Consider the following 72089-nt stretch of genomic DNA (forward strand, 5'->3'; position numbering starts at 1 on the left):
ACTAAAAGCACCAAAAATATGTCATCTAACATTTGTTTTGTAGTCTAAGCAGTCATCAGGTCAAGGCAATTCAAGGGTTTCCTTTGTACAAGAGCAGATGGTATTTTTATTGGTATAAGGACCACATGACATTATCTTGAGCTCATATGAGCTAGAGGTTCATTTTGGAGAAAATTCCCCAAGAGGTTGAGGCTCAAATTCATCAGGCATTGTCAAGGTCATCTGAGGATCATACAGTCAACTATACAGTCAATTGAAGGCTTTGAGGTGTGGGAAATGATTTGAGACATCCCATTCATGTTCAAACAAGGCTTATTCATCATGTCAAACATCTCTCTTGAAGATTTTGAAGTCAAATCAAAAGTTTCCCAAAATGGAAAGTGACCTGTAATTTCAAGTTTCCAAAAATGGAAAGTTTTTGGCCCACATTCAACTTGACTTTCCAACATCAAAGAAGCTTCAAATTAATTTTAGGTCAACAAGAAAGTTGAAGATATTTCCCTCCCCTTTCCAAAAAGTCCAAGATCATGATCATCTGATGAATGGTTGAGGAGTTATGAACAAATGATTGCAAAGTGTGCTTGGAATTTCAAAATGCCATAACTTGTGCTACAAAACTCCAAATTGAGTCCCTCTTTTTGCAACATGCTTCTTGTGACCAATAGTTTCCAAATACATCATTGCATTGCATGAAAATATTTCACATGATCATATACTCATTCAAGTGCATTTTGGAGGGAAAATGCATAATTCAAATTTGGTGCATCATACATGCAAAATTCCAATCTAATCTTGCTCATGAGTTGATTTTAAGTTATTTTGAACCACGCATGGCACTATTCACATGTTCCTTTACCATGCATAGGTGTATTTGCTAATTTGGTCATGCACCTCATATCTTCTTAATCTCCAATTAACCAAAGCCTAATTACCATTTCAGCATGATTAGTGAAGGGTATAAAGGCTTAAGCATAACAAAAATTTCAGAAAAGATCACATTCTAGATCTAGAAATTCCATTTCCCTCCATTTTTGCTCTCATCTCAAACTTTAATTTTCTTCATATAACTCATTGATTTTATTGCATAATCGTGTTAATTGAGTGTCATTGAGTAAGAATCAAGGTTTGATTTGAAAGATTTGGCTAAGAATCAAGCAAATTGTGCACAAACTCATGAAGATGGAATTTGAATTTTGAGCTAGATCTAAGAGGTTTCCACTGCCAATTCGTGCATAGAGCTTCATATCAAGGTTGAGCAAGGAGATCTGGAAGATTTGAGCACTTGAATCCACTGTTTCAACTCACTGCTCTTCAAACCAGGTGAAATTCGATCATCATAATTTGTTGTTTTATTGCTATGATCTTGTAGAACGTTTGATGCTGAGAATTCTGGTATAGATAGATCTTGAAATGGTTAAGAATTGCATGAGATATGTTGAGTTGAAGTTTTGTTGATCAATATGTTTTTCTTCGATTTGCCAAATCCATGGAGAATTAGGAGTTTTAAATGTTAGATTCGTGTTCTACATTGAACAAGCTTTCGATCCATATATGCATTGCTTAATTCTAGAAAAATTGTTCATGCTGCTCGGCCTCCTTCAACGGAGAAGACGGTGGAAACCAACGCGTTCCACCGTCCATGAACAGTGCCAGGGTCTCTGGTTCAGCGCTAGGGTTCCACTGTTTGAGCGCTTGCAACGTTCCAATCTCCAGTTCGATTCCTTACGCTAGCACTTTTATTTTCCACATTTGATTTTCCTTCGTTTGCCAAACGCTGCGTTTAGCTTATTGTTGCGCCTGTAACCACACAAACCACGGTTCGATCCTTCACCTTGCCTATTTGTTTTAATTTCTAACTGAGCGCTCTTGTAACCTTAGAGACCTTGGTTCGATTCCAGCGTTTGCATCTTTTAATTTCCAATTGTTTTTTGAGCGCGCCTGTGACCTGTAGCGCCTGGGTTCGAAGCCATCCTCACATGGTGGACTTGTGGTTGTTCAGGTCGAGTTTTCTCCCTTTGATAATGAAAGACCTTGAGGCTTTTGTTTAAAATTAATCCACTCATTGTTTTGAAATCTTTTACCCGAACTACGGGGTTTTGATCCTTATCTTTCATGAAAAGGTACGTAGGCAATGGGTTCATCCATCCAAACACAAAAATAACTAACTTGTACATTCTTTTCTCATCTCTTCAATCATGTTTGCACAAAAATACTTTCATAAACAATAACAATACAACAAGTTGTGAAAAGGGCTCCCTAGGAGTACCTAGGATGTTGTGGGTGCCTAACACCTTCCCATGACATAACCAACCCCCTTACCCAGATCTCTGACCCCCTTTTACTAGTTTTGTTTGTAAAAACTTTATAGGCTTTTGTTCGCTTTCTAGCCATTCCTTTGGATAAATAGAAGTGCGGTGGCGACTCGACTTTGTATGATTTACCTTGAATCTAGTTAATATTCCTAATGGTGACGAATACACCGCTACAGTTACCACGAAATATTCCTAAGGCAGGTTGAAAGCACAAGTAATGAAATAGCCCTATGAACGTAGGGATCATACCCTACCAAAAGGTAGAAAGATGTTGAAAGCAAACAAGAAAAATAAAGGACGAGGCCGACAGGGAACGAAGGCTCCGTCTGCAGGCCATTATGTCGACCGACGCGAGGTTTTGGGACTTAAAGAATTCTAATCAAATGTGCAGAAGACAGCTTCGCCCTGACGTCTGGGCGGGAGAATTTTAAAATTTAAAACAAAATAGCAGTTCCAAAAGAAATAAGAGCGTCATAATGTGGAGCAGTTAGCAAGACATGGGTGCGGCGGTTATACAGATCGTGGGTCGTAACATCTGATAGTTTCTAAGAAGTTAGCTTGTTCTAGTTTAGTATAAATAGGAGTATCCCACAAGGGGTTAGAGGTGTTCACTTTGTACTACGAAATCACTTGTAAGAAAACTTCCCATTCCCAGCGCGAGGAAGCAAGAGTTTCTCTGAGAGTGTTATGTACGTGAATCACCACATTTATTTCAATGCAACTTCCCTATGTTTCAATTGTTCCCGTTGAACATTTTATCTTAATTTCTTTTGCTTTTGAGTTATCATTTTACGTTGTCGTTTACGCTGTCAACACTGACTCTATCACGATCATAGAGTTTACCAAAAGCGTGTTCGTAGTATACATCTTTTGAATGTTATAGCGTTATCGGTCATGAGTCACCTATAGGCGATAATATTGTCTAAAACCGTTCGTGTGGAAAAACTCTACACTTGTTCGACACTTTATTGGGAGCCGTTCCTCACAAAATCATTTCGTCGAAGTTCGAACAAGTCTCACTTACACTAGCACATGTCCTAGGATCAACTGGTCAATCCTGCAAGTAACCCTTCGTTTTAAGACCAGGGAGGACCAGCGGTTGTTTACCAATTTCCACAGTAAACAAAATGGCACGCCCAGTGGGACGGTGCTAGAGAAGTTGTGAAATTGCATAAAACTTAGAAGTGGCAAGTTATATAATAAGCCACGAAGTAGTGTGAAGATGTCAGAAAGTAACACTGATGAAGTTCCACGAGGGACTTTATCCAATACGGAAACAATAGTTTCATAGGTTGTCACTTTGTCGCCGATGACAAATGCAACCTTAACCATGTCGACTACGGGTGCTGTTGGAACATCAATTCCCCAGCCTCCACCGGGGGGTTCAGGATCAACGATAACGACGTTCAGACCTTATGTGCCTCGCTTTGGCACCACAGATCGTCTCTATGGAATTCCGTATTCCTTAATGCCTGGATATCAGTCGACATCCAGTGCATCACTGTTTTCAGAAACAAACCCTCCCATGCAAGGATCAACATAACGGGGCAACTTAAGGAGCACTACTTAGAACAGAACCATGCCGCTGTCGAACACTTCAGTAGAGGTGTTGAGACAGCAAATGGACGATAGTAACCATGAATTGGTTAACATGTTGACCAACCAGATGGGCACAGTCTTCAATCCACTAATCCAAGAATCTGCTGAAACAAACAGACAGGTGGCGAACCAATTGACGCGTCTATGCAATTTTCTAGGGGCACCGGCCCGACAGATAACGCCAACGATTAGATCGACTGTTCCTGTGCAGATAGAGATAGGGGCAGCAGAGGAGGAGACAGTCCACGAAGGACAAATCATTAGACCCCTCCAACATCAAGGCGTCGAATCAAGAGTCGTGGGACGTAACCAGGTGGTAATGGTCAACCGACAGCAGGATGCTGATCAAATCGTCGATCAACACCGACAAGAAGACTTGGCGGTGGAAAATAATTTGACAACTATTGTCGAAAGGATTATGGCTAGAAATGGCATGGGTGCCACGTTACAAAGGCCATTATACATATCCCCGTTAGCTGAGTTTATTCTCTAAGCCGAGGCGCCCAGGGGGATGAAAGTGCCTATGTACACTAAATTTGGGGGAGAGTCTGGTGAATCGACAGTAGAGCATGTCGCCAAATACTTAATAGAGTCAGGGGATCTAGCTCATAATGAATGATTAAGAGTAAAAAACTTCCATTCCTCTCTGACCAAGGCGGCCTTCACATGGTTTACGTCGTTGGTCCCAAGTTCCATCGACTCATGGGCCAAACTAGAAAAGAAGTTCCATGAACAGTTTTACGAAGGACACCCCAAAATTAGTTTGGCGGAATTGTCTAGTATTAAGAGAAGGTTCGCTGAGAGCATATATGATTATCTGAATCGTTTTAGGTCTTTAAAGGCTAGGTGTTTCACACAAGTGCCAGAACATGAACTAGTTCAAATAGCCGCAGGAGGATTAGATTATTCCATTAGGAAGAAAATAGATCCAACTTTTGTGAAAAGTATGTCACAACTGGCTGACAGAGTCCGACATCTAGAACAATTGAGGTTAGAAAAAATTAGGCACAATAAGTCTAAGAAAGAAAAGGTAGCGTTTGTCGAATATGACCCGACAGACCCAATACATGAGGCAGATTATGCTTCATCGACTGAATTAGAAATCGATGTGGATGAACTAAAGCCAGGGGCCGCCTATGAGTGTCGCTCATTGTTGCTTGCGCAAGGCAAGAATCCTGTCGAAAACAACCCAAAATTCCCTTCAAAAACTTTCACTTTCGACGTGTCGAAGTGTGAGGAAATTTTTGACTTATTAGTCAAATATGGGCAGATGGTGGTGCCGCCTGGTACTAAAATACCACCGTTGAAACAAAGACAAAAAAGAGGGTTTTATAAATATCACAACTATCTTGGTCATAACACCTCTAATTGTTACCTTTTCAGGGATTTGGTTTAAAAAGCGATTCAAGAAGGCAGGCTGAAATTTGTTGGCCGCAGGATGAAGATCGACACTGATCCTCTTCACCAGGAGGAAGCCCTGTTCGTGGAACCAGTCGAGATCAACATGGTCGAGATCAGCGAATATGATGAGGCCAACATACTGGAACAAGTTGGGGAAAGCCCAAATGTCGATATAGCTTAAGTTTACCCCAAGGGCTGATGAGGACTTGGTGGATTTTCTGTACCGCTGCAAGAACAAGGGTTCACAGGTGTGCCTGTGCCCAAGGTGTGGAGTTGTCACTAACAAAATAGCAGCAGAGAATTTCCAGAGGCTGCAGCTGGGTAAGAGCAAAAGGAATGCGCCAACCAGGGTTACCAAAATGAAAGAGGCTCAAAGGGGGCTGTGGGAAATCACCCAACAAGGCCTAAGAGCTATGTGTCGTCGGCCAGCGCTCCTAGAGGTACTTGGATTAAGCCTCAGGAAAGACAACACACCCCACAAGGGGTTGCTGCTTATACTAGAGGAGGTCTAGCAGTAAACTATAGGCGTGAATTCAAGTCTGAAAAGAGGACTCATATCTCTGAAAACTATTTGGGGAAGAACCCCATGACAAGGACTCAATGGAGACGATTTCAGAGGCGTAAATAGGCTGAAAGAGATGCTGCAAGAGACATGACCAGCAAGGCGAGTACTGAGAAGAAAATTGTGAAGGTCGACACAACGGCGAAAGAATGGATCAGAAAGTACGTCCGTCGACCAGCTAAAAAATGTTCTCATGAAGTGACTGATGACTTCAATTCAGAATCTGAAGCAAGCCTCGACATCCTGGTCAACGTGGTATCAATCTTACCACAAGAATACAAGTGTGTGACTGAAGTCGAAGGGTCAGTGGACAACGATGAAGCTGAAGAAATGGCTTTGCATCAACCAAGATGCTATTTTGTGCTGAACGATGGTGTTGCTGAAAGCCAAGAGGAAGTGTTCGAAAGACCAACGATGAACATGAAAAACCATTTAAAACCACTGCTGATCAGGACAAAGGTGGAAGGCGTAACCGTCAACAAAATTTTGGTCGACTGTGGTGCCACAATCAACATTATGCCACACCATATTCTGAGGAAGATTGGCAAGTACGACACTGACATAAGGTCTAATAACGTGGTTTTGTTGGACTATGGAGGAAAGACGAAAAGCACCATGGGAGTAATTATGATAAATGTTACAGTAGGTTCCGTGACCAGATCGAAACTATTCATGGTGATAGAAGCAAGCCCAAGTTACAACTTGCTACTTGGCAGATAATGGCTACATGGCGTCGGAGTTGTGCCCTCTTCAGCACACCAAAGACTGGTGATCTGGAGAGAGGATGGGGTGGCCGAAAATATCGAGCCCGACCAAGGATATTTTATGGCCGATGTGAATAATGTCGGCAAGAAGGAGTTTGAAAGAAAGCTGGCAAACATCTCTCCTTGCTTCCCATCTGAGGATGTTTATGGTAATCTATGTGAAGATTTCGTCTCTCTAACTCTACATGAGACTCACGGCTTCATTTGGGATGTGGAACGCCTAGATGATCCACCATACACAGGTATCCGGCCGACAGGCTGGGGGGATGCCAGTGATGATGTCTGAGTTAGAAGCTTTAAGAAAGATTTCGGCATACGTTGCCAAAAAAAAAATAAAGTCGGCCATAGATGCTGAAGAAAACATGGCTGTTGAGGCCTATGCGTTGAATAAAGGAGGACATATGGCTATGGGGCCATAACCCCTAGACAAACCAACTTTGGCCAAAGGGGACCTCGACATGCAACGTCTGGATTGCATTTACGGCAGTGAACCTTTAGGATTCGAAAAAGACCCAAAGGCACCAGAGCGAATCCGACCAAAAGACCCCTTGGAAGAAGTCGACCTTGGCGAAAGAAGGCCAACATATATAAGCGCCAGCATCGACCACAAACTAAAGTCTGAGGTAATATCCATACTCAAAGAATTTAGAGATTGTTTTGCTTGGGATTATAATGAAATGCCTGGTTTGAGTAGAGATTTGGTCGAGTTAAATCTGCCCATAAAAGCTGGAAGAAAGCCAGTGAAACAAACGCCCAGGCGTTTCGCCCCAGAGATTATGGCAAAGATAAAAACAAAAGTAGAAAGACTCTTGAAAAGCAAGTTCATCCAAACTACAAGGCATGTCGAATGGTTGGCCAATATTGTGCCAGTCATAAAGAAAAATGGGTTTTTAAGAGTGTGCATTGATTTTAGAGATTTGAATGCTGCCACACCAAAAGATGAATATGCCATGCCCGTGGCTGAGATGCTGGTCGATTCGGCCGCTGGGTTTGAATATTTAAGCATGTTAGATGGTTATGCTGGATATAATCAATTTTTTATTGCAGAAGAAGACGTATCGAAGACGGCATTTCGATGTCCGGGAGCCTTAGGGACATATGAGTGGGTGGTCATGCCATTCGGCCTGAAAAATGCCGGAGCAACATACCAGAGGGTAATGAACTCAATGTTCCATGACTTCATTGAAGATTTCATGCAAGTCTACATTGATGACATCGTGATAAAATCGAATGGAAAACATACTCATGTCGACCATCTCCGAAAAGCTTTCCTGAGGATGAGGAAATGTGGATTAAAAATGAATCCATTAAAATGCGCTTTTTTTGTGCAGGAAGGCGACTTCCTTGGTTTTGTGGTGCACAAAAAAGGCATTGAAGTAAACCAAAGCAAAACAAAAGTCATTATGGACGTCAAGCCTCCGTCGACCAAAACGGAGTTGCAATCTTTTTTGGGAAAAATAAATTTCCTTAGAAGATTCATATCAAATCTAAGTGGCAAAACAAAAGTGTTCTCCCCACTACTTCAACTGAAGAACGAAGAGTTCAAATGGCAGGATGCATACCAAGAGGCTTTCGACAAAATCAAAGAATATTTGACTAAGCTTCCAGTATTGGCCCCTCATGTTAGGCATAGGCCAATGAGATTGTATATTGCAGCCTCACAATCGACTATAGGAAGTATGTTAGTCCAAGAGGATGAAAATTGTGTCGAAAGACCTTTGTATTACCTTAGTCGAATGCTGAATGATCCTGAAACTAGGTATAGTGACATTGAAAAACTATGACTATGCCTGTATTTCTCTTGTAAGAAATTAAAGCAATATAGCAAGCCTGTTGATGTTTATGTATCTTCTCATTTTGATATTATTAAACATATGCTATCTAAACCAATTTTGCATAGTCAAATTGGGAAATGGGCTTTAACGTTAACAGAATACTCCCTGACATACGTACCCTTGAAAGTGATGAAAGGGCAGGTAGTAGCAGAATTTCTGGTCGACCACTCAATGGTCGAAATGGCGCAGAATTATGTAGATTTAGCATCATGGAGGCTATACTTCGATGGATCAAGGCATAAGCATGGAGCTGGGATAGGTGGAGTCATAGTTTCTCCAAATGGAATTCCAGCAAAGTTCAAATACAAGATCGAAGGGATATGCACCAATAATGAACCAGAATACGAGTCATTGATCACCGGACTTGAATTACTGCTGGAATTGGGGTCAAGGAATGTCGAAATTATGGGAGATTCGGAGTTAGTGATTAAACAAGTATCAAAAAAGTATATGTGTGTTAAAGAAAATCTTATCATGTACTTCATGGTTACCATCAGACTGCTCAAGAGGTTTCAGCAAGTCAATCTCCAACACATACCACGACAAGAAAACCAAAGAGCAAATAATTTGGCACAGGAGGCCTCAGGGTATAAAACGTAGAAAGACCAGGACGAAGAGTCCAAGTAAGAGAGAAAGTACGAGCGACAGTGTTGTCACCGTCAGATCTGGCGATCATGAAGCTAGGGGCAGTAGATAAAAATCATTTTGAAATTTTGGCTGTCAACGACGAGACAAGGAGTGATTGGCGTAAACCACTAGTACATTACATACGTAATCCCGTGGGCTCGACAGATCGAAAGATAAAGTATAGGGCCCTTAGCTACGTCTTGGTGAATGACGAATTATTCAAGAAGACAGTCAAAGGAGTGTTATTAAAATGCCTGGGGGAAAGTGAAGCATACGTGGTTGTATCGACCATACATAGCGGGGCGTGCGGGGCACATCAAGTAGGTTTGAATATGAAGTGGCTATTGATGCGTTCAGGAGTTTACTGGCCTTCAATGTTGAAAGATTGCATTGAATTTGCCAAAGGATGTCAGGAGTGTCAATTGCATGGGGGCATACAGCATGTGCCTACAAGCGAGCTACACACAATTGTGAAACCCTGGCCATTTCAAGGATGGGCGTTGAACGTCATAGGAGAAATAAAGCCAGCCTCGTCGAAACAACAAAAATATGTGTTAGTCGGTATTGACTATTTCACAAAATGGGTCGGAGCCATAGCATTACCAAATGTTGTAATACCCCAAAATTTACCCTTCATTTTTCCTTGAGGCATGGGATTATGTTTTACACCTCATTCATGCATTCATTTTTTGGTCATTTAACATTTCATATTGCATTTCATCATGTCAATCAGAATTAGCTCCAAGAAGCTTGAATATCATCTAAGACACTTTGTAGGTTCTATCTGGGTGATCAGTCAACACAAGGGAATGACTTGAGTTACTTCCAACATGTTCAAATGGGGTCTATTCACCATGCAAAACATTAATCTTGAAGAAGCAGAGGCATGTTCCTGAGCTGTCACGCTCGCTAGGCGAGCAACGTGGTTCGCTTAGCGAAGCTGAACTGTCATGCTCGCTAGGCGAGCAAATCCTTCGCTAGGCGAAGCTCACGCGTTTTAAAAAATAACAGAAAAATCTTGGACTTGGACCTCTCTCATTTGACCCAACAAAGTCACGAAAATCAAGTTAGAAATTCTAAAATTTCAGAAGGAAAAAGGAGAATTGGAAAAACCCTAGAGAGAGAGAAGAGCTAACAGAATTCAGAGCAACCTCCGGACTTTGAAGGGAACTTATCTGCAAAGAACCTATTCTACCTCATTTAAACCCTAAGATTGATCTGCAAAGCCAACCAGGCAATTCAATTTCATTCGATCTCTCCAATCAGGTTTGCCTTATTTCCAATACTTTACCCTATCAATTTGAAATTTCTAAATGTATGAGGTATTATGGTGAATTGGGAAGAGTGGGTATCGTTAGGCTTTGCCCACGAGTTTAGATATGCATGAATGTGTAAAACAATGCCTTGAATGCTTAATCGTTTAATTTCTGAAATGTCTACCATAAGGTTTAGGGTTCCTGAAATCGCACTGTTATCAGAGAAAAATCCAGAATCCGCAGGCATTCGCTAACACATCGCTAGGCGAACATATAGCGAAGCTTCGCTAGCACCTTGCTAGGCGAAGCAGTAGCGAGTGTGACAGTAGTTGTTTTTCTGTTTGCTCTAATCTGTTTTGTGTTCTGTTGTGACGTGTTTTCTATTGCATCCGTGCACTGTTTATCTAACACTGTTATTTTTGTGGTTCTTTTGTTTGGTGCAAGTCCTGATTGCACCCTATCTTGTTAGCCTAACCCGTTTGTTGAGTTTTTGTGAGGGCTCATATGACTCTTGAAGAGATAACTTGCTTGGTATTCCACTTTATTTGTGGGATACCACTTGGAGATTTATCCTGATTACCTGTGCTGACTTTCGTTCTTTGTGGTACCAGCTTGAGAGATCTCTGGGTTTCTTGTTTCTTTAGTTATTGTTATTTCGGATCTTTATTCGTGTGGTAGATCTCTTGATCCTTTTTTACATCTTTTCCGCATTTTATCACTTTCTTAGCTGGAAGACCTCAATAGGAGGCAATGTTTTCTCTTGTTTGTTTACCTTTGTGCCTAAAGACCTCCCTGAAGAGGCAATTGACGGATAAAAGGGATTAGTAGCCAATCCCCCGTTATTCAGTGTGTCGTTCTTTATGCTCACACTACGTGTCGATGCTTCAGAACAAAAGCCCAAGATATGTTGTCCGGTCAGTCAGTGGAAAGGATCGCATCTTTCAGAATCCCCACTTTTTGTCATGAGCTCACCCTGTCCAGGGTTAAGAGCTATGAGGTCTTATCCTCATTACTCTTTTGATCTGCTCGCCCTGACGTTCAATGTCAGTGGTCAAGAGCCCGTTTGATTACCCTTCCATAACTTGTTTGTCGAGGTTGATATGACCCCTCTTGACTAAAGCCCTACCCATGTATGTTTGAGCCCCCTTGTTGGCGTGTTTACTTTATGCATGTTTGTTTTGTATGGTGTGATCGTCTTCCCATAGGATTGCTAGGCTTCGTATAGTCTCTCGTTTGCATGTAAATTAAGGTAGCACGGTTCCTTCGTCTAGGACTTCCTTTTTGCATGAGCATTCCTAAAAACCCAAACAAACTCATTGATTTTTCTTCTCCTAAGAACACGTTAACTCCTACTACAGGCGAGTAAGTCTCCAAAGGTCGAGCATCCGGTAGATTGCGTAGTAACGTCGTTCATCTAAGACCCAAAACTAACAATTAGGTTGGCCGAACTACGGCTTGCTCTGATTCTGATTCCAGATGAGATACGTAGGCATAAGACGCGATGTCTTAGCGAGCACACTCCTCTTTAACCCCTAGGCAGCCGAGCTACGAAGACTCTGAATCTCATATTCAGATGAGATACGTATGCAGTGGATGCGACATCCGTGCGAGTCACTTTCTTTTGACCCCGCTTTTAGTAAATAGTACATTAGATAAACCGACACCCTTTAGACAAGAACAAGAGTGGATCTCGTAGAGTACTACGGATGCGTAGGGGTGCTAATACCTTTCCTTCGCATAATCGGCTCCCGAACCCAAGATTTGGTTGCGAGACCTTGTCTTTTCCTTTCTTTTTTCCAGGTTTACTTCGAGCGTTTTCTTTCCCTCATTTGGGATAAATAACGCACGGTGGAGACTCTTCTGTCATTTCTTTTTTTTCCGGTTGTTTTTCGCATTCTTTTTTCAGGCTGCGACAGCTGGCAACTTTGCTGGGGACCCGGTTTCCCTAAGCGAGTCCCTCCTAGCTTTTGTAGGTTTCTTGGTTGGTTGGGTGTTTACTTTCTTTTGTACAGTTATTTATTTACCTACTTTACCTTATTGCACTCATGTACATATGTCTGTTGTATCTGTGGGTTCTGTTGGGGTGTTTGTTTGTTGGGGTGGGATGTTCTATGAGATAAGCCCACTACCTAGGCTTAAGTGTACACACAGGTTTTAGAGTGGATAGTCATAAGGCTTGCGTGGCATGTTGCTACGTTAAGTCGTTCATGAAGACCCACAATCCAAACGAGGTTTCTTTTGGATATATTCTGTCCTATGGGTGTTCCATAACGACCGATGTTCCTCTAGAAATCGTCGACTCTGGCGACCATTTCCCGAGAACTCAGTCGAGGCCTCTCCTCCGAGACGCGTTTATGTTAGCTCTGGTGGGCGCATTCTCGCTGCTCGATCCAAGGACCTCGAGACTGGGAACTTGATTTAGGATATCCTGTTGAGGGGAGTCAGTGGAGGTCTTTTATCCCATAATAATGCCAAACCTTCAGTGGTAAACGTATTATTCTCGGCTGAAGGGCTGAAGTTGGCGAACTTCTGTTCATAGAACCTACCAGTAAGGGGCGGGCTAAATTCAGGAAACCTTAACCTCCAACCAACCCGGTTTTCTGGAGCAGAGTTTTGATCTTATATCATATTCCTCAGTGGGTTTGTCTTCAGACAGTGCAACCCGAAAGATGTTCAAGCAGATACAGCAATCCTGATTTCCATGTCACTGCATTGCATCACATCACTTTGCATCACATCATTTGGCATTCATATCATTTATGTCTAGGGGTTTACATCTTCCTTTTGATTCCGTTCGGGGTTCTCTGGTTCTCTTAAGATGGGTATTGGCCGAAAGAGACACGTCGCCTACAAGTTTCCTGTGGTCTGTTTGGAGCCTATTCAACAGCTGATGAAGTTAATGGATCAGGATTCTATAGAAGGATTCTGGAAGGATTATGGTTTGATTCTAAGTTTCGTTACGGTTCTCTCCAAAGATCAACATGATGCTCTCTTTACATTGTTGCAGTTCTATGACTCTCCATTGAGGTGTTTCACATTCCCAGATTATATTTTGGTTCCTACTTTGGAGGAGATTGCTAGTTCTCTCAGAGTCCCTATCAAGTCAGAGTTGTTGTTCTACAGTTCTGAGTTTCTGCCTGATCTCAGCATGGTTGCTTCGGCCACATTTTTGGGGAAATCAGTCTTGAAGGCTAATATGTGTCAGAAGGGAGGAGTTAATGGTGTTCATCTGAGTTTCTTACTGGGAGAAGCAAAGAAGAAGCTTAAGGATGGGGACCAGAGGGGTTTCAATGTTGTGTTGGCTCTTTGTGTGTATGGGATTGTCCTTTTCCCTAATATGGCGAAATTTGTGGACGAAGACGCCATACGCCTCTTCGTGTTGGGAAATCCGCTGCCGACCTTGTTGGGAGATTTCTTTCATTCAATGCATCACAGGGATGGAAATAGAAGGGGAGGATTGGTGAATTGTTGTGCGCCTTTATTTTATAAGTGGTTCAGTTCCCACCTACCCAAGTCAGGAGCGTTCGTTGATCTCAAGGACTCGTTGAGTTGGTCGAAGAGACTAATGGGGATAAGAGCTAAAGATATTTCTTGGTGGTCAGACCAGAACTTGCTTCGGGAAAATGTTATTCATAGTTGTGGGAACTTCCCGAATGTACCATTGGTAGGAAAAAGAGGAGGGATCAACTACAATCCTTCTCTAGCAGTCAGACAGTTTGGATATGCTTTAAGAACTCCGCCTTTGGAAAAAGATATGGAAGAATCTCTGTTTTTCCATTCTTCATCTGATTTGACTGTATCCCGTAAGGCAGTTGAGGCTTGGCTCAAGGTGATCAAGAGAGGAAGAACTGTGCTTGGAAAAGGAGATTGTAGAACTTACCCTCAGTATGTAGAGTGGCTTCAAGGAAGAGTCGAAGAGTTTGGGTTGCCGTTTCCTATTGAAGAGCCTTTGTATCCACCTACTCCTGAGCAGTTAACAATGGTGAGCCGAGAGGAGTATGACAAATTGAAGAATTCCATGGAGGAGCTTCAAATTGAAAACTCGGAGTTGAGTGTGAAGTTGCAAGACGTTATGCATCTCTACCATGAGGCAGAATATCAGAAGGGGGAAGCCGTCAGATTGCAAGAGGAAGCATAGAGGAAATTAGTTGTGGAGGTGGACTTCTTCAGGAAGACAGACGAAGCCCTGAGATCGTCCAGTTCTGAGTTGAGGCGAGTCAAACAGCAGTTAACAGATGCTCATGGTAAGTTAGCTGGTTGGCAAAAGCAATGGGATGCATTTTCAGCTTCTAGGAAGGTAAAGGAGGAGGAAATGGCGGCCGAATTGACTGGTCAGATGGAGAAGTTGAAGATTTTGCTGAAGGAGAAGAACAATGACCTTCTGTGCACCCGTTCAACCAATGGTTATATCACAGATCAACTCAACAAAGCTCAAGGACAAATTGAGGAACTCAAAGTGCTGGCAGGTTTGAAGAGATCCAGACTTGAAGAGGTATTCAGAGAGGATGATGGGAATTACTACAGAGAACACATCAACGAGTTGGATGGGGTTATTCATAAGAGGAATCTGCTTATTCGGCGTTTGACAGAATCTCCAGATCATCCTGACACAGTGGCACTACTGGTTGAAGTAAGGAACGGTCCTTATGGGTTGTATACAGGAGGCTGATTCCTGATTTTTGTTCCCCTTCTTGAACTCATTTATATTACATCCTGATCTCAGAAGTTTATCCACAACTCGGTCTTCTTGCGCTTTTTGTCTAATGTGAGACTGGAATCAAGGTGGTTAGAATACCTTGTGGAATTGATAAACATGTCATTGCATTTGCATATCCATAGCATGTCTAGCATAACAGGTACCGCCACAGTGTTCTTAGTTATTTGGTGTTCCACTAGCAGGATAGCTGACTCAGGCATTCACCGATATGGTACCCGAAGGAATCAACAAAGAAGATGGGGATAATGATTGCGACATCGATAACTGGGTGCGTCCGAGGATCCCGGGTGAAGTCATCAATAACTGGTCTTCTGAGGAGATTGTCCAAGTCACTTTTCTGGAGGAGTAATTTTTCTTTGTTTATTCATGCATATCCAAGTCTTACGTTCCGCCCAGGGCATAATGACTCATTGTAGGGCTCATCTATGTGGATACCTGCATTTTTTATCATAAATAAAGGACGTCTTTTTGCATTCAAATATTTTGTTCACTATCTTTCTATTTTTACAGTTTTCAAAAAAAAAATCAATCTGGCAATGTTTTGTTTAGTTTCCACTTCTTGTTCACACTCATAAGCACATACCATCACTCATGCAGATGCACATCACCGGATCCTATTGATAATGGTTCTGCTATGGCTCGCTTCGACTTTGAAAATCCGCTCTTTCAAACTGAAGAAGAGGGTGATGAAGACTGTGAACTCCCTGAAGAACTTGCCAGGCTATTAAAATAGGAAGAAAGGGTCATTCAATCGCATCAAGAGTCTACTGAAGTGATTAATCTTGGCACCGAGGACGTCAAGAAAGAAATCAAGATAGGGGCTGCTTTGGAAGATGATGTGAAGAAGGGGTTGATTGAATTGCTGCAAGAGTATGTTGACATCTTCGCCTGGTCTTATCAGGACATGCCAGGGCTTGACACAGGCATTGTGGTACACCGCTTGCCTCTCAAAGAAGGTTGTCCTCCGGTCAAGCAGAAGCTCAGAAGAACAAGACCAGAGATGGCTGTCAAGATAAAGGAAGAAGTGCAAAAACAGTTGGATGCAGGGTTTCTAGCAGTCACCAATTATCCGCCATGGGTTGCAAACATCGTTCCGGTACCTAAGAAGGATGGAAAAGTACGGATGTGTGTCGACTACCAGGATCTGAACAGACCTAGCCCTAAGGATGATTTCCAATTACCTCACATTGATGTTTTGGTGGATAACACAGCTCAGTTCTCGATATTCTCCTTCATGGATGGCTTTTCTGGGTATAATCAAATCAAGATGGCACCAGAAGACATGGAGAAGACAACATTCATAACCCCATGGGGCACCTTCTGCTACAAGGTGATGTCGTTTGGTCTGAAAAATGCTGGGGCGACATATCAACGGGCGATGGTGACTCTTTTCCATGATATGATTCACCATGAAATCGAGGTTGATGTCGACGATATGATTGCCAAATATTAGACAGAAGAAGAACATTTGGTGAATCTGCAGAAACTGTTTGAGCGTTTGAGAAAATTCAAGCTGAGGCTTAATCCGAACAAGTGTACTTTCGGGGTGAGATCTGGAAAACTGTTGGGTTTCATTGTTAGTGAAAAAGGGATTGAGGTGGATCTGGTCAAAGTGAAAGCGATACAAGAAATACCTGAGCCAAGAACAGAAAAGCAAGTCCGCTAGTTCTTAGGAAGGTTGAACTACATTGCAAGGTTCATCTCTCACCTGACAACCACGTGTGAGCCAATATTCAAATTGTTAAGGAAAGATCAGGCCATCAGGTGGAATGATGATTGCCAAAGAGCTTTCGAGAAGATAAAAGAGTATTTGCAGGATCCTCCTATTCTTATGCCTCCAGTCCCAAGAAGACTGCTGATTATGTATTTGACAGTACTTGATAATTCCATGGGTTGTGTTCTCGGTCAACACGACGAGACAGGTAGGAAAGAGCATGCCATCTACTACCTGAGTAAGAAATTCACAGACTGCGAGTCGAGATATTCAATGCTTGAAAAGACATGTTGTGCACTTGCATGGGCTGCTAAGCGTTTGAGACAATACATGCTGACTCACACAACCTTATTAATCTCCAAGATGGATCCAGTCAAGTATATATTCGAGAAGCCAGCTCTCACCGGAAGGGTTGCTCGTTGGCAAATGGTACTGACAGAGTACGACATCCAGTATACATCCCAGAAAGCCATCAAGGGGAGCATTCTGTCAGACTATCTTGCTCAACAGCCCGTCGAAGATTATGAGCCGATGAAGTTTGATTTTCCAGATGAAGATATCATGTTCCTCAAGATGAAAGACTGCGAAGAGCCAGTTGTTGAGGAGGGACCTGATCCAGACGAAAAGTGGACTTTGTTGTTTGATGGGGCTGTCAATGCCAAAGGAAGCGGAATTGGTGTTGTCATTACCACCCCGAAAGGTGCCCACATGCCTTTCACCGCTCGTCTGACTTTTGAGTGCACCAATAATGAAGCTGAGTATGAGGCTTGTATCTTGGGTATTGAGCAAGCCATTGATTTGAGAATCAAGACCCTAGACATTTTCGGAGATTCAGCTTTAGTGATCAATCAAGTGAATGGTGATTGGAATACTCTCCAGCCTAATCTGGTCCCATACAGAGATTACACGAGAAGACTGTTGACTTTCTTCACAACAGTAAAGCTGTATCATATACCTCGTGATGAGAATCAAATGGCAGATGCTCTTGCCACTCTATCCTCCATGATCAACATGATTCGGTGGAACCACGCTCCTAGGATTGATGTTATGCGCCTCGACAGGGCCGCGTATGTGTTTGCCGCGGAACTGGTAGTTGGCGACAAGCCCTGGTATCACGACATCTAGTGCTTTCTGAAGAGTCAAGAGTACCCTGCAAAGGCATCGAACAAGGATAGAAAGACCTTAAGAAGATTGTCAAGCAGTTTCTTCTTGAACAAAGACAATGTTCTGTATAAGAGGAACTTCGACATGGTTTTGCTCAAATGCGTGGATAGACACGAAGCAGACATGTTAATGCAGGAAGTTCGTGAAGGCTCCTTCGGTGCTCATGCCGGAGGACATGCAATGGCTAAGAAATTGTTGAGAGCAGGTTATTACTGGATGACCATGGAATCTGACTGTTTCAAATATGCTCGAAAGTGCCATAAATGCCAGATTTATGCTGATAAGGTACATGTGCCGCCAAATCCTTTGAATGTGATGTCTTCGCCGTCGCCTTTTGCTATGTGAGGCGTTGATATGATTGGAAAGATTGAGCCGACCGCCTCCAATGGGCATCGCTTCATCCTTGTTGCCATCGACTATTTCACCAAATGGGTCGAAGCAGCGTCATTCGCGAATGTCACCAGACATGTGGTTGCCCGATTCATTAAGAAAGAAATCATTTGTCATTATGGGATTCCCGAAAGAATCATTACTGATAATGGTTCTAATCTCAATAACAAAATGATGAAGGAGTTGTGCCAGAACTTCAACATTCAGCATCACAATTCCTCCCCTTATCGCCCTAAGATGAACGGAGCTGTTGAGGCAGCAAATAAGAACATAAAGAAAATTGTGCAGAAGATGGTCGTCACGTACAAAGATTGGCATGAGATGCTACCCTTCGCCTTGCATGGGTACCGTACTTCAGTACGTACGTCGACCAGGGAAACCCCTTACTCCCTTGTGTATGGTATGGAAGCAGTCCTACCTGTGGAAGTGGAGATTCCTTCTCTAAGAGTCCCGTTGGATGTCAAGTTAGACGAAGCTGAATGGATTCGGACAAGGTTCAATGAGTTGAGTCTTATCGAAGAAAAGCGAATGGAAGCCATTTGTCATGGGCAGTTGTACGAGAGACGGATCAAGAGGGCCTTTGATCAGAAGGTGCGTCCTCGATGCTTCCAAGTTGGAGATTTAGTGTTGAAAAGGATCCTTCCTCCTCAAACAGATCACAGGGGCAAGTGGACTCCTAACTATGATGGACCGTATATCGTCACCAAGGTTTTCGATGGTGGAGCTTTAATTCATACAACTATGGATGGTGAAAAATTCACTTCCCCTGTGAACTCAGACGCTGTTAAAAAATACTTCGCAAAAAATAGACCCGCTGGACAGTAAAAAGAATAGTCCAGGCAAAAAAAATGGGCATCTCGACGAACCAAGAAAATGAAAAGGTTCGGGCAAAAATTAGGGATTAAAAATGAAAAGATTGTACACCCGGTAAGTTGAAAACCCGGAAAGGCAACTTAGGCAAAAATGGGTATCCCGGTGGATTGAAAACCCGAAAAGGGCGATCTAGGCAAAAGTTAGGGATTAAGCGAATGACTGCATTCTGAGTAGTTCTAAATCTCATCTCATACCGATAATTGGGAAATTTCGAAAGGTAGGAAACATTCCAATCACTCTTTTCAGAAAGTCGATCATCTGGAGGATCTTGGAGACGAGCGAGTCATAGCAGAATTGGAACCCGATAGAAATCGATTTCACATTGCAAATAGGATAATTTATTTTCTTTTTTTGGCGATTACCTCTTTCCAGGGATTTCTTCCTAATGTAAATGCCTATTCAGAGGCCTTTCAATCAATGAAATCATGTTATTCAGTACATATTTGTGTTCATTTTTCGTTTTACTGTTTTGTTTGCAAAAATGACGTTCAAATTTTATATAAACATTGCATCATGAAACATACAGGTACGTGCTCAATAAACATTGAAAATTGCTGTGAATTTCAAGTGTTTTGGATCGTCAATTCAGAACAGGTACACTCGAGGCATTTCCTTAAGGTCCCCATCAAATGATCGCGGATGTTTTTCCTCAACAGTTGGAATTTGATATCTTATCCCTGCAAAGCTGGTCCGAGCGTTGGGTTCTCCAATCCCCAGCAGGCTCTCACTGTTGTACTTCCCCAAGCATTTGGTTCAGACTATACACTCCCCAGTAGAGTCGACAGTGTCTGACTGTATATCCCCAGCGAAGTTGACAGTACCAGACTATATCTTCCCAGCAGAAGAAGCTGCTCCTCAGAATTCGATGCCAGATCGATGATCTCGACGCTAGACTCAGGGTCCCTTTCCTTGAAGCAGAATCTCGGTACCGTATCGGTGTTTGTTTCCCCTGCTGAGTCGTCTCTCTCGCAGATTTTGGTTACCAGAACCACTGTCGCTTTTCTCAACAACAAGTTTTCAGTGCCATTCTCTCCCCAGTCAGAGTCTCGGTATTTTATTATTTGCCAGAACACCGTGTGGCGGGTCATGTCCCCACAGTGTTCATTGTGTTGTGCATCTCTAACAACATTGCCAGAGTCCAGAAGATTGTGATCATTTCCCCAGCAGAATTCCTTGCTTCGGCTTGGCATTCTCCCTAGCATTTCGCATCCTTGCATATAGAATCATATTGCATTGCATCCTCCCAAATTGCGTAGCATTTCCATTTTCATGGAGCATTACACCATTGAGAAAATTCACACATACGCATGTACAGCATAAAACATTCTCGGTATCCCAAGTGATAAACCAGAAGCTTGTTTCCAGTACTCAGACTGAAGATTGTTCTGCCAATGCTAACAGGCAGGAAAGTTTCCGGTATTCAGACCGAAGTGGCATTCAGGCTAATTTTTCGATGTTCAGATTGATGAAGTTTCCGACGTTCAGGTCGATGCAACTTGTGGCATTCAGGCCAGGTTTCCGGTATTCAGACCGAAGTGGCATTCAGGCCAATTTTCCGACGTTCAGATAGAAGAAGTTTCCGACGTTCAGGTCGATGCAACTTGTGGCATTCAGGCCAGTTTTTCCGGTATTCAGACCAAAGTGGCATTCAGGCCAATTTTCCGATGTTCAGATCGAAGAAGTTTCCAACGTTCAAGTCGATGCAACTTGTGGTATTCAGACCAGTTTTTCCGGTATTCAGACCGAAGTGGCATTCAGGCCAATTTTCCGATGTTCAGATCGAAGAAGTTTCCGACGTTCAGGTCGATGCAACTTGTGGCGTTCAGGCCAGGTATCCGGTATTCTGACCGAAGTTGCATTCAGGCTAGTTTTCTGATGTTCAGGTCGAAGAAGTTTCCGACGTCCAGGTCGATGCAACTTGTGGCATTCAGGCCAGTTTTTCCGGTATTCAGACCGAAGTGGCGTCAGGCCAGTTTCCCGGTGTTTAGGTCGAAGAAGTTTCCGACGTTCTGGTCGATGCAACTTGTGGCATTCAGGCCAGTTTTTCCGGTATTCAGACCGAAGTGGCGTCAGGCTAGTTTCCCGGTGTTCAGACCGATGTTAACAATCTCATATCGAAGTCATTTCCAGTATTCAGACTGATAAGCGGCATTCAGGCCATGGTTATTTCTGGGTTACCATATATTTTGGTATCCAGGTTAATATTCTTTTTTCGGTATTCAGACCGACTCTCACCGTACCAGACGGATTCTTCTTTTAAGACCACCTCTTTTCCGATTCTGGCAGGCATTGTTACTTCACTTCACTTCAGTGTAAATTTTCAGGCTTTTATTGTATTCAATCGCTTGATACCTCGAAAGTGCGAAAGCAACTGCTATCTTCTTTTCGGGTCTCTAGTTGATTGAATATGGGCAGCTGTAATACCCCATAATTTACCCTTCATTTTTCCTGGAGGCATGGGATTATGTTTTACACCTCATTCATGCATTCATTTTTCGGTCATTTAACATTTCATATTGCATTTCATCATGTCAATCAGAATTAGCTCCAAGAAGCTTGAATATCATCTAAGACACTTTGTGGGTTCTATCTGGATGATCAGACAACACAAGGGAATGACTTGAGTTACTTCCAACATGTTCAAATGGGGTCTATTCACCATGCAAAACGTTAATCTGGAAGAAGCAGAGGTATGTTCCTGAGTTGTCACGCTCGTTAGGCGAGCAGCGTGGTTCGCTTAGCGAAGCTGAACTGTCATGCTCGCTAGGCGAGCAAATCCTTCGCTAGGCGAAGCTCACGCGTTTTAAAAAATAACAGAAAAATCTTGGACTTGGACCTCTCTCATTTGTGCCCACAAAGTCACAAAAATCAATTTATAAATTCTAAAATTTCAAAAGGAAAAAGGAGAATATGAAAATTCCTAGAGAGAGAGAAGAGCTAACAGAATTCAGAGCAACCTCCAGACACTGAAGGGAACTCATCTGCAAAGAACCTATTCTACCTCATTTAAACCCTAAGATTGCTCTGCAAACCCAACCAGGTAATTCAATTTCATTCGATCTCTCCAATCAGGTTTGCCTTATTCCCAATACATTACCCTGTCAATTTGAAATTTCTAAATGTATGAGGTATTATGGGGAATTGGGAAGAGTGGGTATCGTTAGGCTTTGCCCACGGGTTTAGATATGCATGAATGTGTAAAATAATGCATTGAATGCTTAATCGTTTAATTTCTGAAATGTGTACCATAAGGTTTGGGGTTCCTGAAATCGCATTGTTATCAGAGAAAAATCCAGAATCCGCAGGCATTCGCTAGCACATCGCTTGGCGAACATATAGCGAAGCTTCGCTAGCACCTCTCTAGGCGAAGCAGTAGCGAGCGTGACAGTAGTTGTTTTTCTGTTTGCTCTAATCTGTTTTGTGTTCTGTTGTGACGTGTTTTCTATTACACTGTGCACTGTTTATCTGACACTGTTGTTTTTGTGGTTCTTTTGTTTGGTGCAAGTCCTGATTGCACCCTATCTTGTTAGCCTAACCCGTTTGTTGAGTTTTTGTGAGGGCTCATATGACTCTTGAAGAGATAGCTTGCTTGGTATTCCACTTTATTTGTGGGATACCACTTGGAGATTTATCCTGATTACCTGTGCTGACTTGCTTTCTTTGATGGTACCAGCTTGAGAGATCTTTGGGTTTCTTGTTTCTTTAGTTGTTGTTATTTCGGATCTTTATCCGTGTGGTAGATCTCTTGATCCCTTTTTACATCTTTTCCGCATTTTATCGCTTTCTTAGTTGGAAGACCTCAATAGGAGGCAATTGACAGATAAAAGGGATTAGTAGCCAATCCCCCGTTATTCAGTGTGTCGTTCTTTATGCTCACACTACGTGTCGATGCTTCAGAACAAAAGCCCAAGATTTGTTGTCCGATCAGTCCGTGGAAAGGATCCCATCTTTCAGAATCCCCAATTTTTGTCATGAGCTCACCCTATCCAGGGTTAAGAGCTATGAGGTCTTATCCTCATTACCCTTTTGATCTGCTCGCCCTGACGTTCAATGTCAGTGGTCAAGAGCCCGTTTGATTACCCTTCCATAGCTTGTTTGTCGAGGTTGATATGACCCCTCTTGACTAAAGCCCTACCCATGTATGTTTGAGCCCCCTTGTTGGCGTGTTTACTTTATGCATGTTTGTTTTGTATGGTGTGATCGTCTTCCCATAGGATTGCTAGGCTTCGTATAGTCTCTCGTTTGCATGTCAATTAAGGTAGGACGGTTCCTTCGTCTAGGACTTCCTTTTTGCATGAGCATTCCTAAAAACACAAACAAACTCATTGATTTTTCTTCTCCTAAGAACACGTTAACTCCTTCTACTACAAGCGAGTAAGTCTCCAAAGGTCGAGCATCCGGTAGATTGCGTAGTAACGTCGTTCATCTAAGACCCAAAACAAACAATTAGGTTGGCCGAACTACGACTTGCTTTGATTCTCAGTCCAGATGAGATACGTAGGCATAAGACACGATGTCTTAGCGAGCACACTCCTCTTTAACCCCTAGGCAGCCGAGCTACGAAGACTCTGATTCTCATATTCATATGAGATACGTATGCAGTGGATGCGACATCCGTGCGAATCACTTTCTTTTGACCCCGCTTTTAGTAAATAGTACATTAGATAAACCCACACCCTTTAGACAAGAACAACAAGAGTGGATCCCGTAGAGTACTACGGATGCATAGGGATGCTAATACCTTCCCTTCGCATAATCGGCTCCCGAACCCAAGATTTGGTTGCGAGACCTTGTCTTTTCCTTTCTTTTTTCTAGGTTTACTTCGAGCGTTTCCTTTCCCTCCTTTGGGATAAATAACGCACGGTGGCGACTCTTCTGTCATTTCTTTTTTTGCCGGTTGTTTTTCGCATTCTTTTTTCAGGCTGCGACAAATGTAAACCAAGAAACTGTGATAGATTTTGTCCAGAGTTACATCATTTGCAGATTTTCCATCCCAGAAACTATTACAACCGACCAGGGGTCGATTTTCACTAGTCGAAAAGTGCAAGAATTTGCAAAAGTAATGGGAATTAAGTTACTGACATCTACCCCCTATTACGCACAGGAAAATGGCTAAGTCGAAGCTGCTAATAAGGTAATCATTAGCCTAATAAAGAAACACATAGGACAGAAACCGAGGAATTGGCACAAGACGTTAGACCAAGCCTTGTGGGCATGTCGAACGTCACCAATAGAAGCAACTGGAACAACCCCATTTCGACTGACTTATGGGCATGACGCAGTATTGCCTGTAGAAATTCAGGTCCAGGCGGTCAGGACCCAAAGGCAGTGTGAAATACCTTCTGAAGATTACTGGAGCATGATGACAGACGAATTAGTCGACGTAGACGAAGAAAGAATGCTAGCAATAGACTCTCTGCAAAGGCAAAAAGAGAAAGTCGCCCGAGCCTACAACAAAAGGGTGAAAGGGAAAGTGTTTGTTGTCGACGATTTGGTTTGGAGTGTGATCTTGCCTATGGACAGAAATGATAAAATGTTGGGTAAGTGGTCCCCAAATTGGGAAGGACCGTTTAAGGTTGTGCAGGCTTTTTCTAATAATGCCTACGAGGTCGAAGAGTTGGCACCAGACAGGCGAATTTTAAGAGTGAATGGAAAATACTTGAAAAAATATAGGCCTCTCCTTCAAGAGGTCAGAATTTTAGCAGATTAAAATAAAATGTCGAAAAATAAAGTTGGAGATAATTATGTTAGATACCAACGACAAAGGCACAAAATATAAATATACAATGCTAAAGGCAAATAACATTAATGTGGCTAGAAGCCATTGTGTAATTATTAAAAAGTTGAACTGGTACAATCGATAAAAAAACAGTCAAAGCTGCCCAAATTTGGATCGGAAAGATTTAAGTTCAAAATTATAGTGCAAAGACATAGGCTCCAAGGTGTCAGTATGAGCTTTGAGCTCTTCAAGCTTCCCCTCGACGGCCATAAGTTCTTCACCGACTACTAAGGCATCACTGGTGGTTTGCTCCATAGTGGCCTGAGCAGGCTTCAAGACTTCGTCGACAAAGAGGGCCTCCTCTTTAACAATCGATTCCAACTCATTATCTAAAGTGGCAATTTGACGCCGAAGGGCATTGATTTGTTGGCATAGTTCAGTGGCCCTTGCTTGTTTGGAAGCCAATTCCTTCTGCCGACCCACCACAGCCCTCAACATACTGGTGACTTCCGCATCGGCATGCATTACCAAATCCCATTTCTTCTTCACAGAGGCCTCAGTATCAGCAATCTGGCGCTCAGTGTTCCGCACGTTGTCAATGTGCCGCAACATAGGCACTAGGATTTGTTCTAGAGCCGCCATTGCACGTTTGGCGTAATCAGAGAGTTGAAGATCCTTTAGTTGTGCAAGTGCGCTCAGGATCTCTGGACCAACAGCAGGTTCATTCATGAGCACGGAGGGAAGGTCAGCATTTAAAGCGTGAACGCGGATCTTATCCATAAGAACTTTAGTCTTCGTCGCCTCAGGACCCACTTTACCAGAATGGAGGTTGTCAGAATCTGAGGAGACCTCACGAGATTTCACCAGATTGTGTAGCCTAGCAATTGCTTCCAAAGCAGAAGGCTTAATCGCCAGCCCCGGGAAGGTCGAAGGAGAATATGCTGACGGAGACGTAACCTGAGGAGAAGTAGTCAACAATGGCGTAGCCTGGGAGGACTGTTGTTTATTGGTGCCGACACCGACTGGCTCCCGTAAATCCTGCAAGGAAGCTGAGGAGAGACTCAAGTCAGAACTAGTCGAACTGGAGTCCAGATGTGTTGCAGGGCTAGTGATTGAGTCAGAGTCATTGTCACTAAGTTGGTTGGTCAGCAGATGCAGAGTCTGCAGTTTTTAGAGGGAGTGCTGCAAATAAATGAAAGAAACGCAAGTGAGCGAGGAAGCCTAGTTGGAAAAGAGTGTTCAAATTTCCCAGAAAGCGTTACCAACTTGCGTGGTTTCGAACACGCTAACATATCGAGGATCGATATGGAGCGGCCCTGAGTAGTCAGACAGATAATACTTCGTGGGGACCACTCTGTCGGCCTTCTTTCTCTTAGAGGCATTTTGTACATATGAAATGGGACAGTAGAACCACACCGGAACCAAATGACTAAAGGCCAAAGCCAATGGACTAGACGACAGAGGAGGGAACTTTAGTTTTCCAAAATGAAGGGCATAAAAATATTTGTCTTTCACGTGATCAGGGATTTTGAGTTTTGGAAGTTGATCGATTATTTTCGCTTTTAGTTCGACAGCCGCCTCCCGGATGGTCCCACGAAGATTATTTGGTCGATACACAACTTGGAAGTAATTCTGGAAAGCACGAATCTGTTTGACATGAAGAGCCTTACATTTGGTTGACTTCGCCTGCAAACAAACAAAAGCCTCAGCCAATTCAGTAAGTTTGGCATCAGGATCGCCAACATAGAGGAAAAAATAGGACTGCCACCAATCATGAAATTCTTTGGTGCAGTAATAGGCTGGTCGAAAAGAAAGGGAAGGAAGACGTGGTCGGTTTTTCCAAATATTCTCAAGTTCTTCTCGACCTCACTCCATGGTTGGCCGCAGAGGATATTGGCAAGTAACTCTTGAGAAGAAAACAAAGGTTTGGGGATAAATTGGCAAAGACCAAATTGCCTGGCCACAAGATTAGGCTGGTAAGCTACTAGACCTGGATTGCTGCTGGCAGTCTCCGCCGACAAGAAGCGAGGCACTAATAAACCCCTCCAAATGAGGAAGGTTTCAGTCCTATGTTCCCCGTCGACGGGAGGGAAATGTCTGGTGAGCCACTCAGGACCCTCAGTTCAACAGCTAAAAGGAGCCATGAGAGGTAGGAAGTCGACACGAGTCAACATGATGTTGAAGATGAGGCGGAACACTCAAAGGTCTGGAAAGTTTTTGTCAATGGGTGTCAAGGGGATCAACCGTTTCCAGATAACATATCGTTCCTATGAGGGACACGCAACCCTTATCATCTCATAGGGAGCTATATCTTTGGAGAAGGTGGCATTGAGCCACAATTGTGGGAACCAGAAAGGGCCATGAACCAATACATTCTTATTTCTAGAGTTCTCAGGGTCGAAGAGCCTAATCTGGAAGACAACCTCAGATAGAGACTCATAGAGAGAGGCTAGCAGCAGCTGGCCCAAGGCAACGTCACGCTCTTGATGCAATTGGGTTGCCAGGAGAGCAAAGTGTTTGGCTATCTACATAGACCTTGAACAGAAAACAAAACGGGACAACCAAAGGGTCAAGAACGCCACATGTTCCTCGTCGGTCACGGGGCCTGCAGAAGTGGCGTGATGATCAATAAAATTGTTGTATGTTAGTTTGCGAGAGTCACCAACGTCGAACCTCAAGGAGATTGGTGCTACGGCCTCACAGTCAAAAACTTCTTCGGTCGGTCTCAATCCAGTGATAACAGCAATGTTTAGGAGTATCGGCGTGATCATGCCACATCTAGTATGGAAAGAGTTGATTGAACTCTCCCAAAATTGAAGTGCGGCTAATAACATGCCACAATACTGGGGAGGGCCACAGCGAGCAATCTGTAAGAGGGTATAAATGCTTGTCCTTTTCCAGTGGTTGATTTTCTCCGTTTCCAACCGGTCCATCCAAGCACAAAACTTAGGACATTCCTGGGAGGAGAGGTTCTGAAGTTCCTATCGACGTATCGAAGGGAGAAGGTTTGTTGAGCAGATATCACAAGTTCAGAAATGTGACTGGCGGGAAGGGTTCTTTAGCCAGAGGGAAAGGAATCAATACCTGAGAACCCCAGATTTTCTCCTTTTCTTCTACCAATGGAGGCTCAAGGACATACTCCCTGCCATTAATGTTGATGGGGCGCGTGAGTTCAGTAGCTGAAGGTTTGTTAGAGGTGGCCATGGAAAGAACAAAAGGCTTCTTCGTGTGGAGTGGAGGAGTTTTTCACAGAAAAAGCATAAGATAAATGAATGCTGAATCAAGGAAGCCAAAAAAGAGAAAAAGAAAGAAGAAGAGGGTTTTATAAGCCCTTAAACCCTGAGCAAAGAAGAGGAAACGATTCTGCTTCTACGGCCGACACGTAGACTCACGTTCCCACGCCTACAGACACGTGGAGGAGAGAGAGCAAGCAAAAAGGCAAACACGTTCAGTGTTGGAGACGCGAAGTGACGTAGACGTGATTTTGTGCGTCTCGAGGAGAAGAAGAAACGCTCGCCATGATTGATTGCCGTCACCCACGTGGGGTACACAGAGGCCCCACTAAGTAGAAGCGGGAACAGTAAAGGGTAAGCCGACAATTTCAGAGATGCCATCATCTCATCAACGTCGACAGTCGAAAATGGCATCTTTGGGGGGCATTTTTGTTACCACGAAATATTCCCAAGGAAGGTTGAAAGCACAAGTAATGAAAAAGCCCTATGAACGTAGGGATCGTACCCTACCAAAAGGTAGAAAGATGTTGAAAGAAAACAAGAAAAATAAAGGACGAGGCCGACAAGGAACGACGGCTCCGTCGGCAGGCCATTATGTCGACCAATGCGAGGTTTTGGGAATTAATGAATTCTAATCAAATGTGCAGAAGATAGCTTCACCCTGAAGTCTGGGCGGGAGAAATTTGAAATTTAAAACAAAATAGCAGTTTCAAAAGAAATAAGAGCGCCATAACGTGGAGCAGTTAGCAAGACATGGGTGCGGCGGTTATACAGATCGTGGGTCATAACATCTGATAGTTTCTAAGAATTTATCTTGTTCTAGTTTAGTATAAATAGGAGTATCCCACAAGGGGCTAGAGGTGTTCACTTTGTACTACGAAATCACTTGTAAGAAAACTTCCCATTCCCAGCGCGAGGAAGCAAGAGTTTCTCTGAGAGTGTTATGTACGTGAATCACCACATTTATTTCAATGCAACTTCCCTATTTTGCAATTGTTCTCGCTGAACATTTTATCTTAATTTCTTTTGCTTTTGAGTTATCATTTTACGTTGTCGTTTACGTTATCGACACTGACTTTATCACGATTATAGAGTTTACCAAAAGCGTGTTCGTAGTATACATCTTTTGAATGTTATAGCACTGTCGGTCACGAGTCACCTATAGGCGATAACATTGTCTGAAACCGTTCGTGCGGAAAAACTCAACACTTGTTCGACACTTTGTTGGGAGCCGTTCCTCACAAAGTCATTTCTTCGACGTTCGAACAAGTCTCACTTGCACTAGCACATGTCCTAGGATCAACTGGTCGATCCTGCAAGTAACCCTTTGTTTTAAGACCAGAGAGGACCAGCGGTTGTTTACCAATTTCCATAGTAAACACAAGGATGTCGCATCCACTTCCTACGTATCTTATCTGAGTATGAGAATTAGAGTCTTCGTAGCTCGGCTACCTATGGGTTAAAGATAAGTGTACTCGGTAAGACGCCGCGTCTTATTTCTACGTATCTCATCTGGAATGAGAATCAGAGCAAAACATAGTTCGGCTAACTACGGGAACAAGGGTCTCGATTGCAACTAGGGCAAGAGAAAGGGGAGGTCTTGATCGCAACGAGGGCGAGAGAAAAGAATCGCAACAAGGGCGAAAGCAAGCAAGGATTAGTTATTAGTCGTCAGTCAAACTCGGCAAGACATCGCGTCTCGTGCCTACGTATCTCATCTGAATATGAGAATCAGAGTTGTCGTAGTTCGACTAACTAGGGGTTAAGGATTGTAATCTGAACATGGACTTGCAAAAGAGGACACCAGTTGCGTTCAACATCCTAGTAGCAGGTGTCGCAGCTCGCTGAATCGAGTCTTAGGCAGTTACCTCTTTGCAATAGAACGGACTGACATGCCACAAGATCGGAGACGCACGGAAGGTCTAAAAGTTGGGAAGCTCTGCTCTAGAGTTGTCATGCAATATGGACCTATGTGTTAGGATTTGCAAAGGGGGACATTTACCTAATGCTAGCATGTAAAGAATAAGGGAATTCTACCTATGTTATCATACAAAGGGTTCTACCTAATGGGTGCTACCTAAACGGAACAAGAGTCGACGGATGGAGCGCGGAGAGGAGTTACGGATAAGGGTAGATGGCGATGCCGGAGGCAATTGACTTACAGGTAGATGGCGATTCCTGAGGAAATCGACTTACAAGAGGATGGATGAATGCGTGTTGGTTCTGTTATGTTTTGAAAATGATTACTCGACGTTGGATCGAGCTTTTGATCTTATTTTGAAATGGTTATCGGATGTTCGTTTTAATTCTTGTATTAATAGGTGACTAAAGAAATAAAGAAATAAATATTATACACTTTATGGGAGAGGGGTACATTTGTTATGAATGGGGATTGTTCATGGCAAACAAACAATAAGAATATATGCCTCATACATCATATAAGTAGGCAACAACAGTTATCAATCAGATCGGATAAATAAACAATATATAATCAAACAAAAGAATCAAATAATGGAGCATTTAAACAATGCATGGGAGTATGAACATGTTAAATAATCAAGCAATAGAAAGCATGAATGAGAGAAACAAGTATAAAAGATAATAGATGAATCAAACAGATGAAAATTAACACACGAAGGGTCCACTGAATAATTTAATCAGGAAATGAGGTAAGGACCAAATAAAATCAAGGTGAAAGGCCTCTAATACATGGCATATGAGATGAACGAGGGAGGATCAAAATATCTCTTCAATTGCCATAAGCAATCCCTAAGTCAAACATCGATCATAAAGAAGTCAACTGAAAATTCAAGTCAACTTAAAAAAAAACAAATAAATAGCAAATTAATCAAGAAAATTATGAAAAATTAAACTAAATAAGGAGGGGTCAGGACATCATCATCCCCCAAAAATATTTTAAACATAATGAAAATTGGTACGTGAATTAATTAAAATAAAACAGAAGTCAAATTAAAAGTCAATTAATAAGACTAGGTTATAAATAAATCAAGAATAAATATTAAATTAATCAAGAAAATTATGAAAAATTAAAATAGATAAGGTGGGGCCAGGACATCATCATCTCCCAAAAATATTTTAAAAATAATGAAAATTGGCACGTGAATTAAATAAAACAAAACATAAGTCAAATTAAAAGTCAACCAACCAAACTAGGTCAGAAATAAATCCAAAATAAATTGAAAATGTGAAATAAAATTCCAAGAAAAGCTCAGCTTGACCATGAGACAGTGGTCAACCTTCATCCCAAAAATCAAATGCTAACAATAATTTTAAGTCATAAAAATAAAATCAATAAAAAAAGTGTGTTAAAATGGACCATTTAGAATAAATAATTAAAATAAAATATTAATATTAAAAAAATACGAAAATAAAAATTATATAAAATTAAATAAAACGTTAAGAAAAGTGAAAAATATGTTTGAGTAATTTTATGGACGAATAAAATATATTAAATAAGAAAAAGAAATATGAAAATGGAAGGATTAATGGTGATGAACATGGTAAGCAAGCGTAGATATATCAAAACATGGCCATGGAAGAGATGATTACCTAATGGAAAATAGAAGTGTAATGGGATTTGATATGTGATGAAGCTTTTCCTCCTTGCCACGAAATTCCAATGCTCCTTTGGGGTTAGGGTTTCAACTTCTTAAATAGGGTGGATTAGGTGTTCTCATGGGCTTTTTAATAAGTGATTTATCCATAAGAATAAAAGTGTGAAGTGAGGTGTAAAATGTTGTTATTTTGGGCCAAACTTAAGTGAATGGATTTCCAATGCATGGCCAAAAGAGGTAAAAAAAACGTGATTGGTTTGTGCAGCATGCTTAGAAAATCTGATTGGGCCAGCCAGGCCCAAAATCTGCCTAGAAAATCAAGTCATGGTGCCCACTTTAAATGAATGTATCTCTCAAACCATGGATCCAAATGAGATGACTCCAAAAGGATGTGAAAGAGGACATGGAAAGGTACAATTGTTGTGAAGAAATTAATTTCAAATAATGCCTTGAAGTGCAATAAAATTGGCCAAGAAGTCTTGACAAATTTTGAAGATTTTGGACTTAGAAATTTTTCTAAGTGTCCTAAAAAAAGTCTCACTTTGACTAAGCATAACTTTCTCAATTCTAATCCAAATGGAGCAAACTTTATATCTCTAGAAATCTTGGAACAAGAGGAACAACTTTTATGTTGGAGAAATGTCCAAATGGAGCTTTTATCTTGATGCAAAATGGGCTTAAAGTGAGTGCAACAATCATGAAAACTTGCCCTAAATGGAAAGTCAAGCATTTCCAAATTAAGTAACTTTTCCAATTCTGGATTAAATGATGAATCCATGATCCAACCTTGATAAAATTTCACATGTAGGATCCCCTAGGCATGGATTTTGAGATTCCACTCTCAAAATGTCAGGAGTTGACTTTTCTGGCCCCATAGTTGACTTTTCCCAAACTGTCTGATTCCCGATTCCATTGATCAATTGAAGCTTTTCTAGCTCAAATAAAGAGCTGTTTTTTTGTATGTAGGCCCTTGTGGACATATGGAGGGCCATGGAAAAGAGTTTCACCTAAAGAATCAGAACTAAACTGATTTTATACCAAACCCTAGTTTTAGGGCAAAATGATCAAGAACTGATTGCACTGATTGCCAATGGATCTTTCTGAGATAATTGTGAATCTTCCTAGGCCAAGGTGCCTCTCTAATCATGACATGGATGAGCTCCTCTACTTCCAACCAAACATTTCTTGTTGCAGGTAGCCATGAAACCCTAATTTCTAATTAAATCCAGATGAACACTCTGATAGCTTTGAATCCTTCACTGATGAACTGAGGACCATAATAAGATACTTGGAACCCCCTGAGACCCTTGAGACTTGTATACTTAGAAAATGAAGTCCAATTCTCGATCTTTCTTTATGTGGGCTCCTTCTGTTAAGGAGTGATCGATCAAAACCTGATCTCCATGTCACTAATGCAGTATGCAATGAGTATGACCTAATATGATGCTAATGAAGTGTAAAACATAATCCCATGCTTCCCAGAAAAATGAAGGGTAAATTTTGGGGTATTACACAAATGCTGTCTGAATTTGAAATGAGCCTTGTTGGAGAACTAACCTATTTTCTTGGCCAGCAAGTCAAGCATATGGAAGATTCTATCTTTCTATCTCAAAGTAAATATGCCAAAAATGTTGTCAAGAAGTTTGGCATGGAGAGTGCAAGCCACAAGAGGACACCTGCTCCTACTCATCTGAAAGTGTCTAAAGATGAAAATGGTGTCAATGTGGATCAAAGTCTCTACAGAAGCATGATAGGGAGTCTGTTGTATCTCACAGCAAGCAGACCTGACATTGCTTTTGTTTTAGGTGTATGTGTTAGATATCAAGCTGAACCAAAGGTGAGTCACATAAACCATGTGAAAAGGATCCTGAAATATGTCAATGGCACTAGTGACTATGGGATGTTATACACTCATGGATCTGAATCTGTGCTGTCTGGATATTGTGATGCTGATTGGGCTGGAAGTGCTGATGATAGGAAAAGCACATCAGGAGGATGCTTATTCTTGGGGAATAATTTAATATCATGGTTTAGTAAGAAGAAAAATTGTGTGTCTCTGTCTACTGCTGAAGGTGAATACATAGCAACTGGAAGTAGTTGTTCTCAACTAGTGTGGATGAAACAAATGTTGACTGAATATAATGTCACGCAAGATGTGATTACATTGTACTGTGGCAACCTGAGTGCTATAAACATTTCTAAGAATCTTATTCAGCACAACAGGATAAACCATATTGATATCCGTCACCATTATATTAGAGAACTCGTTGAGGATAAGATTGTAACCGTAGAGCATGTTGCTACTGAGATGCAGTTAGCTGATATTTTTACAAAGGCATTGGATGCAAATCAGTTTGAAGTCCTGAGAGGAAAATCAGGGATTTGCATTTATGAAGACTTGTAGCAATTAATATGGAGTGGGAAAAGTAAGCAAAGTAGTGTCTATGTGGCTAAAATAAAGCGCCCCCATTATGGTAAATCATCACCTAGTTTTGGAAATATCATCTATTAGCTTTTCACACGCAACCTCACTACCTACTCCAACTTTTCTAACTTCCTGCTTCTACCTCACACTCCTCTGCTAGGGCAATTGCAATTTTTCCACAGAAACGTCAAGATGTCACAATATCAAACTACATCTGATTCAAAAACTACTAAGTCTACTCACAAGGTTAGCGCTCCTTCCATGGATATTCACGATGATGAGACTTTAGATGTGGTTCCTCTATCAGTTATTCCCAGCGAAGCTCTTGATTTAAACCATCCCATGGATGCCTCAGCTTCTGCATGCCCCAATCAAGGTAACATCTCTAGTATCCCTTCTGGCTCAACTCATGCCACTAGTTCTAAGGAAGATATACACCACACTGATCGTGTCATAAGGAACCTAGTCACTAGAATCCTTAATGAAGGACATTCTGTGAAGGGAGTCTCTAATCCCCTATCTAAAATGTACCCCTCTCTTGAGGTTACACAACATAGTAAGAAGAATAATGATTCCTCCAATTCGGAGAAGGACATGGCTGCTGAAGGTTTGTGATCTCTAGGGAAAACTGTGTCTGGTAAAGGAAAATTTGTGGCATCTAAAACTACCAATGCTTCCCATTCTGAGAAGCATGATGTTGCAAACGATGTGATTGACCTAGAGGATGATAAGTTTGATGAGCAAGAGGATAACTTACTTCATCACTTAAAGCCAATTGTGGCTAAGCGTATGAAGACTAGAAAAGGAAAATCAGTAACTGAGAATGATGTCAGCTAAAACAGCTAAGAAGACTGCTGGTGTTGGTCCTTTCAAATCTTGGAGAAAGGTTGAAGTGAAGAAGAGGAAGGTTAGAGAAGTCTTTGAGTTTGAAGAAGATGTTGAGGAAGATGTCCCTGACATCTCTCCTGTGAAGAAGACCATTGTGAGGAAGTCCCCTATGAAAGTTGATGTTATGCATTTGGATAATATCTCTTTCCATCTTGAAGATGGAGCTTCCAAATGGAAATTTGTGATTCAAAGAAGGGTGGTTGTAGAAAGGGAGTTAGGAAAGGATGATGTTGAAGTAAAGGAGGTCATGGACCTAATAAAGACTGTTGGGTTGATGAAGACTATGGCTGGGTTCTCTCAGTGCTATGAAGGTTTGGTTAAGGAATTCATTGTCAATATTCCTGAGGATATTGCTGATAAGAACAACAAGGAATTTTGCAAAGTATTTATGAGAGGTAAGTGTATCACATTCTCTCCCACTGTCATTAACAATTTTCTGGGAAGAAGAGTTGAGGGTGCAGGTGAATTGGAAGCTACAGACAATGAGGTTTGTAGAGAAATTACAGCAAGGCAAGTGAAAGGGTGGCCTATTTAAAAGCATCTTCCTGCTAGGAATTGAACTGTCAAGTATGCAATATTGCATAAAATAGGAGCTGTAATTTGGGTGCCTACCAACAATATTTCCACAATTGCCAATACCCTTGGTAGATTTATTTTTGCTGTTGGAACCAAAATGAATTATGACTATGGTAGATTTATGTTTGAACAAATTATCAAGCATGCATCTACTAATGCAGTTAAGCTACCTATTGCCTTTCCCTCTATGATTTGTGGAATTATCCTGAGTTAACACCCTGGAATTCTGAGTTCTAATGACTTACTAAGTATAAGAAAACCTGCTCTATCAGTACACTATAAACTGTTTGAAGGCAGTCATGTCGAAGACATTATCATGACATCTGCTATGAAAAAGCCAACCTCAAAATTTGGAACTATTGCTGAGCTGAAGGAGACTTATAAAGAACTGGGTGAAGGGATAAGGGTAGCAACAACTAGGAAACAATCGTTGGAAGCATTGATTGCAAGCTGAATGTGAAAATATTGATCATGCTAAGGAAGATGAAGCCCACACCTCTAGTGAGAGGTCTGCAACTAATGATGAGACAAGTGGAAATTCTGTTTCTGATGCTGATAAAGTTGCAAGCTCAAGCTCCTTTGATTAGCTCCTTTGACTTTGGTCCCCATTGGTGTGATGATTTTTGTTGTTCTTTTGATGGATTTTCTTGATTTTGGAAATTCTGTTTTGCTTTATTCATGTTTTGTTGGTTTGTATCTCAGCTTGCTTATAGCTGAATATGTACTTGGTTTTGTAACCCTGAACTTTTGACATTTCGGTTTATGACTGAATAGACATTTATTTTGTCTCTTTGGTCTCCTTTGGCTAAAAAGGGGGGAGAAGTAGTTATAGCCATAGCTGATGTTTGATGTTATGAGTGAGGGAGAAATATTATGTCTGTGTGAAGTAGATTGGTGCTTGGTATGGACTAGCTGAAGGGGAGGTGTTGTGTTCTGAGCACAAGCGCATGTGTGTTTACTAGTTTCTATTTTTTTGCTAGAAATGTGTGTATGTTTACTTCTGTTGTTGCTGAACTGATACTTTGATTGATTTCTTGTGAACATATTATCTAATGTATGCTTTAGCTAAAATTTACCAAAGGGGGAGTTTGTTGGTTCTATGTGTTGGCATCAATTTTTGTAAAACTTAGAGTTATCACAAGTTGTCACGCGTGTTGTCTTGACATGTGATATCAGCTTCCTGCAAGATGATTAAATATGGTTGTGCAGGATTTAGCTAAGATGTCAGACCCGATGTTAAGACATGAGTATACAGAACATTCAGTCTGAATGTTATGTATCTTGAGATTGCGCTTTTCATGCAAATCTGTGTCTCATTATGTGAAGATTGAATGCTCTATTCAAGGAGTAATTTGATTTAAAACCAGAATGATCTATTTTCCAATAAGGGATGATTAGTTGCTGTTTCTTAGAAGATACGCAAGGAAAATAGAATTAGGGTTTTATGCTACCCAGACCCATTCAAAAGCTTCTATTTAAAGGCCATGTAAAACCTGGTTTAGACACACAAGAAACGAACGAAAGAGTGAGAGAGTTTTTAGGGTTTTAGTCTTGTGTAAGCTTGTGTATTGTGAGCCATTCATTCATCTTATTAATGTTTGAATTAGACTAACTTTTGTGTTGTAATTTTTCCACTCTAAGCTTTGAATCACAAGTGTGTGTTTACTTGGCTGAAGCTTTTAAGCAAGATCAAGTATGTGTCCTTGAAGAGTGTCTTCTTTCTTGTAATATTTGTTTTTATATCACTGTTGTGATTGAGGGGGACTGAGTAGAGTTTCATATCTAAGAGTTCTTAGATGGAAGTCACACAGATAGAGATTAGGTGAAAAGAATGTAACTTGAAGTTGTTTATTGAGAGTCTTTGAACTAACTCTGTTTAGTGGATTTCCTTCTTGGCTTCGTTGCACCCAGACGTAGGTGAGTTTGCACCGAACTGGGTTAACAATTGCTTGTGTCACTTGTTCAATTGTTTCTTTGTTTTTATCCTGTTTATATTGTTGTTCAGATATTAGTGTCGCGACATTACCTTCGATATCTCATATCTGATACCAGAATTTCACATTCATTTTGGGAGATGAAACGTACATTTCATCAATCTCCTAAATCGAATGATTTTAATCTAACAAAAGTCAAATCAACCTTGACCAAGGCCTAAACACATAGTCAAATTTCACAAGTCAATAAAAATGGCTCAACATAATTTCTTCACAATTAATCAATTAAAAATCAAATTAAAATGCATTTAAATTAAATTATGTTTGATCAAAAACCTAAAACCTCTTAAAAACACCAAATAAATCGCCCAAAGATTTATCGTAGGTCAAACAAGGTCAAAGGACCTTAGACAAAAAATTTCATAATTTTTGAAAAGTCAGAATATTTTTAAACAATTAAAAATATGCACAAAAACAATTAAATCATGAAAAATATCAAAGTTAATCCAAAAAATAATTTTAATTGAGAAAATGAAAGAGGAAAAGATTTGATATTTTTTGTGAAAGTCTCATATTTTTTGGATTAAAAATGAAATTAATATGAATTAATCAAAATAAATGGATTAAATGAAAAATCAGAAAATAAAATATAAATAAGAAAACAAGGGCCATCAGATCTCCCTCATTAATTGAGGTGGCAGATCTGATAGCCACACGCGTGCGTTCTACCATGCACTCAAGTCAACTTAATGTACGCGTAGTATGCAAGAGCAATGACTGAGATTATAACGTGAGATCATGATCCAATGGTTTCGGAGACGCCAACACATCACCGGAGCCCTACCTCCGGTCTTCTTCTCTGGTGAGAGCCACCGGACTGGTCCAATCAAAACCTAATGAAAAATGGAAAATGAATACACTAATTTGAAGGAAAAATGGTCAGGAGCACAAATCTGGCCTCAATTTAGTCCAATTCCAAGTATATAAAAAGATATAGGGATTTGAATTTTGAGGATCATGAACTGAGTTACTTCGATTTGACCTCAAAGCAACTCAATCTTCTTGCCTACATTGATAGGACTTCAGACAACCAAAAATTAACAAGAATGGTGAAGAATTGAGATAGAATCGAAGAGATGAAAATTCTGAAAATTCACCTTTAATGGAGCTTCAGATTGGCACGATCTTGCTTTTAATCACGCTTGGCCTTGCTTCAGATTCTTAATGGAGGTGAAATGGATCAAGGAGAAGTATGGAATCTTGGAGTTTCAATCTCAAAACAGATGGAGAATTGAAACTCGATTTTCAAAGAAAATCCTCAAGTTTATCCTTCAATGGTGAGGGTTTGGGGTTGCAGGTTCAAAGCTTGGGCATGAGGTCCTTAATTACGAGAAATTAGGGTCTTATTTATAGGCCATGAGATTGATTTTTTCACACTTCCAAATTTGGAAAATTTTTAAAATCCTCTTTGCATGGTTGCATGGGCGTGTGCTAGGCCCATGAAATGATGTGATCTGATCCATAATTGAGTGTGAAACATGCTGAATTCATGTTGGAAGGACATGCAATTATGTACGAAAAGTGGAAGTGGAAATCATCCAAATGGTCCTTCAACTTACACCCATGCCCAATACCTTCATACTTTGGCCAAATGAGGTGATCTTGGACTTTTTGGAAAGGTGATATCAACGGGAACATTTTCATGTTGAACGCTTTTTCATTTGATGCTTGGATCATGATGAAGTTTGAGGTGGAAGTTTGGGAAATCAAACATATTTGAAATTTTTCTAAGTCCCAAGTCAAATGTTCACTTCTTCCACCTTGAATAACTTTTTCTATGGACTTCAAATGAGAACAATTTCTCCATAAAAGTCGTGTGTCTTTCAAACCTATTCAATTTGGTCACAAATTTAACCTCATTTGGATTTGGCATGAAGGAGTTATGTACTTTTGAAGTTGAGGAAAATCACTTGTTCAATGGTATTAGTCCAAAATGACCTATTGTGTTTCCTCTTGGCACATGCATTTGCAAGTTGAATATGCACTTCCTATGAACATCAAAGTTGAATTAGACATATTGAATTTGATAATGCAACTTGAATGGATTTCATCTCATAAAAATATAGCAAGTTATGGTTTTGGGAAGTTGACCTCCAAACTAGGGTTCAGACAAAATGACCTATAATCGTTCACCAAAAAAATGACCTTCCAAGCAAAAATATCTCTTGACTTCAACATGAAAGTTGTTTGGAATGTCATTTTGAGTAACGTTTTTCTTGGAATCATTTTCGTATGACAAAAATTGTAGGAGATAGGGTCTAGGGAACCCCAGTTTTGACCAATTGACTTTCTCTAGTCAACCACCATGAACCATCTTGCTAGCTTGACATTCTCTCGACTTTTGGGACTCATGGAGGATCACATATGCATATGATGATGATATATAAAGTATCCCTTGAAATATTTGATCAATTGTTGAATAAACTTGTTGAAGAAGTTACCGAAGATACCCAGATGAATTAGGGTTTCCAAGGTAAACAAACTCCAAACTCTTGATGATTTCTTGATCAAAATAACATGTAAAGATAATAGGGATCCATATATGATGCTTAAAGTCAATGTGAACCATTTATTTATTGTGCTCCTTGCATTGAGGGTCTCAAACCCTAGATATAAGCTTGATGGAGCATAGGTGAGCAAACACACTACCTACAAAAGAGTTAAGCTATACATTGATATATTTTTGGTATTTTGGTTAGTAAATAAAGAAAAATGAAGTATGATACAATCGAATCTGCTTTGTGATCTCTCCTAATGCAAACCCAATGGATGAGGACTAAAGAGGATACTAAGGTGTGATCCCAATGCTAATGCATATGATGAGATAGCATGAGGGATCTTATGGTCAAAATTGGGGTCTTACAGTTGCCCCTATTTAAGGACGTTCTAGCTGAGGAGGTGAAGGTTAAAATCTTCGTATCGACTCAGTAGAATAGACTTAAATATCAACAATAGAAACAAATTTTGGTCCCTTAAGAGACCTCGTAATGCATCTGAAATGGAATGTTAAAAATAATATATGTGGGGAAAATGTTGCCACAAAGGAAAAGAATCTGGAGAGACTGAAAGTCTGAGGGAGCATAATGCATTCCATAAGGAAAACTCACTGGGGAGACAGAGACTCTAGGGGATAAAAAGTTGTATGTAGGCCAGACTACGACTTAAAACTACTGGAGACATGAGAGGAATTCCATGAAAAAAAATCAATGGAAAAACTCAGCCAGAGATAAAGGGGAAATCTGCAGAGGAAACGGGTAAATCAGGATAAAACTGAAATACTCGATCCAAAAAGGGGATGGCGATTTCACTGAGGAAATACGCACTCAAACTCAACTAGGGAAGAAAATAACTTCAATACAGGAGTGACATAAATATATCATCTATTACTAGTTAGTGGTTAAGGAGATAACATAATTTGACAGAGAGGAAATCTGTTATCGGTTAGGGTGTAAGACACTAATTTTGACCCTAAGATCCCTCATGGCATCATATCATTGCTCAATGCATTTGCCTCAAGGATCATAGCATGTGTGGCTCCTTAACCCTAGGTTTGGGACTTGTGTGAGTTGGTTTAAGACCACCAAGCATGCTTATATTGTATATTATTGCTTTTCTTATTTTGATTACTAACCAAAAGCACAAAAATATGTCATTAACTCTTTTTGTTTTGAAGCTCAAGTAATCATGTGATCCCTTGCTCCTAGGAGGCTCCTAAGCTCAATGAAGTGGCTAGATGAAGATGAGAACAAGCATGACAATGGTCCACAAATCTCTTAATCATCATATATGTCTCCCAAGTATCTCAATTTTCCAATTTGATCAAGATAACCCAAAGGGCTTGAGGATTGTTTCCCAAGGAAACCCTAATTCAACTGTGTATTGACTGTGCCTTGCTCATGAAGCAACCTTAACCTATGATCAAATTCAATTAAGGGAATTTCTTTCATTCATTATTTTATGCATATATGAGCTTGTGTGAGTATTCTCAATAATTAATTCCATCAAGATTTGAAGTTTGGCCTTGAGAAGTTGACCAGTCAAGTCATCTGACTAAACTGAGGATCACTGAGACACAACTTTTGATGTGTTTGTCAAATGAAGATTACCCTAAGAGAAAAAATGTTCTTAAGAACCATATTAACAACTTTCGTTTTCATAAAAAATACATTTGAAACTTGGAAGGTCATAATTCATTTCAAAACATTATAGGTCATTTTGACTGAAACCCTAATTTTGGGTCAACTTCCCAAGGACCTAACTTCCTTATTTTTCATGATTTTCAGGTGAGACCAAGTAAATTGGAAAGCTCAAAATGTCTAATTCAAATTTTATGTTGGACAAAATTTCATAATCCTAAAATAAACACATGTGATCAACTTCAAGTGCCCATAACTTTCTCATTAAAAATCTAAATGATGAAACATCTAATACAAAACATTATAGGTCACTTTGGACCAAAACCATTGAATTTGAAAAATGTCCAACTTCAAGTGCCCATAATTTTGTCATTAAAAATCTAAATGATGAAATATTTAAGTCCATATTGATCATATTGAAAAGATATACAACTTTGATGTTGGAAGTTTTTCCATTTGAGGCTTGCATCATTGAAACAGAAGGGCTTGAAGTTGATCACTTTTGGTAAAAAATTCAAAGGAAACCTAGACATGTTTTGTACCTCAAACTTCAAATCCAGCTTTCATAATTTTCCAAACTCCAAATGGATTTTTTCCCAACATAGCTTTTGTTCCTTATGACAAGAGCTTTCCAACCATTAGTCACACTACCATGTTTGGATTTTCCATGTGAGACTTTCGAAGAGCTAAAGGTTTATGTTCAATTATGCAATTCACATCATAACTTGAAATGCAAGCAAATGCCAGGCCTTGTGCACATCCAATTCACTTCAAAATAATCTCAGCATGCAATTCCATTCAATTTTAGGCTTTGCAAGCGCCTGTATAGGCCCATGCATGAAATATCCATTTCTGATGCACATGAGCAAATCACCACTTGACATTAATCTCATCTGTAAATAGAAGCCCTTCCTCATTCAAAATTCAACCTTAAGGTGATCTGAAACCCTGCTGAATTGGAAACCCAACCTCACTCAAAGGAATTTCAGTTTTCATTTCTCAATTTCAAGCTTGAATTTCAACATCATTAATTGATCTTTAAGTCTTAATTCCTTAGCCTTGCATCATCATCACATCTCCAGATCAAAATTGGATCAAGAACTTGAGCAAATCATGTTGTTCAAAGTTGTATTTCAAAGGTATATCACTAAACTTGTTTGATTTGGATCTTGAAATACAATGTGAATTGTTTGAGTTTGAACTGTTTTCTGAAGTCCTCGAGCAAGAGGCAGGCCAATGGTGGTCTTAATTTCATGAATTGAGACATTTCAGTTTATGCACCTTGATCTTCAAGCTCTTATTTCTCATTAAATAGAAACATTGAGGAAGATCCAAGGTTAAAGGGGTGATGTACATCACCCTAAATTTATTTTGATAAACTACTTTTTTATTTTCATTAAGTTTCAAAAACCTGCGCGTGGTGGCCGGAGTTTGTTCTCTTGCCGGAGAAGATGGTGGTTTCCACCACCATCCCCACGTGGATGCTTCCAGGCCTTCAGATCTCTCTCAAATGTTTTAATCATGGTCGTGTGTTATGTTGACTTGTTTTAAATACATGTGTGGCGCGCTTGACCAATGTCCTTCGTGCACCAGCGCTTCTAGATCGTGTGATGATGCCACGTCAATTAATGAGACTGAACCAATGGGCGCTGATTTTTGCTATTTTCTATTTTTTGATTTAATTTCTTTTATTTTCAAAAATTCATAAATATTTTATTTGAAGTCACAAAAATATGAGACCAACACCAAAAATTTTCTTTAAAAATCTAGTTTCATAATCTGATTTTTAATTATTTTTGTGACTTCATTTAATATTTTTTGTGAATTATTTTGTTTTTAATAGTTTTTAATTCATTTTAAATAATTTTTTATATCTGAAAATTCCAAAAAATATTTTCTTAACACATATGGATCATGATAAGTCTATGAAAAATAGTCTCATCAATTTCTTAATTGATTTGAGATTTTAATTTATTTGTGTTATTTTTCATTGTTTTTAATTGATTTAAAATAGTTTCTAATTTCAAAAATTGTTGAAAATTTTTGTCAAACCTTGTTTGACCATGTTAGACATATGAAAATAGAATTGGACTTGTTGAAGTTGATTTGAATTGAATTTTAGGTTTGACCATATTTTATCCATTTTAATTTTGCATTTATTTTAATTCCAAAAATACAAAAAAAATATGTTTGACTTGTTGACTTCTAATCTTCATTTCTCTTCTGTTTACCATTGGTTGATGATGATTTGATTCACTTTTGACCAATTGTGTTTGACATTTGAATGTTCTTTCCATTTCATTTCATCTTCATCTTTCTTCTTTTTCTTTTGGCCAATGAGTTAATGATCTGTGGTTGGTCTTGACATATGAGAAGTTTAATCTTCTTTGATCCAAATCAAACTCAACTTGATCCAAGATCAAGTGAGTTACTTTGTGTCCAAGATAGGTTGCTTCTTGGTCAAGCAAAAAGCCTAAAGTCCATACAAGGCCTTCCTCTTTTCTTTTGGCAGGGCAAGTTGTATGAGCTTGGCTTACTAGTCATGATCTCTAACTTGTGTTTATTTGCCTATAGTTTTATTGACCGGCCTCAGATAGGTGTGACTAATACATTAGTCCATTTACGATTGCTTAAAGTAGCGCTAAATTGTCTTATGACACACTAATTTAACCATACTAACTACTAACTTTAATTCAAGCATTTAATTTCTTGCAATTTACTTTAATGCACTTTATTTCTTGCTCATTTATTCATATTGCTTTTTACTTTGCTCATTTGAGCACATATTTTATGTTTATGACATTTTCCTTTTGCTCATTTAAGCTCATTATTGTATATAAATATATTGTTGCTTTGTGTTTGTTTTGTCTTTGGAATTAGGACCTTACCTATGCTTAAAGGAGTTCAAGAGCAACTAGGCCTCATGCCTTTAGAATTCTAAATTGATTAAAGCGCAACTAGGCCTCATGCCTTTAGAATGCTAAATCTTAAAGTTGACATCAAAGGACCCCTAATCAAAACTCATTCTTTGTCCATTCCTCTTATTGTGTTGTGAACTTTTTGATTGTTTGTTCTTGTATGATAGGGATTCCATCTTGAGATAGTAAGAAGGACCATTGTCATGAGTAGCCAAGTTATGAGAGACAAGCCAATTGGAGATCTTAGGAGCTTGAATGTATAATTGTTTGCTTCCTTGATTATGTGCTAAGTCCAAAGGAAAGGATCATCTTGAATCATCTCTATGATTTCAAGAAAAGGAACTTAAAGGGTTTTATCTCTTCTATTATCTTTGTATGCTTTAGGACTAGCCCTTCTCTTCTTCTCTCCACTCTAACCCCAGCCAAACTCATTTTGTGCAAACTTTGACATTGTGTTCAAATTAGAAACCTAAGCCTTATGCCTTTGAATTTTAAAAAATCTTTTCATTAATACTCATTGTAAATGAATCTTAATTCAACTTTGACTTCATTTTGTAAATACAACTCACTTCAAGTTGTTTTTGTGGTTCCAATGGCCACCTTTGTTAAAACGTTTTTTAATAAACATTAGCCATAGGTTTGAGTTATCATAGTGGTTGATGTAAACCTCATCTTATCCTTAGTGATTGGACTATAAGTCTTCCATACTTATTATAGGGTCAACCCCTCACTAGTATGTTGAAGCCCTCCTCACATGGTGGATTGTTGGTTTAGGTTGACTTTTCTCCCTTTGATAACAAAAGACATTAAGGCTTTTGGTCAAATCAATTCACAAATCTTTTGAGATTTCTACCCCGAACTACGAGGTTTTGATCCTACCTTTGTGATGGTACGTAGGCAATGGGTTCATCCATTCAAACAAAAATTGTAAATATAATATATTCTCTTCTCATCCCCCCAATCTTGTTTGCATAAATATTTTCACAAATACCAACCTACAACACACATTTGCAAAAAGGGCTCCCTTAGAGTACTAAGGATGTTTTGGGTGCTTAAAACCTTCCCATTTCGTAACCAACCCCCTTACCTAGATCTCTGACATTTTTATTAGTTTTTGATTTGATAAAACTTCTTACTTGGTTTTTGTTCGCTTTTTAACCTTTCCTTTAGATAAATAAAAATGCGGTGGCGACTCAAATTGTATTTTTACTTTTGATTTAGTCAATAAATCTAAAGGTAACGAATACCCCGCTACAAAAAAGTGGCGACTATGCTGGAGATCTTTTCCTAGTGGGTTTAGCCTACTTTTTGCTTGTATGTGTCTTATGTTTATATCTATTTGTGGCATATTTTTGTGCAAATTTGGGATGACTATATTGGTTGTAATGTATGAATTGCTTGATATATTACTTGCTTGTATGCTTGGTGGTTTCTTGTGAGATGAGTTCTTTAACCGAACTCGAGTGCACTTATGATATGAGAATGGCATAGTCTTGTTAACTTGCGCGGAGTTATTCCTTAGCAAGTTAACTTGCAAGCCCATTCACTTGGTGGAGGTCTTGTTGGGATCAATAATGTCACACGAGTAGTCGTGGTTAGGCATTACTCTTTCCAATATAAACCATGGAAACCAAGGACCTTAGATTACCTAGCCCATCTTGGCCTATTTTAGGATGTAGTGCGAAGATCGTTCACGTGTAAGATTTGATACGATTGTTACACGATACTACACTCACAAGAGTCTCTCTTGAGAATATTTTTGGAATAGGAGTAGTCGTTTTATCCGATAATATCCGAAAGATGAGATGATGACTATGGGGACCTATTTTAGAACATGATCGTCAGGTTTAACCATAGTACACTCCCATTGGATGGTTCTTAACTAAGACTCCATGCTCGTGACTTACAACAAACCTGTGATTCGCGGTTGATCCATTCTCGTATATCCTCAATATCAATGGAACTTGGGTGTTGATAAGGTGTAAACCATAATCCACAAAAATGGATGATTGATATTGAGGATGACTTGAGCCATCCCGTGACCTTTGTTTGGTGTGACTTGCTTGATCATTGAGTGTGATTGTTGCATCCATGCATTCATTTGCATCCATATCATCAACAATAAAATTTTCAAGGAAACTTAAGAGGTCTATTTGCAAATTTTCAGACATGGATAAGCAAAGAAGGAATACGAAGAAGTGCAATTTCAGACAACCCGATTTGAAAGAGTTAAGGAGTTTGACATCTTAGGTATTAGAGCCTTTGGAGTTCAAAGCTCGTCATAGGAAACTTTTGTCTATTCTGTCTACTCAGGTGGATGAAGGTCTGATGAGTGTGTTGGTGCAGTTTTATGATCCTCTGTACCATTACTTCACTTTTCTGGATTTCCAACTTTTGCCTAAACTTGAGGAGTATGCCTATCATGTGGGTATACCTATCTTGGATCAGTTGTCGTTTAGTGGCTTAGAGAGGGTTCCTTCTTCCCAAGAGATTGCTAATTTGCTTCACATAGATGCATCTGATATTGTTGCTCATATGATTACCAAAGGTGGAATTCAAGGTCTCCCATTTGAATTTCTCATTGCCCAAGCTACATTGTTTGGGAAGGCCATGAGTGAGGACGCCTTTGAAGTCGTATTTGTACTTCTCATCTATGGGCTAGTGTTATTCCCCAACATCGACAACTTTGTGGATGTGAATGCTCTTAGGATTTTCTCTACTCTTAATCCCATTCCAACACTGTTGGGTGACACTTATTTCTATTTGCATTTGAGGAATGCAAAGGGTGGTGGTGCCATTGTGTGCTGTTTGCCTCTGTTGTACAAGTGGTTTATTTCGCACTTGCCTCAGACACTCGCCTTCAAGGAAAACAAGGGATGTCTACGGTGGTGCACGAGACTTATGTCTCTCACTAATGATGATATCTTTTAGTATAACCGTGTGTATGATGGTGTCCATATTATTGATTCTTGTGGTGAGTTCTCCAATGTCCCTCTTCTTGGTACATGTGGTGGAATGAACTACAACCCTATTTTGGCTCGCCGTCAGCTTGGGTTCCCCTTAAAGGATAAACCTAACAACATTCTGTTGGAAGGTGTATTCTTTCAAGAGGGTAAAGATCCCCATAACTTGAAGGGCATGATGGTACGCACCTGGCGCATGGTTCATAAGAAGGGAAGGAAAGAGCTTGGTCCGAAGAATTGTATTGCTTTGGAACCCTGCACCGCTTGGGTGAGGAAGAGAGTGCTTGAGTACCGCATGCCATATGATTATCTGAGACCTACCCCTATGGTAAGGGTTGGGCCTGCAACCCTTCCTAATCAAGGAGTAGAGGAGTTGAGAGATGAAGACTGGTCACGTGCTTTGGTTCGTGAGCGTGAGGAACTACTTCACCAGCTCAGAGATAAGGATGCAGTGATAGAATTTCTGGAGCATCAGGTTATTGATGAGCCTGATGATGTGGTTACTTCTCTTCTTCCTCAGTCATCCATGTTTTGGAAGAGGAAGTATGATCGACTCGCCAAGGAGAAAGCTGATATGGAAGCAGCTTATGAGAGAGAGGTGAAGAGGCTTCGTGCAACTTATCTTCCGATCTCGATAGCTTTGGACGATTGTTTCTAGGGATCCATAGGATGTTTATTCTCCTTTCCTCTTGTATTCTATTTGGTTACCAAAACTGTACTACTTCTTTGGTGTAAATTTTTTTTCCAAATATTATTGCTATGAGTATTCCGTATATGTCTTAACAAATTAATATTTTCGAATATTTTCAAATAGATCTCTATAAAGTTCCTAAAATAAAAACAAATCATATGCACAAACATTGCATGCATCATATACATAGGCAGGTTTTGGTCAGCCCAGTGGTCTAACTCTTTGCTCTTCATTTATTTTGAAGACAAGCTGACACACCGGTATAACACAAGAGCTAATATGACGAGGATCATGGAGCATCTAGAACAAGAGAACTGGGAATTGAAATAAGAGATAGCTAGGCTGACTGCCATGATGGAGTCAGTACTGGCTGCTCAGAGTCAAGCTACTCTCAGAGGTAGCCTCTTCTGTTGTGCCTTCTGCCACAACCCATTTCGCTCGAACCATGCCAGTCGGGTTCCCTTGGGGAATGCCCGCCAACTTTGTGCCTGAGGGTTTTGCTCCAACTCTCGCTTCTCTGCCGGTATCTAGCCCGGTCCTTTCTGTGCCACCTCCCGTTGTGAACACCTTGCCAAGAGTTGAAGACACCATCTATCATTCTGAGCCATCTGAGGGCCTAGACGTATATGAAAAGATGGATGAGATGAAACACCAATTCCTTGAGCTGCGCAAGGAACTGAAGACTTTGCGGGGTAAGGACCTCTTCGGTAAGAGTGTTACTGAGTTGTGCCTTGTTCCCAACGTGAAAATCCCTGTAAAGTTCGAAGTACCTGACTTTGAAAAGTACAAGGGAAACACATGCCCGCTCAGCCATCTTGTGATGTATCAGAACCAAATGACGTGCTCAAGAATGTCTTCAAGACTTAAGATCAACCGAATCCAGTTACTTCCCATAATCCCTAATTTTTGCGTAAATTGCCCCAATGTGTGTTACTCAATTTATCGGGATAAATTTTTTGTTTTATGTCTCTAACTTTTTCCTGGATCTCCCTTTCGGGTTTTCAATCCATCGAGACGCTCATTTTTGCCTAAGTCGCCCTTTCGGGTTTTCAACTTAGGGAGTTATTCTTTTCTTTTTTAGACGAAGTATTTCTTGACTGCATAGGTATTCCCAAGACGAGTGAACTCTTCACCCTCCATAGTTGTAAGAATCAAAGCACCGCCAGAAAAGGCTCTCTTTATAACATATGAGCCTTCATAATTAGGAGTCCATTTTCCACTAGAATCTGGTTTGAAAGATAGAATCTTCTTGAGCACAAGGTCACCTTCTCGGAACACACGAGGCATGTCCTTCTTATCAAAAGCTTTCTCCATTCTCTGCTGATATAACTGACCATGACACATGGCAGTTAATCTCTTATCTTCAATTAAATTCAACTGGTCATACCTGGTCTAACATTGTTCAGCCTCAGTCAACTTTGATTCCATTAAGACACATATTGATGGGATCTCAACCTCCATTGGGAGCATAACTTCCATTCCATAAACAAGTGAGAAAGGGGTTTCCCCTATTGAAGTGCGGAAGGATGTACGGTATCCATGCAAAGCAAATGGGAGCATGTCATGCTAATCCTTGTACGTCACAACCATCTTTTGAATGATCCTTTTAATGCTCTTGTTCGTAACTTCAATAGCCCCATTCATCTTAGGTCTGTAGAGAGAAGAATTATGATGTGAAATCTTGAAGTCTTTGTGTAGCGGTGTATTCGTTACCATTGGAGATATTGATTAAATCCAAGGTAAATCATACAAAGTCGAGTCGCCACCGCACTTCTATTTATCCAAAGGAATGGTTAGAAAGCGAACAAAAACCTAAAAGTTTTACAAACAAAACTAGTAAAAGAAACAGAGGTCTGGTTAAGGGGGTTGGTTATGCAATTGGAAGGTGTTAGGCACCCAAAACATCCTAGGTACTCCTAGGGAGCCCTTTTCACACTTGTGAAGGTTGTTTGTTTTGTGAAAATTTATTTGTGCAAACATGATTGAAGAGATGAGAAGAGAATATACAAGTTATTTACATTTTTGTGTTTGGATGGATAAACCCATTGCCTACGTACCCTCTTATAAAAAGATTAGGATCAAAACCTCGTAGTTCGGGTAAAAAATCTCAAAACAAATGAGTGGATCGATTGGTCCAAAAGCCTTAAGGTCTTTTGTTATCAAAGGGAGAAAACTCAACCTAAAACCACAAGTCCACCATTTGAGGATAGCTTCAACATGCTAGTGAGGGGTTAACCCTATAATAAGCATGGAAGGCTCATTGTCCATCACTAAAGACAAAGGTGAGTATTACATCTACCACATAGATAACTCAAACCTAATAGCTAAAGGTTATGGAAAATTTTGATTAAGAAAGTGGACGTTGGAACCACCAAAAGACATTTGAATGGGTTATATTTACCAATTAGAAGTATATACAAAATGGTCAAAGTTGACTTAAAGATTCAATTCAAAATGAGTGTTATGAAAAGAATGTTTGAAAATCAAAAGCATAAGGCTTAGGTTTCTAATGTTAAAACAAAGGTCAAATGTTTGCACAAAAAGGTTTTGGCTTGGGTTAGGGTGGAGAGATGGTGAAGGCTAAGTCAAAAAGGTGAGGAATAAGAAATGAAACCACACTAGGAGTTCCTCTCTTGAGATCATATTGATGATCCAAGTAGATCCCATCCTTTGGAATAAGCAAGCACAAAGCATAAGCAATCACACATGTCTCAATAAGAGATCCTCAATGTATCTTGTATCTTCCACTTAGATGAACATGGTAATGATCCTCAATTAAGCTTAAATAGAAACTCCTAGTTCAAGATCACACACATCAAAAGTTCACAAGTAAACAAACATCTCACACTATATACATACAAGAGGCTCAAACAAAGGGCGGGCTTTAGTCAAGAGGGGTCATGTCAACCTCGACAAACAAGCCAAACTGTAATGGGTACTCTGTAGCTCTTAACCACTAACATTGAACGTTAGGGTGAAGCTGATCAAAATGGTAATGAGGATGAGACCTCATGCTCTTAACCCTGGCCTGGGTGAGCTCATGACAAAGAAAGCGTGGGGATCCAGAAAGTGAGATCCTATTCCACTTGACAGACACTGGACAAAGATCTTAGGTACATGTTCAGAAGCATCAGCACGAAGTGCGAGCATAAAGAACGACACACTGAATAACGGGGAATTGGCTACTAATCCCTTTTATCCGTCAATTGCCTCTACTCTTGGAGGTCTTATCAAGTAATCACATGCCTCATCTTGGAGGTCTTTGGCACAATTGGAAACAAACACAAACAGAGCCTCTGAAGGAGGACTTGCTAGTAAAATGCCTGCCAAAAAGGTGACAGGACTTCAGACTACATGAAGTAAGAGGATAACTACCTGAGTGGTGTATCAACCACAATCCAAAGCTCAAGCAAGAGCTAAAATAAGCAAGAAACAAAGGTACCTGTACAAAGACTAAACAATTAGTACTTCAGTCATACAACCAACAGACAAACAGTGAAACCACCTAACAGTTACAATTCAATGCATAAGTGTCATAGCACTCAAATGAGCTCATGAGTTCACCACATCAAAACAAACCTACAAAACAAACATAGGTCAGTACTCAAATGCATTTGCATCTCACAAGTGAGAACAAATCAACCATCAATGCTAAATGTCCAAACCTGAAACACAAGACAAAGTTAGTTTATGTACAAAACACTAGTGCAAAGACTAGATTCAAAACCAAATCAAATGACCAAAACAGAACCCAATCTTCTACACAATGCACATTCAAACAATCATCTAAATGTCCTCAAAAGGACCAGCATCAAATCAATAAGCAAGTATCTCAAATGATCTATGTAATGCAATGACCAAGAAATATGCACAAAATGAGCTTGCAAATTAGAAAATCCACATCAAATCCGAAATGCTTGCAATGACTTTGATATTTTTCTTACAGGTCTATCATGTCATGAACAAGCAATATGCAAAAGATCAAATCCAGAAAGATTCAAATGCTATGTGAACAAAAATGTAACAATTCAATGTCAAAAATGTGACACAAATTGTCACACTTTTCTCTATGTGTCAAAAGTGATGATAACATGTGAGAAAAATTCCAAACCAGTGACCAAAAATTCACATCATATATAAATAACATGCACACGTAAAATTGGATCAAATGGCTCAAAGATGAAGATTTCACAATGCATTGAATGCAACATATCAAATTAACACCACATGGATTCAAAAATTCACAAATCAAAAACCACACATCAACAATTCATGAAATTAACATCAAAAATTAATAGACATCAAAATAAAACTATGAAAAAAAATTGGGATTAAATTGGACTATTTTTGAATTTTTTATGAATTTTTTACAACAAGCAAAATAAATGGAATATTCAATGCAAAATGGAGGGAAAACAAATTAATTTGAATTAAATCAGAAAATACAATAACCACACGATCTTGGCGCGTAATCAGATCCACGGTCCATTTTTAAAATCATGAAACGTACCGTTTCATTAAACGAGTCAGCGTAACTCACACGCGTGGCCAGTCAACACAATCTCATCCAATCACATGTCCAAGAAAGCACACACATGGAACGCACGTAGGCAAACCCTAAGTACACGCAGACGCCGGAGCTAAGCTCCGATCGTCTTCTCCGGCCAGCTCCGGCGACATCAACATGAAAATTTTCCAGAAATTCAAGATGCATACATCATTCGAACCAGTTTTCCATGGAGATTCCAAATATGCAATCAATTCATTCTAATTCATCCTATATTTTCCAGATCGAATGAAAACATTTTTCAGATCTAAACTTACAGTTCGTCATACATGCTCAATTCTCAACCATTTTTAATTCTAAACATATCTACATGACCTACACAACAAGATCTATCATTCTATGATCATAAAACAGCAAAAGGAGAGGATGATTTTCAACTCACATGAAATTGGAGCTTCTTGAATTCACGATCTCACAGGCTATGAAGCTCCAGATCTACTCCTTTGACCTTGCCTTGAAGCTTTGTACAAAGAGAATCAATTGAAACCACCTGGATCTACCTCAATTTTCAGATTCCATTGCCATGTGGATGCTCATTAACTACTCGAAATCTAGCTGAATTGCTCAAAACAGTGGTTGATTCTTGCTCAATGAAGCATGATGATCAAGAATCTACAAGAATTTTTGGTGTTTGTGTGGAGGAAATGAAAATTCGAAGAGAGAGAATTTGGAGGGAGTTTTTGAATTTGGATCTGAAAATGCTTGTTATGGCAGTTAGGATTAGGGTTTTGGTATTTATATGCCTTGCTAATGACCATGCTAATCACTTAAGCCAAATGTTAATCATGATTAAGGAGTTATGAAGCAAAATGCAAAAATGCAAATGAAGCTCACAAAGCCATAATCCACGTGTAATCTCCCATGATGAGCTTCTAATGCACTCAAAATCATCCAACGGTCATGCTTGAAGTGTTTGTTTGCTTGCATCTTAAGCCAAAAATGAATAATGAATATTTTCTTCAAAATGCACATGTGTGAAATAGTGAGAATACAAGCCATGATTCCTTTGCACAATTGAGCCAAGTGATGTCAATTTGAGATGTCTTGAACATGAGGAGCATTTTGCAAAAAGAATGAACCAAATTGAAGCATTGTATCAAAAGTTATGCCATTTTGAATTTCCATGCACACCTTGTGATCAAATGACCATAACTCCTCAACCATTCAGCATATGGACATGAATTAGGACTTTTTGGAAAGGGGATACAAAGATCTACAACTTTCATGCTCGCCAAAAATCCATTCGAAACTTCTTTGACATTGACAAGTCAAGTTGAATGTGGATCAAAAACTTGCCAAATTTGGAAACTTTGAATTACAGGTCATTTTCCATTTTTAGTAACTTTTGCCATGACCTTTGAATCTTCAAGATGGATGTTTAGAATGATGAATAGGCCCTATTTGAACATGATTGAGGTGTCTCAACTCATTTCCCCACCTCATAGCCCTCAGTTGAATCCACAGTTGACTTTTGGTCCTCAGATGACCTTGAAATGCCTTGATTAACTTGGGCTTTTACCACTTGGAGAAATTGCTTTAAAATGAAACCCTAGCTCATGTAATCTCCTTATAATAATCATGTGGTCCTCATCCCAAGAAAATACCTCATCTCTTGCACAAAGGATCTCCTTAAAGCTCTTGACCTGGTGATTGCTTAAGCTACAAAAAAAATGTTAGTGACATATTTTTGTGCTTTTGGTTAGTAAACAAAAAATGAGAAAAGCAATGATATACAATTCAAGCATGCTTGGTGATCTCAAACCACTCACAAGATATTCCTACCCAAAGGGAAAGGGAGCCAAGATGCTCAATGATCCTTGAGGCTATGCAATGCAATGTTATGATGCCATGAGGGATCTTAGGGACAAAATTGGGGTCTTACAGATGCCCCTATTTAAGGTCATTCTAGCCGGAGAAGTCAACGTTAAAATCTTTGTCTCAACGAGGTAGAATGGGCTTAAATAATAACAAAGAGACAAATTTTGGTCCCTAAGAGACCTCATAATGCAAATGTATGCATGCAAAACAAACAAACTTTGTGGGGATATGTGTCCACAAAGAAGAAAAGACAACCGGAGAAATTGAAAATCCATAGGAGTAATACACTCACCAGGGAACAGAGACTCTAACAGGGACTCTCAAGGGGATAAGAAAAAAATGCGTGAGCAGGGCACGACTCAAAACTGGGGAGTAAAGGACTGAAACCGCGTGAGCAGGTCACGACTCAAAGCTGGGGAAAAGAGTCTCCAAAGGGAGTGAATCCGTTGGAAAGACTCGAGCTGACTCGAAGGTGCATGTATTGGGGAATATGCCAACACAGCAAAAGGCGATCCACAACAAATACTTCGCTGGGGATGTCTAAAAAGACTCTCCTGGAGAAGCAGCGGGATGAGGTGTTACTGGTTACTGGGTAACAAGCTCAATGAGACATGTGATCTGATCACCGGTATAAGGGTGAGAGAACAACAAGCTCGGGAAGAATGAATATCTAAGACCGGTATAAGGGTGAGAGATATCAATCAACCAAATCATCTGAGGAAGACCTAAAAGGTATATTTCAACTCAGGAAAATCAAACTCCACAGGGGACCAAAGTCATAATAGGGACCAGAAGGAAGGAGCACCAGGGATACCGATTACTGGGCATATAATAGGTGACCAACCAAAGCGTGAATCGGGGAATATTCCCAAAACACTCATCATCCAAAAAGAGGGCAGAACGCAAACTCGATTATAGGATGGACATTCGATCCCACAACAGGGATACGAATCTTACGCGACTGGGGAAGAACAAAAGGCTTCAACCAAAGAGTGCATGAGATATATTATGTATTACCGTCAGAACGTAGATAATATACTCACATGGAAGATTATCCACAACCGGTTACTGGGTTAATAAAGGATAAATCGACCGACAGAGAAAGGCATCGGGATACCAAAACTAGGTATATAATGATGACCAATCAAAGGGAGAAACAATCATTATCAACAAAGGATAAATGAGAGATGACTCATTGGGGATACATTGACAAAGGCAACGATCCAGGAGACATATCACCGATTACTGGGAGATATGCTCAAAAAAAGGGTGAAGGAATATTAGTACCGAATATTGGATAATGATAACCGTCAAAGGGAAATACTTCTGGATACCAAAACTAGGTATATAATGATGGCCAATCAAGGGGAGCAACAAACATCACCGGCAAACGGTAAATGAAAGAGGACCCGCTGGGGGATAAAATTGCTTAATCAGAGCAATTATCCAAAAGAAAGAGGGAATAGCAATACCGAATATTGGATAATGATAACCGTCAAAGAGGGGATTACATCTACCGGATACTGGGTAGAAAACCACAGAAGAGTAACCGTCATCAACTAGGATGAACAACAATGGTTAACTCAGCAAAGGGGGAAATGAATCTTACTCAACTGGGGAAGAACAAAAGGCTTCGACCGAAGAGTGCATGAGATATACTACCTATTACCGTCGGAACATAGATAATACACTCACATGGAAGATTATCCACAACCGTTTACTGGGTTAATAAAGGATAAATCAACCGAAAAGAAAAAGGCATCGGGATACCAAAACTAGGTATATAATGATGGCCAATTCAGGAGAGAAACAATCGTTACCAACAACAACAGGGTAGACGAAAGATGACTCGCTGGGGATAAATTGCGAGCGCAAGGCAATTATCCAGGAAAAAAGAGGGAATATCAACATCGAATATTGGATGAAGATAACCATCAAGGAGGGGATTACATCTACTGGATACTGGGTAGAAAACCACAAACTTCGTTGGGGAGGGAAAAATAGGATTTACAACTATCGGTATAAGTGTAGAAAACCACAAACTCCGCTGAGGATAAGGTGAATAATTATTGATTATTGAGCAATTATTCATTTACCACAGGGAAACACCAAAGACAGTCAAAGGAGGCCAATTTAGGATCAAACCAAAAAGGCAAACTGAATCGAGACTCATCCTAATGAGGATATAACTCAATAGGGGAACTCATCCCAATATATGTGTTGGGAGGAAACGAAAACAACCGTCATCCACGAGGATATAACTCAGTGGGGAATACGGAAGGGAAAACACTTTCTGCTTAAAGGGATCACTATATATGGGGAGATCAGACACCGACAACTGCTTGGGGAAATACATATCACCAGATAGCAGGAGACAACAAACAATAGATATATGGTAAAAAATGCAACATGAATATCTGAATGTTATAATTATGCATGTATATGTGTGGTTTATGTATGATGAATGCTGACAAACAGACATTCCTAACACAAACAATACCCAAGGAAGAGGCACACGACCATTCGGTACTACATCTCAAGGGAGAAAGCCCAAAATCCAATGGAGAGTATCCAATCTGCCGGAGAATCAGAGATACCAGGAAATCACAAAATCTCTGGGGAATGAATCATTAGTCAATCCGGTTGGGGAAAAAGTTCATTGCACAGGTAGAAGCTGCCACAAAAGAAACTCTTCTGGGGAATCCATCCGAGGGATACAAGAAGAAACTGGTGATCCAACACCAAGTACCAAAACTCATCAAGGAGATCACACCTGCTGAGGAGAAAAGATCGCTCTTCCGCTGAAGGGGAGAGTGGTGAACATCTTAACAAGCATACCACTCGGGGATGAACCAAAAGTCTCAGCTGGGGAGAAGAGCTTAATGCACAAGTAGAATCTGCCACCCAAGCCAATCTACTGGGGATTTATCCGAGGAAATGAAGGAATATTGGGGATCAACCACCAAATACCGAACCTTCCAAAGAGGACACATCTGCTGAGGAGGGAAGACCACTGCTCTGCTGAAGGGAAAAGGAGTAAGTAACCCCAACACGCACTCTACTTGGGGATGACCCATAAAAGGGGTTCCGGAGGGAGAAGATACAGTCATGCCAAGGATATGAACAAATGTCTTACCCTGTTGGAAATCATGCCACCCTTGGGAGAGCACTGAGGATCTCCTAAGTATCTTTTTCATTGTGAATGTTCACTTTGTTTAAAAACAATTTGTGAAAAATTTGTTTATTCAAAACAATGATATTTTCTCAATTAAAACATGCAAAACATTTGTTGAATAGAAACAAATAAGAGTGCAAATAATTGGATAAAAGCTCAAATTCATTTGATGGAATGGTAGCCTGCAAATGGTAAGACTCCATAGATCTTTTACAAATTTGAAATTGGTGATATATATTGGAAAAGGGCTACAATGAACTTAATGACCATTTCTCCACCAATTCTGAATTCGATGTATTCGAAGCTTTGGTTGACAACGAATGAACAGGAATCTCTGATAGATGACGGTTGTGGAACACAGTCTTATCAGGATGCAGTTACTTGCCAAATCCCTAATTTTTGCCTAGATTTCCCTTTCGGGTTTTCAATCCACCGAGACGCTCATTTTTGCCTAAGCTGCCCTTTCGGGTTTTCAACTTAGCGAGCTATTTTGTTTTTATTTTAGGCGAAGTATTTCTTGACTGCATCTGAATTCACAGGACGAGTGAAATCCTCCCCATCCATTGTTGTAAGTATCAAAGCACCGCCTGAAAAGGCTCTCTTAACAACATATGGACCATCATAGTTTGGAGTCCACTTGCCCCTGGAATCGGGCGCGAAAGACAAGACTTTCTTGAGCACAAGGTCACCTTCTCGGAACACACGAGGCTTGAGCTTCTTATCAAAAGCTTTCTTCATTCTCTGCTGATACAACTGACCATGACACATGGCAGTCAATCTCTTTTCTTCAATCAAATTCAGCTGGTCATAACGACTCTGAACCCATTCAGCATCAGTCAACTTGGCCTCCATCAAGACTCTCATTGATGGGATCTCCACCTCTACTGGGAGTACAACCTCCATGCCATAAACAAGAGAGAAATGGGTTGCCCCTGTTGAAGTGCAGACAAATGTACGATATCCATGCAAAGCGAATGGCATCATCTCATGCCAATCTTTGTACGTAACAACCATCTTCTGGATAATCTTCTTGATATTCTTATTAGCAGCTTCAACAACCCCATTCATCTTGGGTCTGTAAGGAGAAGAATTATGGTGTGCAATCTTGAACTCGTTACACAGCTCTTTCATCATCTTGTTATTCAGATTAGATCCATTATCAGTAATGATCTTATCTGGCACACCATAACGGAATATGAGTTGATTCTTGATAAACTTCACGACCACCTTCCTGGTTACATTTGCATATGACGCTGCTTCAACCCACTTCGTGAAGTAATCAATTGCTACGAGAATAAACCTGTGTCCATTGGACGCTTCAATCATGCCAATCATGTCAATTCCCCACATGGAGAAAGGCCATGGTGATGAAATCACATTCAGAAGTGTCGAAGGAATATGAATCTTATCCGCGTAAATCTGACACTTATGGCATTTCTTCACATATTTGCAGCAGTCAGACTCCATTGTCAACCAATAGTAGCCTGCTCTCAACATCTTTCTAGCCATGGCATGCCCATTGGAATGAGTACCAAATGAACCTTCATGGACCTCGGTCATCAACAGGTCTGCTTCGTGTCTATCCCCGCATCTGAGCAGAACCATGTCAAAATTTCTCTTATAAAGCACTTCGCCATTGAGGTAGAAACTGCCTGACAATCTCCTCAAAGTCTTCATATCTTTCACAGATGCCCCAGGCGAGTAAATCTGGCTCTGAAGAAAACACTTGATGTCATAATACCATGGCTTATCATCTTTCACTTCTTCAACTGCAAACACATGAGCTGGTCTATCCAAGCGCATCACAGTGATATTGGGAACTTCATTCCAATATTTAACCACAATCATTGAAGCAAGCGTGGCAAGAGCGTCTGCCATCCGATTCTCATCTCGAGGAATATGATAGAAGTCAACCTCAGTAAAGAATGTTGAAATCCTCCTTACATAATCTCTATATGGAATGAGACCAGGCGGATTCGTTTCCCATTCACCCTTGATCTGATTGACAACGAGGGCCGAATCACCGTACACATCAAGATGCTTGATCCTCAGATCAATGCATTCTTCCAATCCCATAATACAGGCCTCATACTCAGCCATATTATTCGTGCATTTGAAAGTTAGCCTTGCTGTAAAAGGAATATGTGTGCCCTGAGGAGTAATAATCACTGCCCCAATACCATTTCCGTACTGATTTACAGCGCCATCAAACACCATACTCCATCTGGAACCAGGTTCTGGCCCTTCGTCGAGTGTAGGCTCATCACAATCTTTCATCTTCAAATACAGAATCTCCTCGTCTGGGAAGTCATACTGAACTGACTGATGATCCTCAATCGGTCGATGTGCCAAGTGGTCAGCCAAGATACTACCTTTAATAGCCTTCTGAGGTCGATACTCAATATCATACTCAGATAACAACATCTGCCAACGGGAAATCCTCCCAGTTAAAGCAGGCTTCTCAAAGATATACTTGATTGGATCCATTCTGGATATCAACCAAGTTGTATGATTTAACATATACTGGCGTAAACACTTAGCAGCCCAAGCCAAAGCACATCATGTCTTCTCAAGCATTGAGTATCGAGACTCACAATCAGTGAACTTCTTACTCAGGTAGTAAATAGCATACTCTTTCTTCCCGAATTCATCTTGCTAACCAGGACACAACCCATCGAGTCTTCAAGAACTGTCAGATACATGATCAAAGGTCTTCCTTCTACAGGCGGAGACAAGATTGGAGGTTCAGACAGATACTCTTTGATACTGTCGAAAGCTTTCTGGCAATCCTCGGTCCAATCATGAGACTGATCTTTCCGGAGGAGCTTGAATATCGGCGCACATGTGGCAGTCATGTGGGATATGAATCTGGAAATGCAATTCAAGCGGCCAAGAAAACCTCGGACTTGCTTCTCAGTTTTGGGCGCAGGCATCTCTTGTATTGCTTTGACCTTTGCAGGATCAACCTCAATACCTCTTTCACTGACATTAAAGCCCAATAACTTTCCAGAACAGACTCCAAATGTACACTTGGTAGGATTCAGACGAAGCTTGTACTTCCTCAAACGCTGAAAAAGCTTCAACAAGTGCTCTACATGTTCAACTTCCGTTCTCGACTTAGCAATCATATCATCAACATATACCTCAATCTCCTTGTGCATCATATCATGGAACAAGGTGGTCATAGCTCATTGATACGTGGCTTCGGCATTCTTCAAACCGAAGGGCATCACTCGATAACAGAATGTTCCCCAAGGTGTGATGAATGTTGTCTTCTCCATATCCTCGGGTGCCATCTTAATCTGATTATATCCGGAAAATCCGTCCATGAATGAGAAGACATTGAATTTAGTTGTATTGTCTACCAACATATCAATATGTGGTAGAGGGAAATCATCTTTCGGACTAGCTTTATTCAAATCTCTATAGTCCACACACATCCGGACTTTTCCGTCTTTCTTAGGCACGGGCACAATATTGGCCACCCATTGAGGATATGTAGAAGTCACCAGAAACCCCGCATCAATTTGCTTCTGAACTTCCTCTTTGATCTACACTGCCATATCAGGATGAGTTCTTCTGAGCTTCTGCTTCACAGGCACGCACTCAGGCTTCAAGGGCAGGAAATGTTGCACAATATCTGTATCTAGACTCGACATGTCTTCATACGACCAAGCAAAGATATCAACATATTCTCGCAGCAATTCAATAAACCCCTTCTTAACAGATTCTTCCAGGAGTGCCCCAATCTTCACTTCTCGCACACAATCCTCAGACCCCAAGTTGACTATTTCTAGATTCTCAAGATGCGGCTGAATGATCTTCTCTTCATGCTCAAGTAGACGGGTAATCTCATCAGGAATCTCTTCAACATCATCTTCCTCTGCCTCAAATACAGGGAACTCAAAATTGGGAGATGGTGTTGGATCATTATGTTTAATGGGTTTGGAAATCAACCTGCATAATGATTTTGGATATGAAAAGCTTTTAGAAATCAAACAAGGCAAATCATTATGCAGATGAAAAGATTGATTTTATTCTTTTTTTTTAGGGTTTTATGTGATCACCAATTTCATGCAAAAAAGCAAAAAGGGAAAATAATTGGGAAAACAAACATTTAACATGAATTTATTGAATGAAAATATCATTGTATTTATGTTGCCAACAATGTCATCACTTCTCCTTTTGGCATGGGAGAATGGTTTTTTAAACAAAGTGATCATTACGTTGACTTGTGGATAACTGTAGGAACATCCACAACGACCCAATTGTTGCAGACCCCTCCAGGGATGACAAAATTTCCAGAGTCCTCTGCATCTTCTTCCAAGACAACAGCAGCTTCCTCATCCTGACCAGTGTGGATAAAACCTCCACTCTTGAACAGCCCTTTCTCATTGAAGACCCCAGAAGAAAAGCCAATGCCAGCCCGAGACTTATTGTCTTCCAGCTCAATCATTTTCCTAGACCAACAATTGCACCACACTCAATGGCCAATTTCGCATCTCTATAGGAAGTAAATGAAGGAGTTCTCTTCTCAACAGGCTCAACTATAGATAAAGCTTGGAAAGGAGTTCCAACTTCATCCTCAGCATCTATGTATGAGAAGGAAGACAAGTGGCTAACCAGGAGAGCCTTTTCTCCCCCTACCACTACCAGTTTCTTGTTCTTCACAAATTTCAGCTTCTGGTGTAGGGTGGATGTCACGGCTCCAGCCTCGTGAATCCATGGTCTGCCTAGGAGACAGCTGTACGATGGGTGAATATCCATAACCTAGAAGGTAATCTGGAAATCACTTGGTCCAATCTTGATTGGGAGATCAACTTCCCCAATCACAGTCTTACGCGACCCACCGAAAGCTTTCACAACAACTCCACTCTGCCTCATGGGAGGCCCTTGATAAGACAGTTTGGAAAGAGTGGTTTTTGGCAATACATTCAGGGATGACCCAGTGTCCACCAGCACATTGGACATGGCGTCGTCTCTACAATTCATGGATATGTGTAAAGCCAAGTTGTGGTCTCTTCCCTCCTTAGGGAGATCAGAGTCACAGAAACTCAAATTGTTACTAGCAGTAATGTTCGCAACAATGCTATCAAACTGTTCTATAGTGACATCATGATCTACATATGCCACATCCAAAACTTTCTACAGAGCCTCTCTATGTGGTTATGAATTCAGAAGCAATGATAACACATATATTTTGGATGGCGTTTGTAGAAGCTTGTCTACAACACTGTACTCACTCTTCTTGATGAGCTTCAACATCTCATCACAGTCTTATTTCACCTTGCCACTAGGGCCAACAGAAGTAGGAGTTTTCAGTACAAAGGAGGGTTTAACAACAAGTGCCGGATTCGGGGTGCTCACAGCATTCCCAATCGGGCGTTCAACAAAATCAGTATTAACCTGGGGCTTCAGTGGTGCCGAAAGCACGCGACTGCTACGGGTCAAACCACTTACATCTGCAATATTCACAACAGAGGAGGATGGCAAAGTCACCTCTTTCCCATCTTCTACAGCAACAACGTTGTAACAAAATGGGATTGCCTTTTCAGAAGAATACGACACTGGACCGACAAGCTTAATGATCAGGGAAGGAGAAACCTTCTGCTTGCTACCATCGTATTTAATGATAACAGGTTCGGGCATCCGGAACACCGGGGAAATCACGTTGACCTCAGGCTCATCTTCGTCAACATTCCTATTCTGGAGAATCTCGATAACTCCTTCATCTAGCATTTTCTGAAGATCTTTGCGCACCTGGCGACAACCCAATCTGTTAACAAGACATATTCGGCATCTATCATGATCATGCTCATAGTGACTGTACTCACACAGCAAACGATGCAACTCGACCAACGATTGTCGAATATGACTGACATATTTGACTTTGTACTTGCCAGGGCAGCCCTCGACCATGTTGACAGATTTCCCATGCTCGGGCAATGGGTTCTTCTTCACATTAGAACCTACGTCCTCAAAGCACAGAATTCCGCACCTCATAAGGTCTTGAACCTTGGTCTTCAAAGGATAGCAATTCTCCACGTCGTGGCCGGGAGCACCAGAGTGGTATACACAATGCAATTCAGGCTTATACCACCACTAAGGGTTAGCAGGTATAATTGGCTGGTCTCTCGGAGTAATCAACTTCCTCTCTATCAAAGAGGGATATAGTTCTGCGTATGTCATCGGAATCGGATCAAAAGTGATCTTCTTCCTCTCGTAACTCGTGCTGGTTTGATTACTGTTTCGAGGCTGATAGGCCTGCTGTTGCGGACGATGTTGTTGCTGCTGATATTGTTGAGGTGATTGCTGATTATTGCTATGTTGCTGATATTGTTGATTGTCTCTGAAAGCAGGTGCTATATGAGCCACCTGGTGCTGGTTACTGGAGGGACGCACAGTCTTCCTCCTCACAGAGGGACTTCTAGGTTTCACATGGGATGTCACAGCATGTGCCTCTCCATCTTTCTTCTTTGCAAATGCCCCATAACGTTTGGTAGAAGAGCCTTCTTCTCGGGTTAGACGTCCTTCTCTGACCCCTTCTTCTAAACGCATCCCCATATTCACCATCTCGGTGAAGTCCGAAGGAGCGCTAGCAATCATCCGCTCATAATAGAATGAACTCAAGGTCTTCAGAAAGATCTTGGTCATTTCCTTCTCTTCTAGCGGAGGCAAGATATGTGCTGCCAACTCTCGCCACCTCTGGACATACTCTTTGAATGTTTCTTTATCCTTCTGGGACATAGCCCTCAACTGATCCCTATCGGAAGCCATATCCATATTATACTTGTACTGCTTGACGAAGGCCTCGCCAAGATCATTGAAGGATCGGATGTTCGCACTGTCTAGCCCCATATACCAGCGCAGAGCGACACCAGACAGACTATCCTGAAAGTAGTGGAGGAGCAACTGGTCGTTATCAGTCTGAGTTGACATCTTCCTGGCATACATGACCAGGTGGCTGAGAGGACAAGTATTCCCTTTGTATTTTTCAAAGTCAGGGACCTTGAATTTCACAGGAATCTTCATATTGGGAACCAAGCATAATTCGGCAGCACACTTGCCAAAGAGATCCTTTCCTCTAAGAGTTTTCAATTCCTTGCGAAGCTCAAGAAATTGATCATTCATAGCATCCATCTTCTCATGAACATATGGGCCCTCAGACGGCTCAGAATGATAGATGGTGTCGTCTACCCTAGGCACGGTATGCACAACAGGAGGAGGAACAGCAAGGACCGGGCTAGATGCCGGCATAGAAGCAAAAGTCGGAGCAGGACCCCCAGGCATAAAGTTGGGAGGCATCCCCCATGGAAACCCGGTTGGCATGGCTGTCGGAACAAAGTGTGCACTAGCTGCAGGCACAGTTGAGGAAACACTCTCAGAGATGACTGTCCTCTGGGGAGGAGTTGAAGGTGTTGGAGAAGACTGGCTCTGGGCGGCCAGGAATGATTCCATCAAGACACTCAGTCTGGCGACTTCCTCTTTGAGTTCACGGTTCTCTTGCTCTAGATGATCCATCAGTCTTGTAGAGTTGGCTCTAGTGTAGTACCGGTGAGTCAGCTTGTCTTCAAAATAAATGAAGAACACAGAGTTAGACCACAGCACTAGAAGCCGGGAACAACACCTGCTTATGCGTATGATGCATGCAATGGTTGTGCATATGATTTGTTTTAATTTCAAAGGAACTTTTAGGGTTTTATTTGCAAATTTTGGAAATATTAAGCATTTTATCGCATATGGAAATATCTCATCAAATAATATCAGGGAAAAGAAGTACAGCATTGTCAATCATGTACAAGAGAAAAGGAAAATAATCATCCCATGGATCCCTAGAAACAATCATCTAATGCTCGGGACACAGGAAGATAAGCTGCACGAAGCCTCTTCACCTCTCTCTCGTAAGCTGCCTCCATATCTGCCTTGTCCTTGGCGAGTCGGTCATACCTCCTTTTCCAAAACTTGGAAGACTGAGGAAGTAGAGAAGTCCATGCATCATCAGGATCATCAATAACCTGATGCTCGAGGAACTCTATCAAAGCATCTTTCTCCTTAATCTGCTGAAGCAACTCTTCCCTTTCACGGATCCAGGCAGGTGTAGGTCTCGGATATTCGTAAGGCATGAGATACTCAGATGCTCTCTTCCTTACCCAAGCAGTGTAAGGCTCCAAAGCAATGCAATTCTTAGGACCCAACTCCTTCCTTCCTTTCTTATGAACCTTGCGCCAAGCGCGAACCATTCTGCCCTTCAAGCCTTGGGGATCTTTACCCTCCTGAAATAACACACCTTCTAACAACATGTTATTAGGTTTATCCTTTAGGGGGAACCCAAGCTGACGACGTGCTAAAACAGGGTTGTAGTTAATCCCACCACATGTACCAAGAAGAGGCACATTGGAGAATTCACCACAAGAGTCAATAATTTGCACACCATCATACACAGGGTTATACCAAGAGATATCATCATTAGTGAGAGACATAAGTCTCGTGGACCACCGTAGACATCCCTTGTTCTCCTTGAAGGCGACCGTCTGAGGTAAGTGAGAAATTAACCACTTATACAACAGAGGCAAACAACACACAATGGCACCACCACCCTTTGCATTCTTCATATGCAAAGAGAAATAGGTATCACCCAACAGAGTAGGAACAGGATTAAGAGCGGAGAAGATCCTAATAGCGTTCACATCCACAAACTTGTCGATGTTGGGGAACAATACCAATCCATAGATGAGAAGTACAAATATGGCTTCAAAGGCATCCTCACTCATGGCCTTCCCATAAACAGTAGCTTGAGCAATGAGGAACTTAGAAGGGAGACCTTGAATTCCACCTTTGGTAGTCATATGAGCACCAACCAGAGATTCATCTATGTGCAACAGGTCAGCTATCTCTTGAGAAGTAGGAATACTCTCCAAGCCACTGAACGGTAACTGATCCAGGATAGGTATACCCACAAGATAGGCATACGCCTCAAGGGTAGGCAAAAGCTGGAAATCCGGAAACGAGAAGCAACGGTAGAAGGGATCATAAAACTGCACCAATACGCTCATCAACCCTTCATCCACCTGAGTAGTCAGAAGAGGAAGAAGCTTCCCAAAACGAGCCTTGAAACCCAAGGGATCTAATACATAGGATGTTAGATTCCTTAACTCTTTCAGATCGGGCTGTCTGAAGCTGTACTTCTTTGTATTCCTTCTTTGTCTTTCCATGTCTGAAAATTTTGCAAATAAACCCCTTAAGTTCCTTGAAAATTTCTTTTATTATTGATGATATGGATGCAAATGGGTGCATGAATGCAACAATCACACTCAAGGATCAAGCAAAGCACACCAAACAAAGGTCATGGGATGGATCATATTATCCTTAATATCAATCATCCATTTTGGTGGATTATGGTTTACACCTTATCAACACCCAAGTTCCATTGATATTAAGGATACATGAACGGATCAACCATGAATCAAGGGTTTGTTGCGAGTCACGAGCATGGAGTCTCGGTTAAGAACCACCCAAAGGGAGTGTAGTAGGGTTTAAACCTGCCAGACATGTTCTACCAGAGGTTCCCATAGTCATCATCCCATCTTTCGGATATTATCGGAGAAATGACTACTCGTATTCCAAAAATATCCTCAAGAGAGACTCTTATGAGTGTAGTATCGCGTAACAATCGTATCAAATCTTACATTTGAACGACTTTCGCACTACATCCTAAAAATAGGCCAAGATGGGCTTGGTAAACTAAGGTTCGTGGCTTCTAAGGTCTATATTGGAAAGAGTAATGTCTAACCACAACTTTCTTGTGTGACATTATTGATCCCAACATGACCTCCACCAAGTGAATGGACTCGCAAGTCAACTGGCTAAGGAATAACTCCACACAAGTCGACAAGACTATGCCATTCTCCTATCCTAAGTGCACTCGAGTCCGGGTATAGAACTCATCTCACAAAGATCACCAAGCACACAAGGAATTAATATCAAGCAATTCAATGATTACATACAATACAGTAATCCCAAATTGCACAAAAATATGTCATAAAAATTATAGTATAACAAGCAAGAAAAGTTGGCAAAACCCACTAGAGATGATTTTATCCCCAGCGGAGTCGCCACTTTTCTGTAGCGGTGTATTCGTTACCATTGGAGATATTGATTAAATCCAAGGTAAATCATACAAAGTCGAGTCGCCACCGCACTTCTATTTATCCAAAGGAATGGTTAGAAAGCGAACAAAAACCTAAAAGTTTAACAAACAAAACTAGTAAAAGAAACAAAGATCTAGGTAAGGGGGTTGGTTATGCAATGGGAAGGTGTTAGGCACCCAAAACATTCTAGGTACTCCTAGGGAGCCCTTTTCACACTTGTGAAGGTTGTTTGTTTTGTGAAAACTTATTTGTGCAAACATGATTGAAGATATGAGAAGAGAATATACAAGTTATTTACATTTTTGTGTTTGGATAGATAAACCCATTGCCTACGTACCCTCTTATAAAAAGATTAGGATCAAAACCTCGTAGTTCAGGTAAAAAATCTCAAAACAAATGAGTGGATTGATTGGTCCAAAAGCCTTAAGGTCTTTTGTTATCAAAGGGAGAAAACTCAACCTAAAACCACAAGTCCACCATGTGAGGATAACTTCAACATGCTAGTGAGGGGTTAACCCTATAATAAGCATGGAAGGTTCATTGTCCATCACTAAAGACAAAGGTGAGTATTACATCTACCACAAAGATAACTCAAACCTAATAGCTAAAGGTTATGGAAAATTTTGATTAAGAAAGTGGACATTGGAACCACCAAAAGACATTTGAATGGGTTATATTTACCAATTAGAAGTATATACAAAATGGTCTAAGTTAACTTAAAGATTCAATTCAAAATGAGTGTTATGAAAAGAAAGTATGAAAATCAAAAGCATAAGGCTTAGGTTTCTAATGTTAAAACAAAGGTCAAATGTTTGCACAAAAAGGTTTTGGCTTGGGTTAGGGTGGAGAGATGGTGAAGGCTAAGTCAAAAAGGTGAGGAATAAGAAATGAAACCACACTAGGAGTTCCTCTATTGAGATCATATTGATGATCCAAGTAGATCTCATCCTTTGGAATAAGCAAGCACAAAGCATAAGCAATCACACAAGTCTCAATAAGAGATCCTCAATGTATCTTGTATCTTCCACTTAGATGAACATGGTAATGATCCTCAATTAAGCTTAAATAGAAACTCCTAGTTCAAGAGCACACACATCAAAAGTTGACAAGTAAACAAACATCTCACACTATATACATACAAGAGGCTCAAACAAAGGGTGGCCTTTAGTCAAGAGGGGTCATGTCAACCTCGACAAACAAGCCAAACTGTAAAGGGTACTCTGTAGCTCTTAACCACTAACATTGAACGTTAGGGTGAAGCTAATCAAAATGGTAATGAGGATGAGACCTCATGCTCTTAACCCTGGCCTGGGTGAGCTCATGACAAAGAAAGCGTGGGGATCCAGAAAGTGAGATCCTATTCCACTTGACAGACACTGGACAAAGATCATGGGTACATGTTCAGAAGCATCAGCACGTAGTGCGAGCATAAAGAACGACCCACTGAATAACGGGGGATTGGATACTAATCCCTTTTATCTGTCAATTGCCTCTACTCTTGGAGGTCTTATCAAGTAATCACATGCCTCATCTTGGAGGTCTTTGGCACAATTGGAAACAAACACAAACAGAGCCTCTGAAGGAGGACTTGCCAGCAAAATGCCTGCCAAAAAGGTGACAGGACTTTAGACTACATGAAGTAAGAGGCTAACTACCTGAGTGGTATATCAACCACAATCCAAAGCTCAATCAAGAGCTAAAATAAGCAAGCAACTAAGGTACCTGTACAAAGACTAAACAATTAGTACTTCAGTCATACAACCAACAGACAAACAGTGAAACCACCTAACAGTTACAATTAAATGCATAAGTGTCCTAGCACTCAAATGAGTTCATGAGTTCACCACATCAAAACAAACCTACAAAACAAACATAGGTCATTACTCAAATTCATTTGCATCTCACAAGTGAGAAAAAATCAACCATCAATGCTAAATGTCCAAACCTGAAACACAAGACAAAGTTAGTTTATGTACAAAACACTAGTGCAAAGACTAGATTCAAAACCAAATCAAATGACCAAAACAGAACCCAATCTTCTATACAATGCACATTCAAACAATCATCTAAATATCGTCAAAAGGACCAGCATCAAATCAATAAGCAAGTATCTCAAATGATCTATGTAATGCAATGACCAAGAAATATGCACAAAATGAGCTTGCAACTTACAAAATCCACATCAAATCAGAAATGCTTGCAATGACTTTGATATTTTTCGTACAGGTCTATCATGTCATGAAAAAGCAATATGCAAAAGATCAAATCCAGAAAGATTCAAATGCTATGTGAACAAAAATGTAACAATTCAATGTCAAAAATGTGACACAAATTGTCACACTTTTCTCTATGTGTCAAAAGTGATGATAACATGTGAGAAAAATTCCAAACCAGTGACCAACAATTCACATCATATATGAATAACATGCACACAAAAAAATGGATCAAATGGCTCAAAGATGAAGATTTCACAATGCATTGAATGCAACATATCAAATTAACACCACATGGATTCAAAAATTCACAAATCAAAAACCACACATCAACAATTCATGAAATTAACAGCAAAAAGTAATAGACATCAAAACAAAACTATGAAAAAAAATTGGGATTAAATTGGACTATTTTTGAATTTTTTATGAATTTTCTAAAAGAAGCAAAATAAATGGAATATTCAATGGAAAATGGAGGGAAAACAAATTAATTTGAATTAAATCAGAAAATACAATAACCACACGATCTTGGCGCGCAATCAGATCCACAGTCCACGTTTAAAATCATGAAACACATCGTTTCATTAAACGAGTCAGCGTGCACAGTCACCGTTCAACTCACACGCGTGGCCAGTCAACACAATCTCATCCAATCACATGTCCAAGCAAGCACACACATGGAACGCACGCAGGCAAACCCTAAGTACACGCAGACGCTGGAGCTAAGCTCCGGTCGTCTTCTCCGGCCAGCTCCGGCGACATCAACACGAAAATTTTCCAGAAATTCAAGATGCATACATCATTCGAACCAGTTTTCCATGGAGATTCCAAATATGCAATCAATTCATTCTAAGCCAAAACTAAATAATGAATATTTTCTTCAAAATGCACATGTGTGAAATAGTGAGAATACAAGCCATGATTCCTTTGCACAATTGAGCCAAGTGATGTTAATTTGAGATGTCTTGAACATGAGGAGCATTTTGCAAAAAGAACGAACCAAATTGAAGCATTGTATCAAAAGTTATGCCATTTTGAATTTCCATGCACACCTTGTGATCAAATGACCATATCTCCTCAACCATTCATTATATGGACATGAATTAGGAATTTTTGGAAAGGGGAGACAAAGATCTACAACTTTCATGCTCACCAAAAATCCATTTGAAACTTCTTTGACATTGACAAGTTGAATGTGGATCAAAAACTTGCCAAATTTGGAAACTTTGAATTACAGGTCATTTTCCATTTTTAGTAACTTTTGCCATGACCTTTGAATCTTCAAGATGGATGTTTAGAATGATTAATAGGCCCTATTTGAACATGATTGAGGTGTCTCAACTCATTTCCCCACCTCATAGCCCTCAGTTGACTGCGCAGTTGACTTTTGGTCCTCAGATGACCTTGTAATGCCTTGATTAACTTGGGCCTTTACCACTTGGGGAAATTGCTTCAAAATGAAACCCTAGCTCATGTAAGCTCCCTTATAATAATCATGTGGTCCTCATCCCAAGAAAATACCTTATCTCTTGCACAAAGGATCTCCTTGAAGCTCTTGACTTGGTGATTGCTTAAGCTACAAAAAAAATGTTAGTGACATATTTTTGTGCTTTTGGTTAGTAAACAAAAAATGAGAAAAGCAATGATATACAATTCAAGCATGCTTCGTGATCTCAAACCACTCACAAGATATCCCTACCCAAAGGGAAAGGGAGCCAAGATGCTCAATGATCCTTGAGGTTATGCAATGCAATGTTATGATGCCATGAGGGATCTTAGGGACAAAATTGGGGTCTTACACTTTGCAAAGAGCTTCGCTATATTATTATTCAAGTT

General features: G+C 40.4%; 2 protein-coding genes across 2 annotated transcripts; both read left to right on the forward strand.

Moving 5' to 3' along the window:
• Positions 1-4230: 4230 nt before the first annotated feature.
• Positions 4231-5493, forward strand: LOC127081677 (uncharacterized). The gene is made up of 3 exons (XM_051021906.1): positions 4231-4382; positions 4536-5197; positions 5312-5493. The coding sequence occupies exons 1-3, from the start codon at positions 4231-4233 to the stop codon at positions 5491-5493; spliced, it is 996 nt and encodes a 331-aa protein (XP_050877863.1).
• Positions 5494-8653: 3160 nt separating this feature from the next.
• Positions 8654-24924, forward strand: LOC127081678 (uncharacterized). Its single transcript, XM_051021907.1, has 3 exons — positions 8654-8908; positions 24136-24273; positions 24385-24924. The coding sequence occupies exons 1-3, from the start codon at positions 8654-8656 to the stop codon at positions 24922-24924; spliced, it is 933 nt and encodes a 310-aa protein (XP_050877864.1).
• Positions 24925-72089: the final 47165 nt, after the last annotated feature.

This window comes from Lathyrus oleraceus, chromosome 5, assembly GCF_024323335.1.
Source record: "Lathyrus oleraceus cultivar Zhongwan6 chromosome 5, CAAS_Psat_ZW6_1.0, whole genome shotgun sequence".
Taxonomy (NCBI): domain Eukaryota; kingdom Viridiplantae; phylum Streptophyta; class Magnoliopsida; order Fabales; family Fabaceae; genus Lathyrus; species Lathyrus oleraceus.

Coding starts and splice junctions, on each gene's coding strand:
- LOC127081677 (XM_051021906.1), top strand. CDS start 4,231: ATGGTCAACCGACAGCAGGATGCTGATCAAATCGTCGATCAACACCGA. Junction 4,383..4,535: donor AGGCCATTATACATATCCCC/GTTAGCTGAGTT, acceptor TGAATGATTAAG/AGTAAAAAACTTCCATTCCT. Junction 5,198..5,311: donor GCAGATGGTGGTGCCGCCTG/GTACTAAAATAC, acceptor TGGTTTAAAAAG/CGATTCAAGAAGGCAGGCTG.
- LOC127081678 (XM_051021907.1), top strand. CDS start 8,654: ATGGCGCAGAATTATGTAGATTTAGCATCATGGAGGCTATACTTCGAT. Junction 8,909..24,135: donor CGGAGTTAGTGATTAAACAA/GTATCAAAAAAG, acceptor TTCTTTTTTCAG/GCTGCGACAAATGTAAACCA. Junction 24,274..24,384: donor AAGTGCAAGAATTTGCAAAA/GTAATGGGAATT, acceptor CACATAGGACAG/AAACCGAGGAATTGGCACAA.